The sequence below is a fragment of the Alligator mississippiensis genome, chromosome 2, assembly GCF_030867095.1.
Source record: "Alligator mississippiensis isolate rAllMis1 chromosome 2, rAllMis1, whole genome shotgun sequence".
In the NCBI taxonomy this organism is placed as follows: Eukaryota; Metazoa; Chordata; order Crocodylia; family Alligatoridae; genus Alligator; species Alligator mississippiensis.
Window position 1 is genome coordinate 273,571,751 of NC_081825.1, and position 72,089 is coordinate 273,643,839.

At 43.1% G+C, this 72,089-nt stretch overlaps 1 protein-coding gene across 1 annotated transcript; it reads right to left on the reverse strand.

Annotated features, from left to right (window-relative positions):
• Positions 1-3,711: 3,711 nt before the first annotated feature.
• NRDE2 (NRDE-2, necessary for RNA interference, domain containing) lies at positions 3,712-51,309 on the reverse strand. Its single transcript, XM_006270381.4, has 14 exons — positions 51,181-51,309; positions 36,913-37,021; positions 33,297-33,524; positions 30,090-30,242; positions 24,888-25,347; positions 23,621-24,026; positions 18,664-18,797; positions 15,836-15,959; positions 14,492-14,667; positions 13,550-13,936; positions 10,989-11,917; positions 9,325-9,463; positions 5,116-5,187; positions 3,712-4,512 (listed from the first exon to the last, which is right to left on the reverse strand). The coding sequence occupies exons 1-14, from the start codon at positions 51,257-51,259 to the stop codon at positions 4,387-4,389; spliced, it is 3,522 nt and encodes a 1,173-aa protein (XP_006270443.1). The 5' UTR covers positions 51,260-51,309; the 3' UTR covers positions 3,712-4,386.
• Between the last annotated feature and the right edge of the window lie 20,780 nt (positions 51,310-72,089).

Genomic DNA, 72,089 nt, shown 5'->3' on the forward strand with positions numbered 1-72,089 from the left:
AATGGTGAGTCATTAGAAATCAATGACTCAGGTGTGTATTACCTTTACCCAAGCTGCAAGAAGAGACTTCCTTCTGTTATTTGAAGTGAGGGAAAACTGTGAACAGGAGAAAGTTGCTAAAGGCAAGCAAAGCAGCCAGGTGACAGAAGGAGGCATGTTAAGGAGGTCTTAGACAGACGCACAGGAAACTGGACAGAAAGTGAAGTGGCTGAGCTGGCTTCTGGAGCATTGCAAGACCCGGTACAGCAGTAGCAGTGATCAAGGTCAGAGAAAACAAAACATGAGCTACTGCATGCTTTCCAAATGCAGGATATGCATGGACATGAGGTCAAAGCAGGCCTCAAAAATAAACCTGACCTATATATGAATTCCTCACATAAGTATGTGGGCCAGATGTGCACTCCTGCCAGAAGATGGGAGGTGGAAATGGCTGTACAAGGTGTAAGATAATCCAGTACCAAGATAAGGCTAGAATGGGAACGGCCAGGTCAGTGTTAACCATTCATGGTACAGCATTCAAGAAACAGATGGAATGCAATCTGGAATTTGATCGTGTATAAAAGGGGAACTGGAAATCAGTTGGGGGAGCTTGTGTTGTGCTGTGCAGACTACCTTTTCACAAGTACAAATGCCTTAACTCTTGGTCTGATGTGCTTGTTAGGCCTAAGCATCTTAGGGCTGTGTTTGTAGACATTAAACCTGGCTGAATCTTTGCCACTGAACTGAACCTTTAAGATTGGTGTTTGGAATCTCCTGGCTGCAACCTGTCAACACTGCAGTTCCTGAGACTTTAACACTGACAACACATCAACAACACCCAACAAGGACAACAGCAACAACACTGATAACCCCGGATGACATCTTTTCTCTGATGATTAGACGCTTTCTTCTAATTTGCATCTTGGCTATATGTATTCATGGCCAATCTACACCTGCTTTATCTCACTCCAAAATAATCCATCGGCTTCATTCAATTTTTTTCCTCTCTGGAGTTTACCCTGCTGCTTTTAACTTCTCCTCTTAAAACAGTCACTCCCTTGATCACCATTGAAGCCCTTCCCTGCATCTGTTCCTACTGAGATGGGTCTTTCTTGAATGTGGGTGACTGAGATCATGCAAAATGTTCCAGGTGAGAGCTCCACCACTGCAATCAGCTTGCTAATTCCACAAGTAAAAGTTAGAATGATTAAAAAAAAATCATAAGCTTCCCCCCACCAAAAATCCATGAAATTAAAAAAAAAGTTGTCCATGTGTTTTCCGATTTTTGAGGCTGGGCTCATGGAAGAAATCAGCTTCATTGTGCATTGCATGGCTCTGGATTCAAAATTCAACCTTAAAAAAAGGCAAAACAATATGGCCATCTGAAAAAGGAGGGAATTCCCCACTCTGTTTCCTGCTCTTCCACTCCCCTGCCCCATTCACATTCTTTCCCCATATTTCTTAAAGTTTCCTGTCCTTTCCGTATTTCCTTTCCTTTTCCCCCTCAGCTGGTAGTCCTTCACACATTCTCCCTATGTTCCCTTTCCTTCTTTCTTTGCTCTTCTGAATTTTCTACCTGTTTCATAAAGTGCCCTGAATTTCACCCCGACTTCTTAAAGTTTCCTATTCAGTTTTCTGAATTTATGGTGCTGTTCCCCACAACCTCCAAGAAACTTGACATCGGGCTTATTGTGAACATTGAGAGGTGGTTGCCATTTTCACCAAGGGCAGCCTCACTTCCACAGGAAAACCTGTCAAGGCATACAAACATCTTAACCAAGGACATCCCAGTGGTAACCTTCATTCAAAAGGGATGTTTCTAGACTAGTGATTCCCAAAGGGTGTGCTATGGCACACTAGTGTACGGCAAGCGACAGAGGTGTGCCATGAGATCCCTGTGTGATGAGGTTTTTCATAGATTTCATAGACGTTAGGGATGGAAGGGACCTCGGAAGATCATCAAGTCCAGCCCCCCCATCCGAAGGGCAGGAAGTCAGCTGGGGTCATAGGATCACAGCAAGATAAGCATCCAATTTACTCTTGAAGGTGTTCAATGTAGGTGCTTGAACCACCTCCGATGGCAGGCTATTCCAGACCTGGGGGGCTCAGACAGTAAAGAAATTCTTCCTTATGTCCAGCCTTGCAGGAGTTTATAACCGTTCAACCTTGTCATCCCTTAGGGCGCTCTGGTGAACAATCATTCCCCTAGATCCTGGTGAACAACCCTGATAAACTTATAGGTGGCCATCAGATCACCCCTGAGCCTGCGCATTTCCAGGCTGAAGAGTCCCATAGCTCCCAGCCTCTCATCATAAGGTCTGTTTTCCTGACCTGTGATCATGCGCATGGCTCTTCTCTAGATTCTCTCAAGTTTCTCCACATCCTTTTTGAATTGTGAGGCCCAAAACTGGATGCAATACTCCAGCTGCGGCCTCACCAAGGCTGAGTACAAGGGAAGAATTAGATCTAGATCCATGACTCTCAACTAGGGTGCTGCAAAATTCATAAAAGTTATGGAGAAGGGTCTTTAGATTAAAAAGATTGAGAATCACTGATATGAAGACTAATTCTATGCTTACAGAAAGATATATTTGGTGTCATTCTTTTAAAAGTACATCTCACAGCACTGATCTGATTTCCTCTGGCATGGGAATAAAATAGGTTATGTTTTGAAACATGAGGCACAGACACACACATACACACCCTTTTTAGGCATAGGAGTGATGTGTGCTCCTAGAAAAAAGTACACCCTGAGTATCAAAAGCTCAGGACCCACTGTTTAAGAAGCATCTTGCAGGTACCTGTTCTTGGACCAATGCAATTCAATCTCCTATCGATGATAAAGGAAATATAAAATCATTGTTTCTGAAGTTTGTAGATGACACAGAAGTTGGAACGTAAGTTAAATAAGGACATATAAGTTCCACAGAGCAATCTATATTTCATAGTAACCTGAGCTTATTTTAATAAGTGTTTTAACAATGTATTAATGCAAACATCTGCAGAAATACGAAGAACAAACTAACACTAGCCACATTTACAACAAGAGGAACAGTATCCCAGACAGCAACTGCATTGAAAGGGCTGGGGGTTATAGAACTTGTAACTGTCAGTTGCATGTGACCTAGTACTGCAGTGCTATGGCTAAGAGGTCCAATCCACCTGCAAAGCAGGAAGATATTAAGTAAGACTGAGGAAGTGGTTTTAAGTGGTTTTATCATTGTATACAGCTCTGTTCAGTAAATACATGGAGACAACAAGATGAAAACACAGCTCCTGACCACTTGCAGGCTTAAGGATGTTAAACTCAGCATCTTTTCATTATTTAGCTCTTTCTACCTACCTAAATTCTCTATTCACATTCATGTTTGCTTTTTTATTTCCCAATATGTATGTTGCTCTATTGTTAATACTGAATGTAGCAACAATTCATGTCAGTCTGTAAAGCACATTGTTATCCTTGGATAAGGGCTACTATCAAACAACCACACAGTCTTAACTTGCCTATTCACCTTATAGATAAGCATCTTAAAACAGAACAGACCATTATGTCTGTGAAGAAAAATGCATGATTACACGATGTGTGTGAGGCCAATGAGGCAAGCTAATTAAAATAGCTTATGTATTTAAAAAAAAACGTTAAAAAAAGTGATATGTAATAATAGTGAAGTTGTATGTATTTTTCCATCAAAGGTACCTCAAGAATCAAAAAGAATCCAAGGCCCAACCAAATAAAAAAATGTCCAATATATTTTTCATGAATATTTACAATGCAATGGTCATTTATCAATATGTACAAATGCAAATCCAAAACTGTTTCATCAAACAAAGTTTCAGCTAATTGTTTTTTGAGTGATGGTGGCGGCTGCCACATGTGAGCTCCTCCCCGCCACATCTAGCTAGCCAGAAATTCCAGTTAGCCAAGTGTACTGGTTACTAAAATGCTGGTTAATACAGCTTTTACTGTACTGTATGTGGATCTTATATACATGCACATCATGTTGCTATTTAGCTTGTTGACTGCAGCAGATTGTAGAAGACATGTACGGCAGATGTTACTTCCTGCGTTGCTTGGCAAGCTGCAGTAGGCATGTACTGACTCTACTGAATTCTGGGAAATGTCATTTTAAACAGTAATGTAAGCAATGCAGAAGAACCCCAACAGCAAATTAGGTCTCAGTAGTCTCATTTTCTGGATGCCACTGCACTTTGCAGAAAAACAGAAGTTTTCACATATGCAACAAAGAGCACCACAAGATACTTACAGCAGGATTACTGCACAGCAGCAGCAAAAGTTTAGCTAATTATTCTTAGTGAAAAAGTATGTGCATAGTATATTAAAGACCTAGGTTCAAATTGGCTTCTCTCACATCTTTTCCATGTGTTTCACTGTTGTACAAATTTATTTTAAACTTCTAGTAGCAGCTCCAGCTCTTCTATTGGTACCCGGACTCTTAATTCTTTTTCAGTCATTAAGTCAAGCATCTCTTGCAGCTGATCTGAAAGATACTCTACCGCATCTATATACAGCACCTGTGAAAACAAATTTAAAATGAACATTCATTCTGACATCCTTCTGTTATAGCAGGAAAAAAACTGGACAAAGAGGAGCACCCATTTAGTAGATACAGCCAACAAGGAATATGACTACAAAAAGTAAAGATAGGATTAGCATTCCTGTAGTGACACGACTATGGACTATAAATGACTAACTATATCATTCCACATCAACCTACAACCAAGTAGAGGGGCTGAGGATTGTCTGATCTCCCATCAACAGTGGATGAGTTGCAGGTGCTCCCTAATTTGGTTTTTCTAGTCTCTGAATTCCCTTTATTTCATCTATATATGTCTCTTACTGAAGTGATTACAGCATTCAAGGCAATATCACTCCAGGGCTACATAGAAGAAAAATTTTATTTCCCCCTCTCTCTTTTTTTTTTTTTTTTGCTTATTTGCCCTGAAAATTCATTTCTCATTTGCAGTTAACCTTGGAAATCTTTTCACAGTAAAGCTCCTCATAATTTTGATTTCATTTCCAAACATGTAGTAACAGGACAACTTATATTCAAAGTTTCTCCAATATTCTATTTCTAAAACATCATTCTTTACGACTGGTTTAATTTTTTAACCTACCTTTGCCCAAGGACAGTTTTGAATGGCTTTATAAAATACTCCTTTGCTTCTTTCTTTATTTCCTAGAGAAACCTGTGAGAGGGTAAAAAGCCATATTTCAAATAAATTGTGGGTCCTGAAGCTATAAAAATGATTATCTGCAATTTTTACTTTCCTTGAGGCAGAAAAGCTACCATTAAAAAGTTCACATCAATAGTTTCCTTGGACCAATCCTTATGACCAATCACTGTACCAGACATGTAATTTAGTATCTTACACTGACAGTAGATTCTGTTATACAAGCAATATCTTTAGAAGTTATACGGTGACTTTTCATAACTTGCAAGCAGCAGAGGAGCAATGACCAGCAGAAAGACCCTCTGTTTAACATTTCACTTGAAAAACAGCATCTGTCTAGTACTAAATGACATGACTGAACAAGAGCACAAATCAGAGGCAGAACTGAAACCCACAATTCTGAAGCAAGTATACTATCATCTGAGCTATACTAACTTTGGCTATAAATCTCTTGGTTCAGGATATTGTGGCTCTTCATTCTCCTTAAAGGGCTATAAAAACCTAGTTATTTCATTTCCACAATTCCTCCATTGGCAAATTTTCAGAAAAAACTGTTCTCCATTTGTGCATGCAGTTGTAGTATATCTAAAACATTACTGTATTTAAGTAACATTTACAAGCATAAAACATTTTATTCTATAAAAGGTTTATATGTAAATGTTTTTTCACCTGTATACAATGCACAACATGGCACAAAAATTCTGTCCCTGTAATTGTGCACATAAAAATTAAACATACAAAGGAAAGATGGGTGAAGCCTTTTGGAAACCTGTCTCCTTGCATCTCCATAAATCTACATAATTGAGTTAGTATATACCTGAAAGTAGTAAAATCTTCTTCCTACAAGTGCCAGCTGGGATTTCTGATGACTGAAGCAAGTACAGAACATTCCAGCTATAATGAGCTTTAAATCAGAAGGATTAAGGAGACTGGAATTTTCAATGGGTAAAGATTTTAATGATTTCTACCAAATGAAATTTTTTAAATTGGACAGGTTTAAAAAGAGCTCATGTGAAGGAAATTCCATGGCAAGCCAGACCTAAGCAGTGTCTTCATGCAGAACAACAGTTCTGAAATGCCTTGCAGTGCTCAGGGAAGAGGAGATTCTTCAATAGCAGGTGACATTATATTTTTTCTTGGTCTCACTGCATTAATATTGGGACTAAAAATCAGCAGCACCCCTTGCTAAGTGCAGGACTACTTTGTTACATGGTGAAACGTTACTTGTAAATACCTGCACCTCTTTGGCTTCACTGAATCCTTGGTATTTCATGATAAAATTACTTTCCATTGCTGAATAAAAACACATTTTGCTTAGCAGAACCCTCTCTCAGAACTAAGCACTAAAATGTCTCCTCTGGTTCTTCAAACAATTCTCAGTTTCACTGTCTAATAATTTCCTGAGGAATAATGGGATTTTAGGGGAAAGGGATTACTGATTAAAAAAATATACATAACAAGATGGAGATGGACTTTGTCCAAAATATTTAAGATCTAGTATCTAAAAATACATCATAATAAATGGTGGCAAGATCTACCAGCTTTTGGCCAGACATTAAAACATGGCAGTTATGACTTCACATAAGTGGTTATTATCTATATATAGTGCTGAATGCTTTTGCCACTCCGCAGAAACTTTTCAGGGCTGTTGATGCTAGGGAAAACAATGTTTTGTGTTTTATTCTTCTATGATATCTGCCTTCTTATCTTGGTGAAAATTAAGTGACTGATGATGGCAAATGTGCTTGGGAGATTTTTACTTTTGCATTTATGTGAAAATAAATCCGACTCTCAGCTTGTACAATACAATGGTAATTCAATTTAGCTGTAGGCTGCTACATATCCAAAAAAACCATTAAATAATTCTTTTATGAGCTAATGTTATGATTGTAAAAGATTAAGAGTCCTGGACAAGATGTCTTCTTATGCACAAGAGGCATTATTTATTTTTCCTACTAGCACTTCTACTAGTGGCTTTTCAAGACACTAACAGGATGTATAATGTGGTAGAAAAGGTTTCACTGTAGACAAATTCTAAGAATTACTCTGTGCTTTCATGCCTCTGTTCTTTTTCCAGTCACGTTAAAAGTGGTGTACCAAGTCGGGCTGTCTTGCACTGATTATGGAGCTGACTTTAGGCATTTTTAAGGTAAGACACAGACCAGTAAACAACACAGCTAGTTTTTAAATCAACATTTTTGGATATTGTTATTTAGTATAACTTTTACAAATATCTGTGCATTAACACTGTCATGACAACATTTCAAAGGGAAAAGCAACTAATGTTTCATGGCAAGCTGCCAAATATACAGCTTATTACATGTTTTCTCTTTTACTAACCCAGCTTTTTCTTCACCAAGTGAAATCTTGTTAGTCTCTCCACACCACCTGCACTTCTCATTTTGTCTGTTTCCTCTTCTAATTATCCGTGCACTTCCGATTGATTCCAGCCTACCATTTTTTTCCAGCCTACTGTTTTTATTCCACTTAAAATGTCAATTTCCTTACTCTATATTTCTTATTTAATACTGTGCCAGATACCTTGCTTCCCCTTTCACAGTATGGTTCATGTTTCATAATGTTGTAAAGGGAAACAATATAGAATACCAGACAGTAGTGTAATGTGGGATGGACAAGCAGGGTACATGCCCTGGATGCCACCTAAGGGGAGAGAAGCCAGAAGGGTTGGGGGAGGTGGGTGGAAGAGGGTGAGAGAAAGGCACATTTTCTATGCTGTAACTCTGGTGGGAAAGAACAATAAATGAAGAAAATATTTGAGGAGAGCAGATCAGACAGTTCCAATGTTTGCAGTTTCTTATTCTACCACTAGCGATTTACCCACAAACAAATACATCAAGGCTCTGTCCGTCACTCATAATCCAGACATGAGGTGATCTAAATGCCAAACAGATACTCATGTAGAGCAGACTGAATATTAACTTCACAATAAAAAATACACTCAAATATTTTCCCTTTCTGAATGATCTATAGAATGGATTTCCCAGCCCATTGTGGCTGTCATAGAATACATATCCATTTTGACTCTGCCCATATAAAATTCAACAATACCAAAGAGATAACCAGAATAAGCATATCTGATACCCAGCCAAGCAGTTGCAGTTAAATCTAAGTCCTCAGAGGACTCTCATCCACTGTATCATCTAAAACAGGGGTGTCAAGCTCACCCAGTCCCATAGATTGGATGTAGGTTGTGGGGCCAGCATACAGGGCCTGTCCAGCATGGACAGCTCATGAAGCAAACAGCCTGGAACACCCTCCCGTGCCGCATGCAGCACATGTCAGGTTCAAGCCATATGCGCCTCACAGCGGTATAGGGGCTCATGCTATATGTGGCACATGGGGCCAGCATGGGGCGCATACTGCATACACTGCCCACACCAAACCATGTGCTGGCCCCCGAGCCAGAGTGCACGGCTGGTCCAGTGCAAGCACTGCATAGAAGGGCAGGGCCAGGGCCAGCACATGCCGCGTGGGTCAGTCCAAGATCTACGGGACAGATCCTAGGGATCTACAGGCTGGATCCGGCCCCCCTGGTTTAAAATGAACCAAGTTGAATTGTGCATAAAAGTCTCTATTTGCTTTCTGTCTTCTCTATCTGCCCCTATATCCTTATAACAAAAGACTATCTACTTTAAGTTCTTCAGATACAGTATATTTTTCCTCTACTTTTCATTCACCCACTGATAGTCTTTCTGGGATTCCATATTCTTGAACAGAGGAAACCTTAATATGGTTGTAAAGCCTACTATGGAAGGGAATGAGGAATCATTAGGTAGAAATTAAATGAGAAGTATAGATTAAGGGTAAGCAATTGAATATTTATCTACTCCTGGATGCTTAAGAAGTGTCTACCACATGATGACCACTGGTATGTGAAGTCACTGTTTTCCCAGGAGAAACCACGAGCATACAGATGTCCAGGCTTTTTCTCTCAGAGGAAAAATGGCTGCTTCAGGAGAAAAATAACCAGAAAACAGCCAGGGTTAAGTCACTAACCAGGAGAGTTTCTCCTGAGAGAACAGATATCTGTACATGCTGTATGCTGCTAAGGTATTACCAAGCCCAACCTGATGCCCAATATTAAATCAGCAATTCCAAATACAGCAAATATAACGTCTGTTCTCATCTCACCAGAAAGTTCAAATACATTCTCCACAGCAATGGACAATGGGCACCATTTTCACTCTGAACTGCATTATCAAATAAAGCTATGATCCGATTTGTTAATCCAGTTTCAGGAATGGTTGAATATATTTCTCCAATATTTGCCCTGAAACAGAAAAGCAGACAATACAGACATCAGCTGAACAACTGTGTTCTGATGAAGAAGGCAGTTATTTCCCTGTCGATCTTCCCCAGAAAATAGCACAAATGTATTATAGGAGAAACACAATTCTTTTTGTGAATACAGAATCTCAGTGAGGAAACTAGAATGGAACATCTGCTTATCCAGTTAGTAATTTTTAAAACATAAATAAGTTAAAAAAAGGTCAATGAAGTATTTATTTTAATTTGTGGAAATGATCTCTTGCAAACTGAAGAACTTATACTACTAAATAATGCAGAGCTGAGAAAGTAATTCTTTCTGGGTCATTCTTTCTGAATAGAATATAACCTGAAGACACTAGTCTTCAATCGTGTTATAGTGCTATTTTTCTAACATTTTAGCCTCTGTATAGAACTAAATAAACACAGCAAAATAAAAAAGGCTAACAGTTTTTAACTTTAAAAAAATCAAATACTCTCAAGACTGGGCAACACATTTAAATTGTATAATGTACATGCTGTGCTCTACCCAGGAACAAACTAAAGAATGAATAACTTAACAATTCTGAATTTTCATAGGGAAAACAAAGTGCAACGCCATCAGTGATTAGAGATAAAATATTTTGGCCATTTAAAGAAACACTGCTGTTCTCACCCTCTGTCACCTGTCACTACAGTCCCAAGGATGAATCCCAACAAAGTTTCCTTTGATAGCAGGTTTAGCCTTGGGAAAAAATATCCCATTTTACCCTTGATGGAGTCAGGCACTGTCATCTTTAATCCTCTGAAAGTACATGTCTGAAGCTGATTTATCTGAACCTTTGCCTTACTTTTTCCATTTAGCTCATTAACAAGCTCCTACAGCCTCCTTTAAAATTAACCACATGCATTCTGCCAGGCATCGATACAGAACTCAACAGGGACACTAAGCCACTCACAATCATAAACGATACTACACAGTTTCCCTTTTCATCTCAGGAATATTTGTAATATTTTATACATGACTAATTAGCTATCTGTATATTTGTCCTGCAATAGTTTCACAAAGAATAGGCTATTTCATATTTAAAATCAGTTATTAAAGATTAATTTATGTATTTATGATAATGTCATCAAGCATTTTAAAATCATCTTCAAATATCAATAGTTAAAGTCTAACACAGTGTCAGGCTGTAGCCAAGAGCGAATCATAGATTACAATATGCCTGGCTCCCTATACATTTTGTGGCCCATAGGATTTTCATTACAATCTATGACTGCATTATACTGACAAGGCACAGCTCATGGGCATCACTGTCACCAGTGTAGCAAGATCTTGAGGAAAGAGAATGGGACGATAACCAGGAGACCCACCTTCTATTCATAACACTGCAGCTGCTTCAGTGGGTGGTCTTAAACAAAACCAGCTACAGTTTTCCCATCTATACAATAAACATAATAAAAGTACCCAGGTTCCTTTGTAAAGTGATTTGATAGCTACAGAGGAAGCCAGAGAGTATTATTTTTCTCAGAAGTTGTTAAGATATTACCTCTGGACATTCTCCACAAGCTTTTTTCTCATTTCCTCTGCTTGAATTGCAAATAGCCATGGCTCTAGGGACTCTGTGGATCTTGTGACAGAATGAAAAAATCTTCGTGCTTTGCTAGCATTGTGAGACTTCCTTTGGATTTGGATATATGATCTCCAAAGAGCCTGGTTGCTAGGATACAGCTTCAAAGCCTCTGTTAGTGCCTCTCGCAGAGGATTCAAAGGGTAAACGCTGATTTTCATGTGATATTGGAGTAAATTTGTGTGCATCATTGTGACAGCCTCAAGAGGAGTGGCAAAATTCTGAATGCCAAGATTTTCTCCAACACGTTCACATTTCTGCAGACCAAGACCTTTCAGTTTTTCAGAAATCTGTTTATATATTAGTACAGCAGCATCGATTCCAACAGTCAAATACTGAAAGAGTGCATAGCAACCAACCAAACTAACCATTTGGCTCCAACTGTTGGCTTGACCCTGGCTAGAAATTGGTGTAATACTTAAATAGTCTTGTAGTGCATGCTCGTATGTCTTTCGAGCTTTCAAGATGTTCACAGATAATGCTTGTCCACTATAGGGTACATATGGTCCACTTTCAACCAACTTGGTTAATATATGAACGGTACGTGACATGACCATTCCTTCTAGACTTTCCAGCAGCTCAACTTCCAGTTGAGCATAAAGAAGACTCAAATTACAGAGTTGGGAATTTCTCATCCCTTCAGTTCCTGCCATGCAAAGAGCTGCATCAAACACTTTTCTAGCATCATCTATGTTGCCAAGCAACCACTCCAGGTAGGCATACAGTTTCCAGAGGGAAAGATTGTTTCGATTCTCAGATGCCTTAAGGAGATTCTTGGCTAGCCTTTTGCTCTTCTTTCCCTGTAACTTTAATTTCTTCTTGTTTTTTGCTTGGAGGCACTGAATGATCTGCATGGAGACACATGGAATAAAATTTGAAAAAAAAAGATTATGGCTATTTCTGCATTGTTCAGCTTCATTAACCCATTAACAATATCTGAATCAACAGCACTTATCACATGCCCAACCACTAAAGGAAAGAAGCCCTCATCCTTTTAGCTTCTCTTTTGCCCCAAATAAATTAATCCCCTCTCCTCTTCTCCCAACACTGTGCCATGAGAAACTGTATGTTATGTTCTTAATACAGCTAATGGACACATGGAAGAGAGCATCAACATGCATTAATTGTGGCCTGGTCCATACCATGATTTTTAGCTGCTAGTGCAGTTACAACAAAGTAGCTGCACCACTGCAAATGCCAAGAATGTGGGTTTTTTGGGGTTTTTTTTTTTTTGTTTTTACACTTTTACTAGTGCATTTTAATCTGGTTTGAAATTGGAACAAAATGCACCATGAAACATATCTATACCACCAGCTACACCAGTGCAGCTATACTAATGGCTAAACCCCTCTGTGTAAGCAAGGCATGAATGAATTCTCCAATGGTCAGATCTGTTTGTCATAGCTGAACACTTCCGCTCCCTGTGGTGCCTCCGTATGCTTCCTCCATTTCCCCAACTTTGGTAACAACAGGCAGTGGGAGTGGATGTCATAAGAGTGCTACAAACATGACAGTCTAAAGCAGAGATCTCACTCCCCCTTCCAAAGCATTCTCTGTCACCGTCTTGAAATACACACAGATTACACCTGTTTACCATTGTTATCATTGATACTTATACTATAAAAGTAAAAGTAAGAGCAAAAATGTAAGTGCAAAAAGATTTTTGCTTTAAATAAGGAATCTGTCAGGCTGAAGAGTAGGAGCAACGTTTTCCTGTAGAGCCAAACAGTGCTGGCAAACAGAATTAAACATCAAAGTAAGATTCCACAATATAGAATATTTTGACAGACAAAAGCGAGGGTTGGGTGGGAAAAGCCATACTGGGACTTCTTACCTGGGTCCCACTGCCTGTTCTTACTAAGGTTAGGGAGAGTCTGGGTAGGAGACAGAGGGGGCTAAGGGGGGGGGGCAGCTTACAGGCACTGTGCTGCATAGAGAAAACAAGACACTGACAAGCTAAGCTCTCAAGTTCAAGAAATGACAAAGTTAGAACTGGGTGTGCATTATAATAGTCTTTACTTAAATAATCAGTTTGTACATTTCAAATTATAGCACACTGTTTCATCAATAATGTTATAGTTGCATGTTGTAAAATGAACCAAAAGTTCCCTTGCAAAGTTCTCATATATTACAGTGATGAGCATTTTATGTAGTGCCTTAGTTGTTCAAATTTGGATTCATCCCAAATGGGCTCATTCACTGCATCTCATGTAAAAATTATTTTCAAAGACATTCACATCAGTGGATGGTATTAATATGCATATGAAACTGTATGAAAGAGACTGCATGAAATAATTTTGTTAGAAAAACATATTACAGAACCAGAAATTACTGTGATGCACATAGCCTGCACTAGTATTCCTAACTTTCGTGTGTTCCAGCCATACAAATGTTAATTTGGTTTAATAAAATACAAAACATGAAGAGCCAATAGAATGAAAACCATATACGTAAAACAGAATATACAAATCCTTATTTACCTTTGAGATTTCATATAGTAACCAACATTCAGAAAGGTTAATCTTCTCTTTTCCCGAAAACAATGGCAGTATTATGTGAAATAGGTTTTGTATGAACTCCTCTCCTTCCTTACAATGACCAATGTGCTGTCTCCTCCTGATCATTGTGTCCATGTGGCCAATGCTGCTAACTCCAGCAAGTGATGAATAAAAGGAGGTCAATGGCCTTTCATCCAACTGCCCACTGTCAAAGATGTTGTTTTCATCCATAGCTACGTAAAGACTTGAAGGAAAAAGACTGCACCCACAGGGAACTCCCAAAAATTGCAGAAATGAGTACAGCAGCTGAATCTGAAGATCTGGATTAGAAAGTTTGATTAAAGATGGCCCAAGATCATCAGATAATACCTAAAAAAAGGAATGAAACATTTATTTCAATTACAATTCAATCAAATAGCTTAGCAAGTTCAGTTATCAAAGCAGCTTTCCAAGTTCAATAAAGATTTTTGTAAATGACTATGAAATGGTGATGGAATTTGACTGAAATTAAGATGACAAAATAGATAAGTAATGGCCCCCTTGCGGTAAGACTGCAGGCTTGATTTGATGATAATGGATTTAAATTTTCCAGTTCTAAACTACTAAATGTGTGTAGCATCAGCAATGGTAATCTCTTCAAGAAACTTATAAACCAGGAGTCTAAAAATAATACTTAAAAAATGATGCCTCTGGCTGTTTTACTCACCAACTTTCACACTGATGCTAATGTTGGAGCACTTACTATCACTGTATTTCAACTTCCTCTCTCCTCATTTGCATGGGTTTAGTTTACTTTTCTGTCCAAATTCCAGGACAGCATTTTTATTATTTATATTACAGTAGCACTTAGAGGTCAGAACCCTGCTATGCTAGTCAACGCACAAGAAGTTATCACCACCCATGATCTTATTGAATCACAGTGACCTGTCTTTCTGGGTCTTCACAATCTTCTTCAGTCTGCTTCTTTGTTTTGTCAGGCCGCCATGGGACCCAATGCCTGGCTTCACGAGAACCTTCAACATCCAGCCAAATTTCCCATTTGGGTAGCATTTTATCCTTTATTTCTTGATCTTCATCTATATCTTCCTCATCATCATCATCTTGGGGGGAAAAATGCACCAGAAGTTATAGGAACCCCACCAAAGACTGAAATTTGATTAATGTAAAATCCTTAAATATATAACCAAATGTCATGTTACTAGACTAGACACTTCCAGGTTCTAATATGCCTAATACACACATATATATAATCCTGGTTCTGATACCAACATTCTTATGCAGCCTAAAGCAAACTATTGCTTGCTGATATACCTCACTTGTGTGTTGTGATAATTAGCATAAGTAATGTGTTTTGAAAATGAAAAGCCATACAAGTTTTATTATGGTATTAAAATGTCACAGGTTACACTTGGTACCGCTGCTTTAAAATTGGCTGATATTTTCACTAACTAAATTTACGTGCAAAGGATGACAGCAATGTAGTTAAAAGCTCATAAAATAACCATGAGTTGAAACTAGATTATACTTTACAACCTGATTTATGTTTGTTGGAAGCATAATACTATTTATTAATTACCTGACCACAAAATATCAATTCTGCACCGCTACTGTTTTCTAAATTCAAGGAAAGAGGATCACTGCTTGCCTGAACTTCTGGTCTTTGGGCCAGATCTACTTTATCAAATAAGCATCTAAAAATGGTCAAGAAATGCCATGATTTGCACAAAACAAGGAAAACAGAGCTATTTTTTAAAACTTTTCTAGGGGACCAACCCCTGTACTTTATTCCAAAAAGGGATGTTTTGTCATTATCTTGATAATGGAAACACCTGCCTCAAGTACAGGCTGGGCTGAGTGATGCAGACTATCATACACTCTAAAACTGCAGAATATCATGTTCAAATTCATACATGCCACCAGGCAGGCTTTACTTAAAATGTGCAACAGTGAGGTGTATCATGTCAAATGGATCAGGATCCAGGAGTGGACTGAAGACCGGTGCTGGAATATTAATAAAAAGTTTCCTGATCTCCTGAGTTTTCAGTTGTTTTAAATTTGCTAAGTGTTATTAAAAGAGGAATATGTTTCAGCTTTAACTCCATCTTGGTAAAGATTTTTGGGAGCAGCTTTAATTGTAGTTTGCAGTTGATTTCCCTTGGTCTATGTCATTTATTTAAGACACTTCAGTATTTATGGTATCCCCTAAGGTTCTCAGGATCTGGCAGGAAAGGGAAAACATGTAAAAGTTAAAAAAACCAATGTGCTTACCAGGCTTGCTGACAACAATCCAGCCACCCTTTTCTTGTTGATGCATCCATGCTTTCCAGCCTTTTGCTCCTTTTTCTCCAATCCGAGGCTCTCCACTGTCCCAAAATGGTTCAAAGAACTCCACCTATTATTGAGGATAAAAAAAAAAAAAAACAAAAAAAAACACCACATAATCTTGACTTCACCATTGTACAATCTTTTAAAAACAACTAAGCAGTCAGTCATTTTGAATTACATGGAAGCATAAGAAGTTTTGAAGGTGTACTTTTAACAGAAATCAGCAGGCTGTAAGCTGTGCAAGAGTAGGAGGCTTTTGGAAACCTAAACCCCGGTAGAAGAGGGACAGCTTATTTAGTCACCATCCATCTTTTGACAGACAAACATTTTGTAAAACATCTGTGTGATAATAACAGTTCTAGAAATAAATACAAAGTGGGTCACCGTACTATTCCAGCGTATTTTTATGGGAACCTGGAAACTGATCAGCCGTTTCAAATAATTCAAATAATTACATATCCCAAATCCTTATTTTGGTGTTACATAGGCATATCCATATACCATAGATATTTTAGTATACCCATTAAAAAAAAAAAAAAAGTTTTTAGTATATTTTATTTAGCTAGGGTCAGGAAGGACCTGAACAGATCATCTAGCCTGACCCCCTGCCACAGGCAGGAATGAATGCTGGGTTCACAAGACCCCCAGACAGGTGATCATCCAACCTCCTCTTGAATTTGCCCAAGGCAGGGGCGAGGACCACTTCCCTGGGAAGTTGGTTTCCTGATTTTGGCCACCCTAACTGTAAAATATTGCCTTCTGATCTCCAACCTAAACCTATTCTCCATCAGCTTATGACCATTGTTCCTTGTCACCCCAGGTGGTGCTGGGGAGAAAAGAGCTCTGCCTATTTGCTGTTGATCCCCCTGATGAGCTTGTAGGCAGCCACCAGGTGCCCCCTCAGCCTCCCCTTGCTGAGGCTGAACGGGTTCAGGTCCTTCAGTCTCTCCTCGTAGGTCCTGTCCTGCTGCCCTCTCACCAAGTGGGTGGCCCTCCTCTGAACCCTCTCCAGGCTGGCCACATCCCTTTTGAAGTGTGGTGCCCAGTACTGGACGCAGTACTCCAACTGCGGTCTGACCAAAGTCGCATAGAGGGGGAGTATCACCTCTCTGGACCAGCTTGAGATGCACCTTTGGATGCATGACAAGGTATGGCTGGCCTTGCTAGCTCATATTCATCTTGGAGTCAATAATGACTCCAAGACCCCTTTCCGCCTCTGTGCTTTTAGGAAGGGAACTCCCCAGCCTGTATGTATGCTGTGGATTCCTTCTCCCAAGGTGCAGCACCCTGCATTTGTCTATGTTGAACCCCATCCTATTCTCATCTGCCCACTTCTGTAGTCCGTCTAAATCTAGTTGCAGCCTCTCTCTCCCTTCAAGTGTGTCCACCTCGCCCCACATCTTAGTGTCATCAGCAAACTTGGACAGCGTGCTTTCCACCCCCTCGTCCAAGTTGCTGATGAAGATGTTAAACAGCGCGGCCCCAGGACCAAGCCCTGGGGTACCCCACTGCTCACATCTCGCCAGGTTGAGTACAACCCGTCCACCACTACTCTCTGGGTGTGCCCCATTAGCCATTTTTTTTATCCGTACCTCTTTAATTAGCAAATCTCACAACTTAACAGAATTCAGTAGTCTCACAATTCTTTTTGCTGTATGACAGAGGTAGACACAAATGGTTCAGTTGATACAGATGGAGGAAATAGCCTCATACTACCATTCAAAGGCACAGAGGGAGGAAGAGTCAGAGCCCTCACAAGGTGAAGCTCAGAGCAGCAGGAAATTCCAAAGTGCTCTGATACTCTTTTCACAAAGTTAATGTTTAAATTAAGTTGAATAGGACTTTAAACAAAAGGAAAAAGTAAAAGCAACTTATGTATGCAATGGTAGCATCACTCTCTCACCAAATCTGCACTCTCATTATCTTAGTGGAACAGTAAACTTCAAGTGCCATAACAGAGACTGCTAACATTTAAGCTACGGGATTTACTGCAGCAGTTGGCATCTGCAAAAGTATGTTATCCCAGAGAAGGGGAACAAGATGCTGGGGACTGAGATCAACTGTTGGGATGGTGTGGGCGAGATGGAAAGTGAAAGCAGAGAACCTGGCCCACTTTTTTGTGCCACACAATGGCCTCGGAGGAGGCGTAAACCATGTGAACAACAGGCTCCTCTCCCTCTACAGATTTTCTGGCAACTCCCTAAAGCACTTTTGAAGCATGAAGGCATTCCTGCTACTGAATATCAAAGGTCTGTTAAAATAATGGAGGTACAAGGACTTCTAAATAAAGACTGTAAAAATGGGAAGTGTCTATGATCATTGCCAGCTCCCCATATCAATTTGTAATAAACTTCATAGCACTATTCAAACTAGGAAAAAGGATACAGAAAGTGCTAACAACATGTCTGGAAAACTAGACTTTAGTTAGTTAACTACTTTTGCTGACACACTTCCTATTTTAACTGGGGAGAAGCAGGACCTGCTACAGTTGGAGACAGAACTTCTACACAAGCTAAAGCAACAGAGCTAAAAAAGGTGGGTAGTTGTATAATCCTATTGCATTTGTACATGCTTGTAGCAACAAGATAGCATTTTCTAACTGTGGGAAATGGCAGGGACCACTTTGAAGAACTAAAAAATAAATAGTGAGGCAATGCAAAACCCAAGTAACATCTTTAAATTCACATATATTTTCTGTCATGATGCTAAAGTTCCAGTGTACACACATCACATCAGATAAAGTAAAAAAAAATCTAAATGGAAGTTGCTACCTGTCTTCTTGTTGGGAGATCTTTTACACTGTCAGGTTTAAAGAAGGTGAAGTCAATCAGAGCCTGGAACAAAGACACAGCTTTCTCCGAATGACCTGCCTGTCTTAGAAAATGGCACTGCTGAAGAAAAATAGCTGGAAAACAAAAGGGGAAAATGCATAATGCTATTTAAATAGTGTTCACTACCAAATACTGGATTCTAGAACACAGCTATAAAAGACCTATCTCCTGTGCCTTCCAGAGCTCTGGAGATTTATCCCAAACAAGGACATTTCTGAAAAATACTGAACTGAAATTTTTTTGGCATGTCATAGATTTACGGCAAAATTAGCATAGTTTAGTTACACTAAAGATATCCTTTCTAGATGTGCTCTGAATGCATGTTCCCTTGAGATCAGCACATAGTTACTGTATTCACCAGCTGACACTCCATTTATAATTAAAACCATTACCTATTTAAGGCAAGGATTGCTTCTATATTATGTGTTTATATAGTAGCTAACACAATGAGGCCATGGCCCACATACAACACAAACAGTAGATAAGAAGAATTTGGTTGTTGGTCTCTTAATTTTTTATCATGATACAGTTATTATCGTCAAACACATTCACACACTTTTCTTCGCATACTGGCAAATAGCTTTTTCTATGTTATCTTGGTTGAGGAAAGATTGGTCTTATGCCTTAAGCAATGGGTTAAATGTGAAAAAAACAGACTTTTTCACAGACTTCTTTCATAAATCACAAGGAAATGACTTAAATACTCCCTGCCTCAGGTCCAAACCTGAAAACAGTACTGTGCATTTCCTTTTCTCAGTTAATGTATCTATAAAATTCTGAGCTCCTTACAAGTGAAGTGCTGAAGAAATGCTAAATTGTATCACCAGTATATCCACTACCATAACATTTTCAGAAAGATTCCATTTATTATTGCACACTAGATGAATATCAGCCTAGTTTGATTTAAAAATAAAATTGATTTACTGATTTTTAACTGATAGAAAAAAGACATACTGATTTAAATAGCAAAGTTTAATTTTATTCTGCCACTGTACCTTTTAGTTATTTTCATAAAGAAAGGCTCTTAACGGTTGATATAATCAATCCTTAAATGTTTTTATCAGCAACTAAATACAAGCTCTACTTTAAATTTGATACTTCTCTTCACTAACCAGGAAGGCAAACTATATACACGTCTTTAAGCAACTGCCAGTAAACATACATTGATTTAGATTACTTATATTTTTATTCTGTTATAGTGAATGATTTATTCATCATTACCTAGGTTTTCTTAATTGGAATTTGTGTCATTCTGGTTTTTCATGGAATTTAGAATTCAATCAAAAGTGTACAATTTCAGCATAATTAGGGCACATGTAAATGGACTGGATACATAATGAGTGGACTGACCAATCATGTTTTACTCTCAAAACAAACTGATTTTACAAACAAAGAAACCAAGCTTTGTTGGTGAGTTAACAGACTGTTTCTGGTCATCATAGATGGCCCAGATTGTCGAGGATAATTAGGCCTAAAAGAAACATGTCAGAATTTAGAAGGATTTTCAGAATGTCTTTAGTTAGGCACCTATCTATCTCCCATTAATTTCAGTATCTGGCTGCTAAAGCAGGATTTATTCCTTACCATGTATTTTTCAGTGCTTGTTTAGGAAACTGGCTTGAACAACGTAAGAGATGAAAGATCTCTATACCAAATGGTAATCCAGCACTGAAATCTTGAAATGAATACTAGGTGCCGAATGTACTTAAGCACTTTTGAAAATATGACTTAACATTTATCATATTTACCTGAATTCAAGATAATCCCCCCCCCCCCAGTAATTAGATTCAATACATTGAAAATTTATAAATGTTATAATTTACCAAGTACAGAATCTAATTATTGGAGGGTTGTCTTAAATTTGTCCTCACTCCCCCTACCACTGCAGCAAGGAAAGCAGTAGCAGGGGGACAGGTGGTGAGGAAGCAGGCAGGTCAAGCAGCTTGACCCCTGCCACTTGCCCCCCCCACCACACACACACACACACACACACACACACACACCTTGCCTTCTACCACCTGTCATTTCTACCACTTGCACGCCCACCACTGCCTCCTCCTCTGAACCAACTCCCCACCATCTGTCTCCCTTGCAGCCTCTGCATCCCCACCTGTCCTCCACACCTGATCCCCCTATCCCATCCCCATCCACCCTGCCCCCCTACCCCCACCCAGCGCTTACCTTTGCTCCAGCAGGCTATGGCCCCGCTCTGGTCTGGAGCACGTGGTTGTTCCAGCCCCAGCCCTACCCCAGCCTACTAGCAGAGGCAATGTCATGGCAGCTCCAGTCCTGAGGCTGTTGGGGAATGGTGGCAGAGGGAGGGAGGGAATAGGGACCAACACTAGGCTGGGGCCAAAGCTGGAGCTGCAGAAGCTGCCTAACTCCTCAAACACCTTGTACTCAAATCCAAGACAAGGAGGTTTCCCCCCCCCACAATATTATGGGGGAAATCTCGGCATGGATTTGAGTAAACACAATATCTGCATCTTTTGGCACACTTTTTAAGAACTGGCTCCATGTCCTTATATTTTTCATCAGTTGCATTCATATCAGACTATATTTTATTCATAGACTAGAAAACAGGATTAAGATAGGCTGCCATTTAAAATTTAAAACCAGTTTGTTATTAAAAGGAAAATGGAAAAAGGGAAAAAGTATTTAATAAAAAAAAAAATGTTCAATAACTTACATTTTAACAGCAATTTATATCTACCCTGACAAAAATCATCACTAACCTCTTAAAATTCTTACTTATATTCAAGAAGCAGGGGGGGAGGGGGGTTTAAGGAGGTTTTTTTGTGTGTGTTTTTACTGGACCAACTGTATAATTGGAGAGATAGTAGACAAAGCACAATGTGCCTTTTTTAGGCATAAGCTCTTTGTGCCTGAAAGCTTTGTCTGCCATCTCTCCCAACTATACAGTGTATCCAATAAAAGATATCACCAAAAAACCCTTGCAGTTCACATATGGGATCTGGAGCATCACAGCAATATTACTTTCAATAAACCAGCAATATAGTCAAGTGAACACTGGGTGGCATAATTCACCAGCATTTTTGCTCTATTCCTCTACAATACTTGTCACTGAACATGATGAAGGTCAAGGGCTGAAGACAAGTGTCTGGCATGCATCTATAATACTTGCTACATCTTAAAAATCAGGTTATATGAAAAGTTGGGTTTATTTATCATGATTGACATTTAGTAATTTTCCTAATAAGTGATAAAAAAAAAGACATTTCCCAGTCAAATTTAGCCCAAGATACAGGCCTGGTTATAAGAAGCAGTCACAAAAACTGATATCGATAAAATCATGCTAACAGAAGAATTTCCAAGTATAACATAAACAGCATTTTTCTACAGTGTTTGCAACTAAAAACTATAATGTGCTCACACACAATAACCATAAACTTAAAGTGACCAGAAACAACTAGACATTTGATTTCATTTTCATTATCAATAAACAAAAAAACCATAGCAAGTTTAGCAGTATCCACTGAACTAAGACAAAGTATCTGGAGAAGAACTGATGCCCAGCAAACTGCCAGCAAGATTCAGAACACTGAAATGTATTTAGCAAGAAAAAGGATACGCAGGTTAAAAAATAAGAAACATGCATTTAAACTCAGAGAAACAACACCCCCTGCAATGGGTGTAGGAGGTGGCTAGTGTCAGAAATCGGAGATGAAAACGCTAGTAGAGGCTATCAGGTGGTCCAACACACACCTGCCAAGGCAGAATTTGTTCCAGCTATTTTCCAGCACTGCAGCCAAGCCAATTTAAACAAACAATGTAAAAGAATCAAGCATGCAAAGCTAATTGGTAATTCTGCACCAAAGTCTTTAAATCAAGCTGGATATCTTTCTTTAGGTTTTTATTATTATAAGACTGTATTATACACATATTTCAGCATCTTTATTATTATAAGACTATATATTTCAGCATCTGATTAAATCAACTTGGGTTTGTGAAAGCTTTGCCTTAATAGATACATCTTACCAAGCCTATCAAGGTGCATATCTATGCTGCCTTCTATATATAAGACATCATTACAGCTCAAACAAAAATGAAAGGGCTTGATGCAAATGTAACCAGGTGAGGTCCATGGACAGTGCCACACATGCAGAAGGTCAGACTAGATGAAGAAAATGGTCCTTTTTGTCTTTAAAAGCCATTAATCCAAAAGGTTGCTCTGTTAAAGACCTATATTATTTTCTCCCTGTTTTCTTCCCCCTCAGGTGTTTATGGATTTATCCCTACAATATCTAAGCTAGGTAAGGAAGTATTTCTACCTCCATTTTGCAAATGAGGAGCTGAAAGAGGCACATAGCAAGACTGCGTTACATTTGGGAACTGAACCCAATATTCTGTATCAAATCCAGTGTCCAGATTATGTGAACATCTTTCCTCCCAGTGTGTATCCCAACGGAGTCTCCAACTAAAAATCCTGCTCCTTAGACTTCTCATTATCCTTCTCTTTTCCCCAGGAATTAGAAGTTTTTCTAAAGTTTCATCCTTAACTAATAATATACTGGTAACTATTATTTGTTGCACAAGGCAGATTTGTTATAAAGGCCATGCCACATCTATTTTCTGTTTGCTATGGTTCTCTTTACTTGAAATTTATACTCTAAGCTTTTCAGTAGATCAGGAATTTACTAAATCTTATATCACATGCTCTCTCAGCAGATGCTTCCCTTTCCTGTATTCATACTGAGTTAATGAAATATTTGCTTTTTCTATCACCTAGAGAGACAGGACACCAGGTATGGTCACTCAGCTGTTTGTAAAAGAACAAACAAATTCTCACAATATAGAGTTTTTGAAATAGGCATATTCAATCATTGTGTAACTTTTAATGGCTGTAAAATGAAGTACAAAGAGAGTGCCTTCTTACCTAACATAGCTTCCTCCGTGCCAGGCAGTATAGGATGTGATACCATGCTGCCATCCTGTACAGCTGCCAAAGTGCTCAAGCATTTGCCATATAAACTATGGACTTTTGAAACTGAAAAGGTGCTGAACTGGCTTTGACAGAACAAGAGATATTTCTGCCACAGCCCTGGATTATTAGGATGCAAAAAAACCAATTTTTGCCATTCTTTGATGAGTATTGATGGTTCCCAGAATTCTGTACATAGCTTCAGTTTGGCAAGTTTCAGATCAACAACATTTGGATTGCTTTCAATAGCTCTTTCTAAAATGGCCAGTTTCTTTTCAAGGATTAGCTTGAGTGATTTTCTTCTTACTTCCTGCTCTCCCTCACTGACAGAATAAGGGCTGGATCCTCTCATTAATTCATCCTTAAAAACAAAAGAAAAAAAAAATCAACTTACAATTATAAATCAGAAATGCCTCAGGCTCTGTAAAAGCATTAAGGAGCATATTGAGATAAGTGATAATGAATTACTACATATATCTTACTAAACTGAGAGTGTTTTTTAACAACAACAACAAAATCACATGGGAATATTCCATGAACTATAAGAAGATGAACATTCTAATATAATAAAAGCCTTAGTCAGTCTGTCTGTCTGTCTGTAACACTTTATCCGCACTCTGGTTGTCTTAACAACCAGAGTGCTCTGCACAGATAGCTACACACAGTGGAGCGCTGCCATGACAGCGGGGACTGAAGGGCTGGAGCAGGGGTGGGAGGGGTGAAGCCAGTGGTGCTGGCCTTGGCTCCCCCCGCCCCCAGCCCTGTTCCTTAAGAGGCAGCAGTGGCATGTGGGGCTGGCCCCCCCTGCTCCAGCCTCATAGCTGCATCCAAGGGGTGCCGCCACCCCAGTGGACAGGGGTGGGGCCAGTTGATTTGAAACAGGAGTGCCACCATGACAGTAGGGACTGAGGGGCCGGGGGGGGTTGGAAAGCGAGGCCAGCAGTGCTGTTCCTTCGGGTGGGGACAGCACACGTCAATGGACGCAGGGGGTGGGGTGCACAAAGCCAGAGGCGGAGCAGCAGCACCGCAGGGCACCGGGTGGCTGCGCTCCATCCCTGCCTGCACCCTCCCCACCCCCATCATTCAAGACAGTCAATTTGCTAGTACTTGTGATAATGTCTTTACATAACTGAAAAGCAAGATCTTCATTAGGAAACTATCTGTTATCCACAAATTAAATATGGTATCATTTTACTGCAACCAAGAGAGTCAGAATACATACCTGAAAAGAAACAAATTCCATCCAAGCATGAACATCTCTTGGGTTCTCTCTGACCTTCTTGTTATATTCTTCCACTTTTGCCATTAAAATTGAATTAATGTTGTCTTTGGTCCCTTGGGATGTCTGCTGCTTTAAAGCATCAACATCTGAAGGACCTTTGCCTTGTAGCCACAGTGTAGTCAATGGATCATAAATACCAAGAGGATTTACTCCAGATGGAGCAGAAGGCGCATCACTCTCCAGTTGTAAAACTGGTATAAAAGAGCATGGGCTAGATGGGGAAGTTTGGCTTTTACTGTGAACAGGAATGCCATCTGTGCTCAACAACTGCAAGCTACTCTTTGTAAAGTAGCGATTAAGTCGTTTCTGGGATTGCTTCTTTTTTGCTGTCGAATTATCCCAAATTATGCATTGCTTCTTTAGGTCAATGCCAAGGCAGGAATCACCTTTCCTTTTATACCTTAAAAGGAAAAATGAAATTATGCATTTTTAAGTTTTTTAATATATTTGTTAAAATGTTATCTTTGATGAGAAATATTAAAAGGCTAATTTCAAAAATAACTGAATTAGAAGTTTGTATAGATCTTTCAAAGGTAGGAATTACTTAGTATTTATTTCTTAATTGGTAAAGCTCTTATTTAATTTTTCAGTACTATCAGAATTTCTCTTACATAGCTAGAAGCAATGCAAGCATTAAACAGCTACTGAATTAATATGGAAGCAAAATCTGTAAGGCACAGTGAGCGTGTCCACACATTCATCAATGCAGTTTTGGTAATGCGTGTTAAATTTAGTACCTCCAAGTGCCTACACATGAGCACGACTCTGCTCCAATGCTCCAGCAGCCTACGTCTTGTATATCAGTGTCCCCACACTTAAAAGTGGCAGCAGGGGTGCTTGAACTAGAACTTATTGAATGAGCTTTAGTTCAAGAGCTCCCTTCATTTTTAAGCATGGGGACACTGACACACAAGACGTGATGGCATTTTTATTGGAGTGGCTCTCATAGTTGCTCTAGTTAAAGCACCACCCCTGCATCCCTGGAGCACATGTAAAAGTGCACTCCATTGTGAGGTACTAGAAAAAGGCACATTAGCAGAAGTGCAGTTTTTTTGTTGATGCTTTAATGCGCATTAAAATAGGCTACTGCGCATTAAAGCACACGTGTAGATACACCCGGTGAAAGATCAATTATTTTCTTCTCCTTTTAGTGGGAGAAGCCACTCTACTCAAGTAGGTAATCTGGGGACAACAGAATCAAGATACAACTACATATGTAGACTTCTGGTTTAAACTGGGTTATTTTAAGACAGAAACATTAAACATCAGTAGTCTATTCTTTTGTACGTCTAGGCCTCCATCCCTTTTATGGCACTCAGTAAAAATTTCACAAAACTGAAAAGCAAGTTCACTAGACAAGACCATATACATTAGATTCACAGGAAAGCATACCATAAATACCCAGGGGGAAAAAAACAATACAGGTATGTAATATGGAGGGAAAGTGTTAGATGAACCGGGAATATTTTTTGCAACAGAGCAGTATGGCAGAAATTACACATGCATTACCCCGCTCTGTATGCAAAGCATCACAGATACATTTCAAAGAACAAAAAGGCAATGTTTCTAAGGTATTAAATAACATTGGACTAGGAGTCAGGCATTGCATTCTATTTCAGCATCTGCCCAGAATTTGTTCTGACCTTTTCTGTGCCTACAATAATACTTCCCTTAAAAGCTGGTTTCTTCTCTAGCTAAATTATTTTAAATGAAATGAAAATGGGAAGGGCATAAAATTCTCATTGTGTTTATTTTAAACTCAAGTTCAGCAGACTGAGCAACAGAAGAGCATTCCAAGGATTCTCAAATTAAAACATTATCTTAGATTGCAACACCCCAACCCACTCTATAACCCACGATTTGCAACACAAGATGGAGTCAAAGGTCTAGAATTATGGATGATATAAGATTCTAACATACTGAGTTGGCAAAAAGCTGGCAAAGGATTGTCATCTGGCCTCTCCATAGAATCATAGAAGTAGGGTCGAAAGGGACCTTGTAGATCTTCAGGTCCGACTCCCTGAAACGGGGCTCAAACGACCCCAGCCAGGCAGGCATCAAGCAACTTCTAGAAGACCCCCAAGGTTCCTACCAGCCAGCACCACTTTCCTTGGAAGTCGGTTCCAGATCCTAGCCGCCCTAACTGTGAAGTAGTTCCTACAGATGTCTAATCTAAACCTACTCTCCAACAACTTGTGGCCGTTATTCCTTGTTACCCCGGGGGGCGCTAGAGGAAACAAGGTCTCCCCCAAACCCTTCTGGTCCCCCCTAGTGAGTTTATAGACGGTCACCAGGTCCCCCCTCAGCCTTCTCTTGTGAAGGCTGAACAGGTTCAGGTCCCATAACCTCTGATTGTAGGGTCTGCCCTGCAGTCCCCGGATCATGCAGGTGGCCCTCCTCTGGACCCTCTCAATGTTGTCCACATCCCTCTTGAAGTGGGGTGCCAGAACTGGACACAGTACTCCAGCTGTGGCCTGACCAGTGTCACGTAGAGGGGGAGGATCACCTCCTTGGACCTACTTGAGATGGACCTGTGGATACACGATAATCCGGTTAGCCCTGCTGACCGTGACCTCGCATTGTCGGCCCATGTTCATCTTGGAATCAATGATAACTCCAAGATCCCTTTCTGCCTCCGTGCTCTCAAGAAGGGAGTTTCCCATCTTATACGTATGCTGCCGGTTACTACTGCCCAAGTGCAGCACCCTGCACTTGTCAGTACTGAAACGCATCCTGTTTTTGTTAGCCCACCCCTGCAACCTAGCCAGGTCTTGCTGCAGTCTTTCCCTCCCTGCTAACGTGCCCACCTCACCCCAAATTTTGGTATCATCATCAAATTTGAACAGGTTGCTTTTCACCCCGTTGTCCAAATCGCTGATAAAGAAATTGAACAGTGCGGGCCCAAGGACTGAGCCCTGGGGGACTCTGCTGCCCACTTCCCCCCAGGTCAAATATGACCCGTCCACCACCACCCTCCGAGTACAACCCTTCAGCCAATTAGCAATCCATCTGACCGTGTAGGCATCGATGCCACAGTCACCTAGTTTTTTAATGAAGATGGGGTGGGAGACAGTGTCAAAGGCCTTGCTGAAGTCCAAAATGACAACATCCACGGCGACACCTGCATCCAATGCTTTTGTGACCTGATCGTAAAAGGCAATCAGGTTGGTCTGACATGATCTGCCCCTAACGAAACCGTGCTGGTTGCCCTTGAGCATCATCCCCAATGCCGGACCATCACAGATGTGCTCCTTGATGATCTTCTCAAAGAGTTTCCACAGGATTGAGGTAAGACTGATGGGCCTATAGTTGCCCGGGTCCTCCCTCCTCCCTTTTTTAAAGATGGGGACCACATTGGCTCTTGATTTAAAAAGACCTATGTGGTGCTACCATAAATCCCATCAGAAAACAAAAAACCCAGCATGGGAAATGAATTATTCTGCCCAAGAACTTTAGGAACCAAAGGGAGTACAAATGGTACACAGACTCAGTGTGGACTCTACACTAGAGTATTTCACCTTCTGGAAATGGTTTTCCCTCAGATATAGACAGTCCTGATGTCCCAGCAAGGACTAAGAAAGCTAGATACAGAATTTACCTTTGTTTGGTATAAACATGGAACCTTGTATGACTAGGACAGTATATGCTAGTTATTAGTCCATTAAAAGTACAGTCTCTCCTTATTAATAATTTGCATTTTTCTAATCTCTCATTCAAGGAGGTCAAAGCACTTTACAAGCTCTGTTAGAACAGTGAGGCAGTGGAATAGACTGCCTAAGGAAGTTATGGACTCTCCACCATTGGAGATATTCAAGAGGAGGTTGGACAGGCATCAGTCAGGGATGTGATCCAGGGGGAGCAATGCCTGTATTCTACTATGGGTATTTCCCATGCTTCTGGGCTGTACTGGTTGCCACATGGGGATTGGAGGGAATTTTTTTCCCCTCCTACTGCTACATTTCAGGAGTTTATTTTTATTTTTTAAAGCCTTCCTCAGGATCATTGGGAGTTGGCTGCAGCCAAGGCTAGGGATTTTGACTGGGGTAGGCCAGTGCTCCCACTGGAGGTTCCCAGCTAGTGGGTCTTGCCCTTCCGCTCAGGGTCAGACAACACTGTATTTTGGGTCGTGAAGGGATTTTACTTCATGGTCAGATTGGTATGGGCTGTTGGGGATTTTGCCTTCCTCTGTAGTGGGGGGCATGGCCATTCTTAATTAGCTCTCCCAAGCAACAGGACATCGGCTGCTATAGTCCCCCAGAAGATTAGGGTATTAATTTCAGTTGTGTCAGGGTGAACTCTAATTTTGCTAATAGTTTAGACAATGGATTTGTATAGGATGGTTTAGATAAGGACATTTGCCTCAGGCAGGGGGTTGAACTAGAGCAGGGGTTCCCAACCTTTTTGTGCTGAGGACCAGTAAGCCATGGACCAGAAGTGACCAGCAGACCAGCAGGCAGGTAGCCAACCCTTTTTATACTCAGTATAAAAAAGGGTTGGTTGCTGGTCCACAGCATGCTGGTCACTTCCAGTCCGCAATTTGCCAGTCCACGGTCACTTCCAGTCCGGCCGCCAGCCCTCCTGCAAACCGGCAGCGAACCCTTTGTGGTCCAGCACCAGGTTGCGGCCTGGAGGTTGGGAACCCCTCAACTAGAGGACCTCTGGAGGTCCCTTCTAGCCCTACTTCTCTATGATTCAATTAAATCTCAAATCATCCATATGGTATAAGAATGAGCCCCACTTTAAACATGGAGAAGCAGATAGAGAGCAGTTAAAGACCCAAAAAATGACAATAGACAAGAGACATAAGACAGACTAGAATCTTTAAGATCCTTGCCTCCTGTGTACACATCTACACTGCACTGCTACCGTTAAATATCATTTCTCCAAGTGCGGCAAATTGGGGCCATGCACAAAACATCATGATATGGCCTTATCCTGATTATTCCAGGCATTGTTTGTCTTACAAGGCATTTCCAAGTGACACATGGAGTTTTAACGTACAAGATTGTATAGGATCACAAAAGTCTGAACAGACTGATTTCACATTTGAGGAATAAAAATGTTAGTGTTAAGCTTTTAATAACCTCAACATTCATGTGTTGAGAGATACTGTGAGTATTAATAAAAAATGGCATATTGTACCTGGCTATGTCCCCTCGATATAGCGACTTGTATTCCCAATTTGCAGGATCTTGTTTCTTGTCTATTCTGAAGGTTTCTGCTGTCAATGCCTGGATATCATCAAGCCAAACGAAGTGGCTGTTTTGAACATTTGATAACGCTGTGCCTTCTAGACTGAAGAAGAGAAGATGTATTTTTTAAATATTTGTGTTACACATTTAGCATTTACAAAAGCTGGAAATGTAGTACTTCTACATCCCATAATAAGTTACACGCTCAAGGCTAGGGTACATGTATTATAATAACAAGTCATATTTGTGTGGAAGAGCATGCAAAAATGCTACAGGAAATATACCACTGAAGCCACTAAAACAGTGAATTTAAAAAGAAAAATCATAGAATCATAGAAATAGGGTCGGAAGGGACCTTGTAGATCTTCACGTCTGACCCCCTGCCTGGGCAGGAAGAAAACTGGGCTCAGTTGACCCCAGTCAGGTAGGCATCAAGCCGCTTCTTAAAGACCCCCAGAGTAGGAGCCAGCACCACTTCCCTAGGAAGTCGGTTCCAGATCCTAGCCGCCCTAACTGTGAAGTAGGTCTTACGACGGTCTAATCTAAACCTACTCTCCAACAACTTGTGGCTGTTATTTCTTGTTATCCCGGGGGGCGCTAGGGGAAACAAGGTCTCCCCCAAACCCTTCTGGTCCCCCCCTAGTCAGTTTATAGACAGTCACCAGGTCCCCCCTCAGCCTTCTCTTGTGAAGGCTGAACAGGTTCAGGTCCCGCAGCCTCTCATTGTAGGGTCTGCCCTGCTGTCCCCGGATCATGCGGGCGGGCCCTCCTCTGGACCCTCTCAATGTTGTCCACATCCATCTTGAAGTAGGGTGCCCAGAACTGGACACAGTACTCCAGCTGTGGCCTGACCAGTGTCACGTAGAGGGGGAGGATCACCTACTTGGCCCTACCTGAGATGCACCTGTGGATGCACGATAAGGTCTGGTTAGCCCTGCCGACCGTGACCTCGCATTGTCGGGCCATGTTCATCCTGGAGTCAATCGTGACTCCAAGATCCCCTTCTGCCTCCGTGCTCTCAAGAAGGGAGTTTCCCATCTTATAAGCGTGTTGCCGGTTACTACTGCCCAAGTGCAGCACCCTGCACTTGTCAGTATTGAAACGCATCCTGTTTTTGTTAGCCCACCCCTGCAACCTAGCCAGGTCTTGCTGCAGTCTTTCCCTCCCTGCTAACGTGCCCACCTCACCCCAAATTTTGATATCATCATCAAATTTAAACAGGTTGCTTTTCACCCCGTCGTCCAAATTGCTGATAAAAAAATTGAACAGTGTGGGCCCAAGGACCGAAGCCCTGCAGGACTCCGCTGCCCACTTCCCCCCAGGTCAAATATGACCCGTCCACCACCACCCTCTGAGTATGACCCTTCAGCCAATCAGCAATCCATCTGACCATGTAGGCATTGATGCCACAGTTGCCTAGTTTTTTAACGAGGATGGGGTGGGAGACAGTGTCAAAGGCCTTGCTGAAGTCAAGAAAGACTACATCCACGGCGACACCTGCATCCAATGCTTTTGTGACCCGATAGTAAAAGGCAATCAGGTTGGTCTGACACGACCTGCCCCTAATGAAACCGTGCCTGTTGCCCCTCAGCATCATCCCCAATGCCGGCCCATCACAGATGTGCTCCTTGATGATCTTTACAAAGAGGTTCCCCAGGATTGAGGTAAGACTGACAGGCCTATAGTTGCCCGGGTCCTCCCTCCTCCCTTTTTTAAAGATGGTGACCACATTGGCTATCTTCCAATCATCTGGCACCTGGCCCGAGCACCACGAGCGCTCGTCATTTACTACGTTTCCAAAAAGAACTTTCTGGATCATGGAAGGTGTTCAACAGAACTTAATGCATTGAAAAAATCTACAGAAGAAAAACTGTTTCAGCTTTTTTCCAATTTAGGAAGTTTCAGTTCATTTACAGAGGAAAATGTGTTGGTGGATTGCGCTGTTTTATGACAAAGGTAGCAATGCACTTTACATTTTATTAAAGTGTATTGCAGAAAGTTATAGATTAGTCATGTAAGCGACTTTAAGAGCTAGCTAGTCATCTCTCAGAGCTGTGGAATGTGGTGAATTCTAATTTATATTACCATTATGAATCTCAAAAAAGGAGTTTCAGATCTCTGAAGTTCTCAAACATATGTACCCAAGTATAACGTACTCAAGAAGTCTCATGGGCTGTGTTTCAGATGGAAATGCTGAATGGGAGTAATTTTGCACAAGCGCCTCAACTTTCCAGAGGGAACCTTACAAAGACACTTGAAGATATACTTTGTAAGTATCTGCCTGAGAATTCAATCATGCTTAAATAGAAACAACCTGTGAGGACAAGAAGGGGAACACAAATACCCCATAAAAAGCTACAATCATTTTATCTGGACACCTGAAATAGATCCAAGGGCAAAGTTTTAAAGCTAGAATTTCCAAAATGCTGATACAAATTATTTTTATCTGTTTCACCATAATGATTATTTGAAGTCACAGTCAAACTTCTTGATGCATACACAGTGATTTTTCTATCCATTTCTGGGTATTTTGGAGCCACTGCCTGTGGCGAACAAGATTATGTAACAAAACATATGCCATTCAAAATCTCAGTTCAGGTATATAAAAAAAGTGTATAAAACAGACTGTATAACTAATAGATGGAGACTGGGTCTAAAAGTAAAAATGTTAATACAAATATCAGTATGTCTCAAAATGAATGCTGATTTCTGAAGGGGAAAAACAACAACAGACATCATAATAGAGCATTTTAACTACAGAAAAACTTGTTTTGCTGGATTATTCAATGTCCTGAATTTTTTGCAGTGTATAGGAACAACATTTAATACACAACAGATTATTCAAGGATTTACAAAAGAAAAGATTTATAATATTTCTAAGTAAGCATATAAAGATTTTTTAAAGGCTACATTTATTTTGCTCTGGTATTTTGTTCAGCTCTAAAAAAGGTGTCATAAAATAGCCCTAGGTGTTTTTTTCAAAAGTGACAAACTGAAAAAGCATGAGCAGATCAGTAAAGACAGTAAAGATGAAAACCTTAACAAAAGTTAGGGGAGAAAAAGAGAGACCCACAGGTAGCAGTCCAACAAGTATAAATAAGTAACAGCTACATGAACACAACTAATTTGCATCTATTGTTAAATAAAATGTATGTACTTCAATGATGATGCTTCTCTTTCACAGTTTCTGTCACTTCCTACAGGTTTGTCCTTCCCATATTCAGCATCTGATTCCGACTCACTATAACTTGATTCTTCTCTGGTTTTCTTTTTTACTTTCTTGTGATGATGATGCTTTTTCTTTTTCTCTTTTTTCTTCCTAGTAGTTTTTTTCAGACCTTCATTTGTATCACTTCCTCCTAATAGCTCTGATCTTGAAACACTCCTGCTTGGAAATAAATAAATATTTAGGCAATAGAAATCTAACAGTGTCTCATCAGCGAGAAAGTTCATAATGAGCTTTCCACCTCCTCAACATTAGAGTGTGAATGGGGGATAAGCAAATGGTATAAATGTGTGCAATAAAAATGAAATAAATGAGTAAGAATAACAAACAATCTTTAATTTTTAGCTTCTTCTATTTCTTGAAACCAGTCTTACAAAGTTCTACTTGCTCACAGCAAACTGTATTTTTCTTGCCTATCAAAGTGATACAGCTCTTTCCATTATTATCACTAAAGTAAAAGAAGATACGTTGATTTTTCTACTTTTTAAAAAATAATCTGCTCTTTCAGATTAGAAATTCCTTAACTGCTCACTCCATAATACTGTATTTTCTCACATACTACATGCTCCCAAATATGACACACACCACCTTTTTTTTGGAAACAAGAACGTATAAAAACAAGTTTTAAAGAGTCATGGTTGACTGTGTGACAGAGTACATTTTCCTGGGAACAAAGAGCGTCTAGGAAGACAGTACGAGTGAGGCAGCAGGAACTCCTGATGTGGCAGGACATCAACAAGGCAAGGCCCCAGGCCCTTGCAAGTACAGTAGCAAGACTGTTAGTTCCCTACTGTAAATAGTTCTTTATACAAGTTCCACTAAATAATGAAGCATTGCTTCTACAAGCCTCATCAAGATACTATAGACTGCATGCAAGCTCAGATGCTCTTCAGCCAAAACCTACTGCCTCATGAAAGGGTTAACACTAGACTCCACTGCTGCTTGCTACCCCAAGGAGAAATGGCAGTCATGTTACCAGTATCTTCTTGCTTCTACTCCAGCATAGAAAAAAAAAAAAAAAAATCAATCTCCTCACTTAAAGCTACGCACCCCAATTTTGGGGGGGATGCTGCACGTGATATACAAGTAAAGACAGTGACATATGGTATCTAGAGAACTATGTATGGTATGGTAAGCAACTGAAACCAAGCACATGCAAAGTTAAGGTAGTTAGTTACTGATGACAAAAAGGTCTATAATTAGAGGGGCACCGATACACCAGTCTGATATCAAATCAGCACCGATACAAAGAAAATTTTTTGTACTGGAAGTCAGCCCGATGCAGCTGATAATTTGTCCAGTAAGTGCCCATGCATGTGCGCAGCCGCAGAGCAGCACATAGGCAGTGAGGAGTCTGGTGTGGTGGAAGAGGAAGGGAAGGCGGGGCAGATCAACACTCCCTGTGGTGAAGGAGGGGGTGGGGCTCAGGCTGGGACAAGGGCTGCCCAGCCGGGGCCGGCGCGGGACTGAGGCACGGCTTGTCAGGGGGGAGGCTTCTGCTGCTGCACGCAGCTCGTCCAGTGCTCATCTCCCGCCATCGCTCCAGGAGGGCACACTGGGGAGGGGGAACATGTGCCCCTGGATCTGTGTGGGGTGAGGTGCAGGCTCGGGAAGGGCTGATCTGGGGGCACAAGCCCCCCCCCCCCCCGCATATGTCCTCCCAAACGAGCAGTGGGAGCCACCAAACGATCACTGGACAAGCCGCGTGCAGTGGTGAGAGCCCACCTCTCACTTCCTCCCCCCCTCCCCCCGATGAGCCACGCCTCTGTCCCACACCTGCCCTGGTCCCAGCCAGCAGCTGTAGCCCACCCTGAGCTATGCAGATCCAGGGGTCGCACACTGCCCTTTCCTGGATGAGCCACTTGCAGCTCTGTCCCACACCCCTCCATGCTCCGGTCCCAGCTCCATTTCCTCCTTCACCGTAGGGGCCTTGATCTGCGCCCCCCCACTTCCACCACACGAGACTTACCAGCTGGATGCAGCTCTTCAAGCTGAAGAGCTGCGTATTGGAAATCAGATCAGTACTGGCCAATATGCCTCCTTAAAAATTGACTATTGGTATCAGCCCCAAAAATCTCTATCAGTGCACCCCATCTATAATAGTTCTTAACACTTGACTCTAAAGCCTAACAAACAACTGGAAGACTGAATACCTGTATAAAAAATGCACCATCCTCCCCTTCTCATTGATAATTCTGAGATTTCCAAGAAATCTTTCAGTAAACACATGAAGTACCATATTTGATATTTTTTCATATTTCCAAGATAAACTAACTAAATAAAAGTAATGCTTCCGCAGCAAAAAAGTACTGAACCTACTTCACCCTTTATTAGAAGGGTGCCAAAAATAAATAAATGGAAAAAAAAAAAAAAAGCAACCTTTAAAATGTATTTATAGATTACTATTGGGGGGGGGAGGGGGGAAGAGCAGAGGTAAAAAAATAAATCCACAACAGTAAACTGGGAAAACACCCTACTAATGAACTAGAAGATAATAAATTCCTTGTTGTGCTTTCACCTTAGCAGTTTAATATAAAATATAACATTTTAAATAAAACTATATCGTAGGCAAAAAAAATTAGAATTCCTTTGCTTTATCACATGATAAATCTATAAGGAACTGAAAAGGATAATATATAACATATAGTGAGAATATATATATATATATATATATATATATATATATATATATATAAAATGCAACAGCAATTTTTAAAATCATATGTATAATGATGATACATATATCATTTTTTGCTGCACACATTGAATGCTGCAAATGACTTGGCAAATAAAGAGATGTCTTCAAATGAATTAAGGAACACATTTTCTGTCATTAATATAAGTAATCAAACATACGACCCTTGTACCGAATTGGACGCGAGTGAGGTCAAAAACTCTGCAGCTCCAACTGGACAAACATTTTTATTGGGGGCTACAGTATAGCTGAGATTTAAATAAGTATGTTCAGCATTGCATCTCTCAGGTAATAAGATTAAAATCAACAAAACCAATGTTATGAACTTCATTTTAATAAAATAATGTAATCAACCATTAAATGATCTATAGCAATGCACTGCAGATGCACAACTTCACAGAGGCAATCAATCATTCATTAATTCACATCTCCACACATTGTCGTTTTTATCCTTATCTATATTATACTGTAACAGGGGAAGTAGCTATTTGAAAAACTAGCTCTCTTAAAAAAAGGGGGGGAAAAAAATCACAAAGATTTGAGAGGTAACAGTCTTTCAAGCATTGCACAAGACCATCGAAAGTTAATGAAGAATCAAAGATTACCAAGTTCCCTTCCCCTGCCCAAAGCAGGAGTGATTAAAATGAAGCAATGGAGAAAAAAAATAAGGGAAAGTTACAAAAGAATGATTTTAAATGATAATAAATTATCAAATATTATAAGCAACTCTGCTCAGGCCCTCTATAAATAGAAAAATGTCAAGTGAAAAGTGACACTGAAACTGCCTGGTTTCGGTCACACTTGTAGCAAAAGATAAGCAGGACGTAAGAAAATGGCCAAGGAACATGTTACCTTATGAGTGGCGATCTCTCTGGAGTTAAATTTGTATCCTCTATAGAGCGCTGATGCAGTTTAAGTGCATCTTCTGTAGAGAAGCTTGGATTACTAAGCCAGTTCAATTCTGCAGGTAAAGAAAAATGTGATAAATAAAAATTAGCTCACTGGGCTTTTTCAAGCCAGGGATTCATGTAGTCATCAGACAGCCCAGTTCACAGAAAATGTCACTAAGTCACTTATAATAGTGAGGCAAACCGAAAAGCAGTCAATGAAATTTTCATTTAGCAGAGCACTACATTTTAACACATTGTAAAATATTTAGGAGCTGGAATTCTCCCATGACATCAATCTAGGAGTTAAGTAAAATACTATAAAACAGTATTAAAAAGTATAAACTGAAAAATACAAAATTTCATATATAGTAGCAGTGCTTCAGAGGCTGAATGTCAGAGCTACTGGATTTTAGGATTTAATGACCCCAAAAATTTATACAGATGTCTTCACATTAAATATGTTTGGCCACTTATATGTGATGGGGGTTTAGCCCCCTAAATTAAAAAGGTGGGTTTTTAATCGCGATGATTAAAAACCCATCGTTTCAATTTAGGGGCTTCCATCACCACTGTTACAGTGAGGGGCCTAATCCTTTTTCTTTCTCCCTACGGAGCCTGCTCGCTTCTCCCTGAGCCGGCGGGTGAGCTGCTGGTGGGCCAAGTGGCCCCTGAGCCACAGGGGGCCCCGGTCCTTCCCTCCGCAGCAGCAGCACCCCCTGAGGCCACCTGGGCATGGTGCTATCTGCGCAGGTGCTGCCCCAGCTTGCAGGCTGCACCCGCTGGATCCAACTCCTCCCCGAGCCTGCATGCCAGAAGCCCACTGGGCTCTGCTGTCCACACGGGCTATTGAAAGAGTTGAATCTGGCGGGTGCTGCCTGCAAACTGGGCAGCCGCGGTGGGGTGCTGCTGCAGAGGGAAGGTCCAGGACCTCCTGCAGCTCAGAGGCTGTGCAGCCCAGTGGCAGCTCACGCAGGCAGGCTCTGCTGGGGAGGGGTGGCGTGGCAAGGGGCCTGATCTTTTTTTCCTCCCTGTCAGAGCTTGACTGCCTCTCCCGTGGCCAGACGGCTAGCTGCTGGCAGGCCCCGAGTTGCGGGGGCCCCGGAACTTCCCTCCATGGCAGTGATGCCCCCAGGGGCCACTCAGGCAGGTAGCTAGCAGGCATATGTTGCCCCAGCTTGCAGGCAGCACCCAATCCAACTGTTCCCTGAGCCCAAGCTGAGGCAGCACGCGCCTGCTAGCAGCCCGTCCAGGTGGCCCCAAGAAGCGCTGTCACCGTGGAAGGAAGGACTGGGGCCCTCAGCAGCTCAGGGGGCGCTCGGCCTACCAGCAGCTCACCTCCTGGCCATGAGAGAGACGGGCAGGCTCCGTGAATAAAAAAAGAACTGGGCCCCTCACCGCTTCTGCCTTCAGCCCGCCTCTCCTGTGGCAGGGGGGAGGGCTGTCAAATGCTGCAACGTTGCAAGTAGCTACGTTGCAAACTACACTACATGCAGATGCGGTTTAGTTTGCAACGTAGCAAAGTCATTTAAATTGTAAAAAACTCCCACATATGTACAGAGTGATGCAGCTAAACTGCAAAAACAGTCAGTCAATTTTCATCACGCGTACAAGCACCCTACGTTACCATAGATAAATGCTAGTACTACAAAATAGCATTCCCTAGGCAATATTTCAATACAGCACAGTCTTAGTATAATTCCCACAGAGAAATTATTTTATTATTGATAAAATTCTGAGTCATACTGTCAATCACTAAATAAATGAAGCTCTGTATTTATTCCAATTTAAAGACCTCTAAATACCTCAAACCCATTAACTTACTACATCTTACAACACTACTAGTAACAAAGGTGTTTTCAAACCCATTTTTACAGACAAGGACAGTCAGAAAGTTTAAACAACCTATTAGGCCACAGACCACAACCAGGTTTTGAAGCCCAAAGCCTACACTTCCAGTCTTCTGGCAACTACGAATACCACTATTCCTGTATAAAATGAAAGCAAGGCCACCTGCAGTTAATCCTGATACACTGAGACGTACATAACATTTTACATTTTCTAGATAAATACAACTTTTGTCTAAAGTCCCATTTTCTGGTTGGTTATAGGCTGTGAAAATAAGGGGAATTCTTTCTAGGTACTTTATTTCTGGAGATCTCTCGATGAACACAAATTCTTTGTTTTCAAAAATATTCAACTAAATCTCATTTGTAATCTCGGTCTGTGCCCTGAGAGAGGATTTTTGTGCTTTTATTTATTTTCCAAACAAACCATTCAGGAACAAAGATCCTTTTTGGTCAGACACGATGATCCTTTGTGGTCCCTTCCCACTTTACAATCTATGAATTTTTCATAAACATTCACAACAATATAAAATGGGGAACAACACTATAGAAAGTATCTGAACTGCTTTCACAATCATCAGGAAAATAGTTTATAGTCACAAAATTTATCCCAGACTCATTACTGTTGTTGTGCTGAATACACATACAAGAGCAAAATAATAAAACCCTTCTAATGAACCAAAATACCAGTACAAGGAATCAAATTAATAACAAATATCCTCTCTGTTTCCTTCCTTAGAAATGTAGTTTTCTTGCTCCTCATCCTCTTTTTAATCCTCTTCACCTTGCTGCTCTTTTTGTCATACTTATCTTTGTGCATTGTTATGCTGACCCTTTAAGATTTAGTGATCTTTAAATAGACTCATACTCACTGTGCTGAGCCACATCTCTCTTTCAAAATACACTTTTCTTTCTTACCTCTCCTCTCTGTCACTTCCCTAAAGCCCAAACTCCCACTTCCTAGAAAGTGCTCTAAGCATTAAGATATTATGCAGAAGCTCACTGACTGCCTTTCTCTGGCCGCTTTTGAGTTCTGGGAATACAGCTGCTGCTCTGCATTGAATTTATTGCTCTCAAATGTGAATGGAGTGTCCTCTGAGAACACCTGAGACAGAGCTGCTCCAAAGAGACCACTTCAGATACATTCAGGATCACAACACAGCTCTGGCATCAATCAGGTACATACATGCTGAGACTGGAGTGCTTCTAAGCAAGTTTGGACTTGGGCTACCATGCACTAGGGCAGGGTGCCCAACCTCTGGCACGCATGCTAAATCTGACCCAGAAAGCCAAGGCACCTGGCCCATGGGGTTCCCCACAGGTCAAGATATTTGGCGGCAGGAAGCAGTGGCAATTAATACTGCTACGCTTCCCCACAGCCAAATTACCAAGCCTCCACAAACAGCTCAGGCCTATGATACTCCCCGCCCCCATCTTGGCAGCCAGGGCCACCCTCACCTCCCCTCTCCCCCACCCACCTGCGCAGATTAGGCCCGAGACCCGCCTGCCCTGCACACCAAGGTCAGGCCCACCAGCTGGAAGGGAGGGCACCCTAAAGCAAGCAGAGTAGGATCCATGAGGCCACCAAGGAGCACTGTGGCTGGCCCTTGGACTCAGTCCTGCTACAGAGCCAATATGCCACTGTCATCAGTGTGTATGCCCCAACTCTTGATGCCGCTGATGAAACCAAGGAGGAATTCTACACTAACCTTGACCAAGTCCTTTCTGATGTTCTGGAGTGACACAGATTTATTCTCCTTGTCAATTTCAACACCAGAGTCAGAAGAGTCTTGAGCCTCTGGAACAGAATCATTGTAAGGAAGAAGTGGGAAAAGTCAATTCCAATAGCATCTTCCTCATGACCAAATATGCAGAACATGGACTCACCAACACCAACACCCTGTTCCAACAGAAATACAGGCACAAAACAGCATGGCAACACCCACAATCTAAGCACTGGCACCCAACTGACTAAGTATTGTTCATGCCCAGGATCACAAAGATGTCCACATCACCTGAGCTATGCTAAGAGCTGACTATTGCAGAACCAATCACTGACTCATCTACTCAAACTGACTCCCAAGCAATGGCTGCATCTATGGTCCGATCACTCAGGGACCAACCCCCTTGAGACCTAAGGATGGAGGCCCCCTGACCAAAGGAAAGGGGAGCCATCCATTGTCCATTGGAAGGAGCACTTTGAAGACCTTCTCAAATACAGCTGTAGTTGAGGAGAGTGTTCTCAACTCCATTCCGTAATGCTGTCAGAGATGATCTTGGAATCCCTCCAACTCTTGATGACATGAGGAAAGTCCTTCTTCATCAAGCAGGTGAAGAATGACAAGACATCTGGAGCTGATGGAATTCCCACTGGAATCTTCAAACAGACGGGAGAAGAGCTCACATCACAGCTCCATGCCCTCATCTTAAGGATCAAGGATGAGGAGGAAATCCCAGACGACCACACGGATGCCATAACAGTGACAGTCTTCAAGAAAGGTGACAGGTCCAACTGTGGAAATTACAAAGGGATTGCCTTGCTGTCCACCACAGGAAAGATCACTGAGAGAACCTCCTGAATTGTCTCCTTCCACTTCTTCCAGAATTTCCGTGTGGGTTTGGGGCATCAAGAGGCACAACTGATATGATCTTCACAGCTCACCAGCTGCAGGAAAAATTCCAGGAACACCACAAACCTCTCTGCATGGCCTTCTTTGACCACACAAAAACCTTCGACTTGGTCAACTGAAAAGCACTGTGGAAGATCCTTCTGAAGTACGGATGCCCACCAAAATTCACTACCATTCTATGCCTGCTCCATGATATGCGAGTGGTGGTTCTTAACAACGGATCTATCAGAGATCTTTTAAGGTTAAGAGGGGAGATAAGCAAGGCTGTGTCATCACTCCAACACTCTTCTCAATATTCCTTACCGTGATGCTACATCTGACCAACAACAATCTTTCATTTGGAGAAGAGCTAAACTACAGAACAGATGGTAAACTGTTTAATGTCAGTCAACACCAAACCAAAACTAAGACCACCCCAACCTCAATCATCAAGCTCCAGCATAATATTGATAATGCTGCAGTCTGTGCTCAGTTGGAAGCAGACCTTCATCAATCATCAGCATCTTTACTGAGGCATTCAAAATAATGGGACTGATGCTTAACATTCAGAAGACTAAGGATCTCTATCAACAAGTTCTTAATGAGCAGTTCCCAGATCCAGTAATTCAGATTCACATTGAGACTCTGAAGAAAACCAAGTAGTTCTTGTACCTTGTTAGCCTTCCATGAGAGATGGCTTCCAACATCACCTCAAATGTGCAAGTGCAGCCTTCAGACACCTGAGGACATGGGTATTTGAATATTGCGCATCAGAACTGAAATCAAGCTCATGGTTTATCAAGCAATTTTCATAGATTCATAGATGTTAGGGTCGGAAGGGACCTCAATAGATCATCAAGTCCGACCCCCTGCATAAGCAGGAAAGAGTGCTGGGTCTAGATGACCCCAGCTAGATACTCATCTAACCTCCTCTTGAAGACCCCCAGGGTAGGGGAGAGCACCACCTCCCTTGGGAGCCCGTTCCAGACCTTGGCCACTCGAACTGTGAAGAAGTTCTTCCTAACGTCCAGTCTGAATCTGCTCTCTGCTAGCTTGTGGCCATTGTTTCTTGTAACCCCCGGGGGCGCCTTGGTGAATAAATCCTCACCAATTCCCTTCTGTGCCCCCGTGATGAACTTATAGGCAGCCACAAGGTCGCCTCTCAACCTTCTCTTGCGGAGGCTGAAAAGGTCCAGTTTCTCTAGTCTCTCCTCGTAGGGCTTGGTCTGCAGGCCCTTGACCATACGAGTTGCTCTTCTCTGGACCCTCTCCAGATTATCCGCATCCTTCTTGAAGTGCGGCGCCCAGAATTGCACGCAGTACTCCAACTGCGGTCTGACCAACGCCCTATAGAGGGGAAGTATCACCTCCCTGGACCTATTTGTCATGCATCTGCTGATGCACGATAAAGTGCCATTGGCTTTTCTGATGGCTTAGTCACACTGCCGGCTCATGTTCATCTTGGAGTCCACTAGGACTCCAAGATCCCTTTCCACCTCTGTGCCACCCAGCAGGTCATTCCCTAGGCTGTAGGTGTGCTGGACATTTTTCCTCCCTAGGTGCAGCACTTTGCATTTCTCCTTGTTGAACTGCATCCTGTTGTTTTCTGCCCACTTGTCCAACCTATCCAGGTCTGCCTGCAGCTGTTCCCTGCCCTCCGGCGTGTCCACTTCTCCCCATAGCTTTGTGTCATCTGCAAACGTGGACAGAGTACATTTGACTCCCTCGTCCAAGTCGCTGATGAAGACATTAAAGAGTATCGGTCCAAGGACCGAACCCTGCGGGACCCCACTGCCCACACCCTTCCAGGTCGAGACCGACCCATCTACCACGACTCTTTGGGTGCGACCCTCTAGCCAATTCGCCACCTACCGGACTGTGCAGTCATCCACATCACAGCCTCTTAGCTTGTTCGCCAGTATGGGGTGGGATACCGTATCGAAGGCCTTCCTGAAGTCTAAGTATACGACATCCACCCCTCCTCCTGTGTCCAGGCGTTTCGTAACCTGGTCATAGAAAGAGACTAGGTTGGTCAGGCACGATCTGCCCGCCACAAACCCGTGCTGGTTTCCCCTCAGCATAATTTGCCCTGCCGGGCTCTCACAAATGTGAGCCTTGATAATTTTTTCAAAGACTTTACCAAGGATGGAGGTGAGACTGACCGGCCTATAGTTGCCCGGGTCCTCCTTCCTCCCCTTTTTGAAAATGGGGACCACGTTAGCCCTTTTCCAGTCTTCTGGGACTTGGCCCGTGCGCCACAAGCGTTCGAATATTCCCGCCAGTGGCTCTGCAATGATGTCGGCCAGTGCCTTCAGCACCCTCGGATGGAGCCCATCCGGGCCTGCCGACTTAAAGGCATCCAATTCTTCCAAGTGACTCTGCACCACCTCAGGATCTACGTATGGAAGTCTGGCACCTTGCTGCTGCCTCTCTACAACCCCAGTGAGAGACTTGTCGTGCCCCTCGCTTAGGAACACTGAGGCAAAGAACTCGTTGAGGAGTTCAGCCTTGTCCCCCCTATCTGTCACCAATTGTTTCTGCCCATTTAGCAGGGGTCCTATTCCTCCCTGGGCCTTCCTTTTACTCCCAATATATCTAAAAAACAATTTCTTGTTGTCCTTTACTTGGGTTGCCATCCTCAGCTCCATAGTAGCTTTGGCCCACCTAACTGCCTCCCTATTTTGATCCCCACCACCTTGCTGCTTGGAGCCGAGATGTAAACAATGTACAGGAGATGCCTCGAGTTGTTGGAAAAGTACCATCAATAAATACTGCCTACAGAAGAGCCTTCAAATCTAGTGGGAAAACAAATGCACCAACATCCTCTAGCAAGCAAATGCCATGAGCATCGAGGTGATGATTATCTGACATCAAGTTAGCTGGGCCAGCCACATCATCCAGATGCCCAATTCCAGACTCCTAAAGCAAGATTTATTCTCCCAACTCAGTAAAGGCATATATGCTCAAGAGGAGGGCAGAGAAAGCACCTCAAGGCCAACTTGAAAAAAAATGCAGCATCAACTTGTGGGAGACTATCACACAGGACTGCCCCAAATGTATGAAGAGTCTGTTGTAATAAACTCAATACTTTGAAACCATCCTCTTTGGAACCACCCTTCAGGTAGTTAAAGACTGCTATCAAATCCCCTCTGTTTTCTCTTCTACAGACTAAATAAGACCAGTTCCCTCAGCCTCTCCTAATAAGTCATATGCCCCAGCCCCCTCACCATTTTTGGTGCCCTCTGCTGGACTCTAATTTGTCCACATCCTTTCTATAGTGGGGGCCCAAAACCGGACACAGTAATCCAGATGTGGTCTCACCAGCGCAGAATAGAGGGGAATAATTACGTCCCTCAATCTGCTGGCAACACTCCTACTAAGGCAGCCTGGTATGCCATTAGCCTTCTTGGCAACAAGGACACACTGCTGGCTCATATCCAGCTTATTGTCCACTGTAACCCGCAGGTCCTTTTCCGCAGAGCTACTGCTTAGCCAGTTGGTCCCAAGACTGTAGCAGTGCATGGGATTGTTCCATCCTAAATGCAGGACTTTGCACTTGTCCTTGTTGAACCTCACAAGATTTCTTTTGGCTCAATCCTCCAATTTGTCTATGTCGCTCCGAATCCTAGCTCTACCCTACACTGTATCTACTACACCCCCCAGCTCGGTGTCATCCGCAAATGTGCATAGGGTGCACTCCATCCCACCTTCCAAGTCACTGTTGAAGACATTAACAGCACCAGCTACAAGTGCCAGCTTGGGGCACTCCATTTGATACCAGCTGCCAACTAGACCGCGAGCCACTGATCACTACCTGTTGAGCCCAACAATTGAGCCCGCTTTCTGTCCACCTTACAGTCCATCCATTCAACCAATACTTCCCTATTTTGCTTGCAAGAATTTTGTGGGAGACTGCATCAAAAGCCTTCCTAAATTCAAGGTATATCACGTCCACTGCTTTCTCCACATCCACAGAGCCAGTTATCTCATCACAGAAGGCAATTAGGTTGGTCAGGCATGATGTGCCCGTGGCAAAGTCTTGCTGACTGTTCTGATCACTTTCGTCTCCTTCAAGCATTTAGAAATGGATTCCATGAGGACCTGCTCCATGATTTTTCCAGGGACTGAGGTGAGGCTGACCAGGCTGTAGTTCCCTGGATCCTCCTCCTTCCCTTTCTTAAAGATGGGCACTATATATTGCCCTTTTCCAATCACCCAGGACCTTCCACAATCACCATGAGTTTTCAAAGATGATGGCCAGCAGCTTTGCAATCACATCAGCCAACTCCCTCAGCTGCATCACATCTGATCCCATGGACTTGTACATGTCCAGCTTTTCTAAATAGTCCCTTAACCTGTTCTTTCACCACTGAGGGCTGCTCAACTTCTCCCAAAACTATGCTGCCCAGTGCAGTAGTCTGGGAGCTGATCTTGCCTGTGAAAACTAAGGTAAAAAAGGCACTGAGTATTTTAGCCTCTCTCATCATCTGTCACTAGGTTGCCTCCCCCATTCAGTAAGGGACCCACACTTTCCCTGACCTTCCTCTTGTTGCCAACGTACTTGTAGAAACCCTTCTTGTTACCCTTCATGTCCCTTGCTAGCTGCAACTCCAGTTGCGCTTTGACCTTCCTGATTTCATCCCTATATGCCTGAGCAATATTCTTGTACTCCTCCCTAATCGTCTATCCAAGCTTCCACTTTTTGTCAGCTCCATTTTTGTGTTTAAGCTAACCAAAGAGTTCTGCTAAGCCAAGCCAGTTGCCTGCTACATTTGCTATTCTTCCTGCACACTGGGATGGTTTCTTTCTGGACACTCAGCAAGATTTTTTTACAATATAAATGAATTACCACAATCTAAATCAATGAAATGCCACATAAATTATTGGAGAAAGTTAAGCTTATTTTTTAATTTTTTTTTCACCAAAGTGCATATTATTAAAAATATTCCTATCTAATAGCTATTCTTTATCAAATTCTGCCATACGTGAATGTTCGTTATAGTCAATCATGGGGGAGGGTGAAATGGGGAAGTGGGGAATATCCAAAAATGTGATTCCTTGGTCATATTTGGATCTCATTTACACTTGGGTAACTTTGGAATAATTACATGGGCTTCATTTACCCTGGAGTTTTAGAAATATAATTGAGAGCAGCATTTGTTCATTTGTGCATATGGCCTTTATTATTTATTTGTTTGCACAGACATATAAGGGAATTTTAACTGCCTGAGAAAAACCCAGTCTTTATTTTGGCTGGTGTAATATTACCCAGATGGACGTAACGGGAGAAAACTGACTACCTGGCAAAGATTCTAATTGTGAAGGTATGTCATATAACAGCACAAAACTAGAATTTATGATCCAGTTAGCTATCCTTAAAATATTTACACCCATCCCAAGAATATATTAAACACATTTAATATGCCTTTGGCCATATGCCTAAGAACGTACATGAAACATGCAAGTATTTTTTGTAGCCACATAACTTCTTTTATTAATTGTATTGCTGCATATTTATATAACAACTCGCTGTTGAGTAACATGCTTATTTTGGCAGAAATACTTGCTCATAAAAGATTATATGAAAAACAATTACGGAGCAATAAAATCATATACATTTCATGACTAATTTTAATGTTCAGCATGAACAAACAATAATGTTGACGATTACTATAAATTCTAATACAGTATCGGCTTCATTTTTCAAATGGATAAATGAAGGCATAGCGATGCTGAGGGCAAAATCCATAGATGAACATTAAGCTCCTAAATCCAAAATTGCAATCTAAAAAAATGGCTGTCCAGCAACTGCCTAATCTTGGAGATGTCCAAAACACTAGGTGCCCCTATTTTTGACCTGGAAATCTTGGGGTCTGGACACTGTTCTCAGGCTTGGGGCTATATTTTATCCAGTGGCTGTTCAATATAAAATGCATGAGAATCTTGGGAGCAAGCACATGATGATTAGAACTGAGCGATGGGAGTTAAAAATTCAAGTCACAGACTCATACTCCTCCTGGCTTTAAGTCCCATCAATCTTACATTCTTTGCCCTACAGTAGCAGATTCAACAGAAGATGTGTAAAGTATCCCCACCCTGCTTACACTAGAGTTTGGTGATTAGGGCACTTGCCTGGGAGGTGAGAATTAAAAAAAGATAAGGTGGGAAGGGACTTCAGGAGGTCATCTAGTCCAGCACCCTGCTCAAGGCAAGATCATCCATGACTAAACTATCCTGACTACATGTTTATCTAACCCAGGCATGCTCAACCATCAGCCCCTAGGGCCATGGCATCTGTCCTGTGGGGCTCCCTACAGGTTGGGAAATTTGGGAGCAGGAAACAGTGGCTATTAATAGTCACTTCTCCCTCACTGCAAAGACTCCTCCCCCTGTGCAGCACAGATTTCCCCCACAGATCAGATTGCCCCCCACCTCCGTGTGGCCAGTTCAGACTCTGCTGCACCTGCCCCATAAATTGGAGGAGGCTCATTCGCGAGATCCAGCACTGCCCATCTGGCCCACAGGGCAAAAACGTTGGGCACCACTCATCTAACATCTTCTTAAAAACTTCCAAGAATAGAGATACCACAGCCTATCCAGGTAGCCTAAGCATGCTCATAGTTAGGAAGTTCTGTCCAATAACCAACCTAAATCTCCCTTCTCGCAATTTAAGGCCATTACTTCTTCTCTTGTCCCTGCAGCAACAGGGAATAACCTATCATCATGGTCTTCATGTATTTGAAGACTATTATCAACTGTCCCCTCAGTCTTCCTTTCTCCACATTAAATACATCCAGTTCTTCCAAACTTCTCTCAAAAGTCATAGGTTTTAGACCTCTAATCATTTTTGTTGCTTGCCATTGGACTTTTGCTATTCGTACACATCTTTAAGTGATCAAACTTGGACACAGTGCTCTAGGCAAGGCCTCACCGCTGATGATTTGCATAGAAAAATCGCTTAATATGACTTGCATACAACCAGTTATTACATCCCAGTATGCTGCTGGCTCTTCTTGCAACAATTGCACACTGTTAACTCATATTCAACTTGCAGCCCACTACAATCCCTAGGTCTTTTTTGAAGTACTACAGCCTAGATAGTTCCCCAATTTTGGATGTATACCTTGCTTGTTCTGTCCTTTGCACTCCTCTGTATTTCATTTCATCTGAATAATTTTAGAGCACTTTTCCAACTTACAGAGGTCTTTTGAATCCTAATCCTATCTTCCAAAGTGTCTGATACCCAAGTCAGCTCGCTGTCATCTGTAAATTTGCTAAGTATACACTAAATTGCATCCTCCAAGTCATTAATGAAGATTTTAAACAGTAGTGGATCCAGGCCAAGTCCCTACAGAACACTGCTTGATACCTCTGCTCAATAAGACATCAAACCTTTGAAAACCTTTGCCACTGATCATGAGAAAGATGGGTTTTAATCCCCTGAAGCTGGGGAGGGCATCAAACCCAAGTATCCCACTTCCTGGAGAAGTGCTCTAATCGTTAGACTGGTATACAAAAGGGACATCACACAACCAGAACCCTATTTTAAAAGTGAACCATGCCTGGTTCTCTGAAGGAAATCTATGTTATGGATGTAAACACCATTTGAAAAAAATATTCATTTAACCTCCCCTAATTTGTTATGTATCCCAGGCCCAATTTGCCAAAACTAATTCCAAATCCAAGAGTCCAGAACCATAAGTGGCCCTACTACCAGCAAACATTCTCCACCCCCATCAGGGGCTTCAGATGTTCCCAAAACCTTTAGCGGGCATCCTATTTGCAGGCCCAAGCCTGGAGGCTTGGGGTTCGAATGCCCCTGAGTTTTTCTTGCCCTCAGCCATAAGGCCCCAGAGGCAATCCAGGGAGGAGTCTCTCATTTCCATAAAGTAGGCTTGAAGCCAAGACCTTCCCACTCCAGTAACTAAGTGGGAAGTTTACTATACATTACCTTGACAGGTACTATTCCCATGCCAGGAGCACTGTCTTCCCTGGTACGGCTAGAAAAACTGCCTCCATGGAAACAGTGATTCCCTTGCTAGGCAAGCATAGACTACACCTGATCTGAGCATCCTCTAATTTAATGATTAACCAATAACGCAGCAGCAGCTCAGACACAGCTGCTGCTGGGAGCTGCTCCGTGCTCCCAGGGCCCTCTAAGTGTGGGGAGGAGGCAAATCCAGCCAGACAACACAACCCAGGGTAAAAGGAGGAAGCACCTGTGAATGAGCAGCTAATCGCTTAATTGAGTCATTAAGTTGTTCCCTGTTTTCCTCTCCCTCCCCTCTTCCCTCTCCCCATTCCCTGCTCCTCCTTCCCTCCCACCTGCTCTGCTGCCTTCTGATTTCTACTGCAGCACTTCCCTTCCCCTCTTCCCTCCCAGACTGCACCCACCCCAAACTAAAGAATAACCAATTACAACTGCACTTACAGTTAAATGATTAATCATTTAACCTTGTACACCCCTAATCTATGTAGGAGCCTATTCTCAGGAGCAGACTCCCACACTCTGCATCCCAGGTGAATATATGCACCTCCTTTGTAGGGGGAAGTCAAGTACCTAAGCTCCACAGGGGAGGATTCTGTGCTCAGCATTTTTTCTGTCGGCTGGTTCTAGGTGGCTCCTAACTCAGTATGTCTTTTTTTTGGATCTTCTTCTGAAACAGTTAAGTCTTTCCATACACTCTGGAGGAAGCTTAGGCATCCAACTCTGGCCTTCAGATTTCACTCCGTCAGCTATGTACCTAAAAGCTAATTCCTCTTGGATCTTAGGTGATTTACCCAGTTAGTGGCAAAGTTCAGAAGCCACAAGATACAACTTTTACTTCGTTAGATGTTTCAGAAAATTTTCCCAAAAATAATTAAATCCTTAGTCAAGTGTAGCTTTGCCACTTAGTATCAGACCCTAAACCAGGGACGGACAGGTAGGGCCACACAGGCTGCTCGGGTGAGTTGTGGGCTAGGCTGCACCGACAATGACACCATATCATTTTGTAATAATTTGATCTACACAGGAAGAAACTTAGGTCATGTGTAGACAAAATGAGAGGCACATGCGCACGACACTTTAAAGAGGATTAAATGCTTTTGCACCACTTTAATGGTGTCGGTGTTTGCATGTCTTGGTGGCGTATTGCGCATTTATTCCAGCCACTGTAGGAAATTCAGCAACATAATGCACCTTAAATGACTTGGGGTGCAGCAAACTAAAACTCCTGGGCTGGGGGGGAAGGACACAGCTGCCACAAAAGGGAAGCACCAGCCCCCCTCGCAACCCAGGGACTGCTCTGCCTGCCAGCAGCTCGCCCTCCCCTCCCTGCCGGAGCGGCAAGTAAGTCTGCGGGGTGTGTGCACCACACGGGGGCTTAAATCAGCCCCAAACTGAAGTAGTGGTTTTTTTCAAACCCACCGCTTCAATTTAGGGCCCCCGTTTCGTCTACACACGCCCTTTGACCCCATCCACACATTGCACTTAAGGTGGGATTAAACAGTTAGTTATGCCTCAAGGGGTCACCCAGCCGCATGTGCGATCAAACTGTGTGATAAAAAGAGGAATAAGCTATAAAGTTACTCCAGAAGATGTATGTAATAACTCTATGGCTGCTTCCTACCATGCCATTAATTGAGCACGTGGCTGGCAGGAGGTCCCACCCGCCTTCCCCTGCACTGCAGACGGCCCGTAACAGAGCAGATGGAAGACGCGCTGGGAGCGGAACCATATCACGGCCATGGCAGTGCCTGGGAGGCCTGCGCTGAACCCGCCCCCTGCAGCGTTACCTCGCCTGGAGCCCTCTTCGCCAGCTGGCGTGACCCCGGCCCCAGCCCCGGCTCCAGCGAACGCCGGGAAAAGCGCCATACCGCCTCGGCCGCACTCCCAAGCCCCACCCGGCGCGGCAAGATGGCGCCGCGCCCCGCCTCGCCTCGCCTCGTCCCTCGGGGCATGCTGGGAAATGGAGTTCGGCCCGCAGCGCTCCCAACATGGCGGCAAAGGCCGCATCAGGGGGTCCGCGCTCACCTGTGACGTGAAGGACCCGCCCCCCGCAGGCGGGCACCTCCTTGTGGCGCACGGAGCTCGGCGCTGGGGGAAGGCGCGCGAGGCGAGGCTGTAGCCGCGGTGCCACAACAGGGGAGAGGCGGGAGGGGAGGATCGCGGCGGGGACGTGCGTCCTCTGGGCCGGGGTTGTGACCCCCCCAAGCGCTTGTCTAAATCTCAGTCTTGGCATTGGTATAACAAAAGGACTCGCCCACAGAAATCTCTTCTCTTGTGGGGAGACTATGCTGCTTATCCCTGCTCCATTCTCCACCCCACCTTGCTTGGGAGAAGAAGACACTCCTTCCCTTTCTCACCTCAGCCTCTTTCCCTGGGTTTTCTAGGGACAAGCTGCTTTTGACCCTCTCCAAGTCTCTTGCGGGGGGGGAGGGGGGCAGGCGCGAAGGGAAGCCTCTGTGGACCTGTGCCTCCCTCCTAAGTCTTGGGAAGGAGACTAAGGCCTGAAGTCAAGTCTGTCTGGGAGAGGGAAAGACTCCCACGCTCACTGGGTTCGCTCCACCGAGAGGGGAAGATTCCTCTGCCCTATGCTGGATCCTTGTAAATAAAGCTGATTCCCGCACTACTTTTAATTGGTCCCACTGAAAACGTGTTCCAACAGCTCTATGCTCTTAATACCACACAGCCAAACATACATCACTTACTCTAGATGTAAATGATGTTTATTTCTTAATAAGGACTTTTTTAATATCAGATTTTCAAATCCTTTTAAACTATATCACAGATATGCTGATCTCTCTATATTTGTATCTCAGTCAGGGTACAGGACAGCCTGTCTTCAAGTTCCAGCTCCATAAAACCACCTCAGTTGGTCCCAATCCTTCACATATGCCCATTGAATTCATTGCAAGTGGTCAAATGCACCAAATTATCTCAGGCATAAAAGTAGGACTGGAGCCATAACTCTTTATTGGAAACTTCCCACCATCTGTGCACCAATTGTACTCTCCACATTCAAAACTTTTTTTGAACACAGGCATCTTCCATGAAGAATTCTAACAATAAAGGAAACAAAAACACTGGACTAACAGAAAGAGTTGCTGATAAGCAACAAGACTCAGATCCTGTAAAGCAGAATCCAGAATCTAAACGTGATCCTAAAAGCACAAGGAAAGTCCATTCCGGCCTCTAGGAAAGGTAGCACAAGGGCTGGGAGACATCCCCCCCCCAGCTCAATAGGGAACTCATGGACCTCCTGAATCTGAAAGGAGAACTTCTAACGGATGGAAGTCGGGAAGTACCACTAAGGAGGATTATGCAGCACTGGCCCACATCTGTTGGGAGCAGACCAGAAAAGCCAAGGTGGAAACCAAACTCAAACTGGCTACAGGAATGAAGGACAATAAAAAGTCCTTCAAATACATAGGAAATCAGAAAGAAAACAAACAAGGGCAACATTTCTTTGCCTCCATTTTCCTGAGCAGGGATCAGTTCACCCCCACCACCGGGACCCCCATAGGCCCCAGGGGAGGCGCACCCAGGCCTAGGGTCAGTGAGGATCTAGTCAGGGAACGTCTGGAGGGACTGGACATATTTCAATCAGCTGGTTCTGTCCTGATGACCTCCACCCAGAGTGCTGAGGGAATTAGCAGAGGTCATTGTTGGACCCCTGGCACGGCTTTCCAAGCACTCATGGTGCTCTGGTGTGGTGCCAGAGGACTAGAAAAGGGCCAATGTGGTTCCCATTTTCAAAAAAGGGAAGAAGGAGGACCCAGGGAGCTATAAGCCAGTTAGTCTTACCTCAATCCTGGGTAAGCTTTTTGAGAGAATTATCCTGGTGCATGTCCACGAGGGGCCAGCAGGGGAGATTATGCTTAGGAGCAACCAACATGGGTTCATTAGAGGCAGGTCCTGTCAGACCAACCTGGTGGCCTTCTATGACCAGGTCACAAATCCTTAGACTCAGGGGTAGCAGTGGACGTAGTCTTTCTGGACTTTAGGAAAGCTTTCAACACTGTCTCTCACCCCATTCTCATTAAAAAACTAGAGGATTGTGGCATCAAGACCTACACAGTCAAATGGGTCACTAACTGGCTGGAGGGCCTCACCCAGAGAGTGGCGGATGGGTCTTATTCGCCCTGGAGGGATGTGGGCAGTAGGGTTCCCCAGGGCTCGGTCCTCAGGCCTGCACTGTTCAATGTCTTCATCAATGCCTTGGACAAGGGGGTAAAAAGCACCCTGTTCAAATTCGCAGATGACACTAAGTTGTAGGGGGAAGTGGGCAGGCAAGAAGAGAGGAATAGGCTGCAATTGGACCTAGACAGGTTACAGGGGTGGGTGGATGAGAACAGGATGGGTTTCAACACTGACAAGTGCAAGGTGCTGCACCTGGGGAGGAGGAACCAGCAGCAGACCTACAGGTTGGGGAACTCCCTTCTCGTCAGTGCAGAGGCAGAAGAGGATCTTGGTGTCATTATTGATGCCAAAACGGGCCAACAGTGTGGGGACCAACCATCAGGAAGGCCAACCATACCTTGTCATGCATCCACAGATGCATCTCAAACAGGTCCAAGGAGGTGATCCTTCCCTCTATGCGACACTGGTCAGGCCACAATTGGAGTACTGCGTCCAGTTCTGGGTGTTGTGCTTCAGGAGGGATGTGGACAACATGAAGAGGGTCCAGAGGAGGGCCACCCACATGATCAGGGGTCAGCAGGGCAGGCCCTACGAGGAGAGGCTACGGGACCTGAACCTGTTCAGCCTCCACAAGAGAAGGCTGAGGGGGTCCTAGTGGCCGTTTACAAATTAGTCAGAGGGGACCAGCAGGCATTGGGGGAGTCCCTGCTCCCCCGAGCACTAGCAGGAGTGACTAGAAATAACGGCCACAAGCTGGCAGAGGATAGATTCAGACTAGACATCAGGAGGCACTACTTCACTGTCAGGGCAGCTAGGATCTGGAACCAACTTCCAAGAGAAGTTGTGCTGGCTCCTACCCTGCGGGTCTTTAAGGGGAGGATAGATGAACACCTTGCTGGGGTCGTTTGACCCCAGTACTCTTTCCTGCCATGGCAGGGGGTCAGACTTGATGATCTGCTCAGGTCCCTTCTGACCCTTCCTACTGTGAAACTATGAACATTGGACCCTTGCTGAACCAAATGGGGCAGCCTATAACTGACTCCCAGGAGAAAGCTAATCTCCTCAACGATTACTTTGCATCGGTGTTCCACCAGTCCAAGGGGAACACCCTGCCTGACAGGATGCAGGACTACCAGGGTAAGGGCGATCATATGCCTATAATTGGCAAAGATCTTATGAGGGAACAGCTTGATAGGCTGGACATTCACAAGTCAGCTGGCCCAGACAGAATGCACCCAAGAGTGCTAAAAGAGTTGGCTGATATCATAGCATGACCACAGGCGAGGCTGTTTGAGAACTTGTAGCACTCAGGAGAGGTTTATGAAAAGGCTCAACGTGGTGCCTATCTTTAAGAAAGGAAGGAAGGAAGATCCAGGGAACTACAGGCCAATCAGTTTGACCTCAATCCCTGGAAAGATCTTGGAAAAAATCACCAAAGAAACCATCAACAATAGGTTAGTGGAAGGCAACATTCTGAGAGACAGCCAACATGGCTTCGTTGCAGGTAGATCTTGCCTGGCCAACCTCATTTCCTCCTATGACCAGGCAATGCATCACCTGGACAAAGGAGAAGAAGTTGATGTCATATATTTAGATTTCATAAAAGCCTTTGACTTGATCTCCCATGATGTCCTTATGGTTAAACTGGGAAACTGCAGCCTCAACAAACTTAGGGTCCGGACCGATGGCTGAGGGACTGGCTTCGTGATCAAAGCCAGAAAATGATAGTCAATGGAACTGAGTCAACATGGTGCATGGTGACCAGTGGCATTCTCCAGGGCTCAGTACTCAGACCAGTACTCTTTAATATATTCATTCATACGTGATCTGGATTTGGGTGTCAGAAGTGGATTGGCTAAGTTCGCAGACAACACCAAATTATGAGGAAGTGCAGTCATGCTAGAGGATAGACTGGTAATTCAGGTCGACCTGGACAGGTTTGAAATGTGGGCAGATCAAAAGCTGATGACATTCAACACAGAGAAATGGAAGTTGCTCCACCTTGGGAGAAAAAAACATAGGTGGCGGAAGTGGGGGCTAATGGGGCTTAGCCCCTCCAGATGCGGGGAAGCAGTAGGGCTGCAAGGCAGCCCGGCTGTGGGCTTCTGATGGCTACAGCAGGGATGGGGTGGGGTGGGGTGGGGTGGGGTGGGGTGGGGAGGGGCATGCACACAGTGGTGAAGGAGGGAGTGGGGCTGGGGTTGGGGGAGGAGAAGAGCCCAATGCAGCACCAGCCCTGGCCCACAGCAGCAGCCTTCCTTGCCTCACACAGGTCCAAGAGCACTTGCCCGCATGCACTCCCAGGGCACATGCAGCAGTGGGAGCTGCCACCTCCTGCCCAGATGAGCTGCGGCTCTGTCCTGCACACTGCCCCCCCCCCGGCTGTGCAGGGCCAGTCCCAACCCAGGCCCCACTCCCTCCCCGCCACAGCCCTTTCCCCTCCTCCCGCCTCTTCCCCTGCAGACTTTATTGCTTGGGGAGTGCATGCACCTGCGTGCGCTCAACCCCCAACTCCCCAACAATTTTTTTCTCCCTCCACCTATGGAAAAAACCCACATCATACTTACAAGCTCAGCAGTGCTACACACTCAATGAACCACAAGCGAAAGAAACTTGGGGGTCTTGATTGACCACAATATGAACATGAACCAACCAATGCATCCAGCAAAGCAAATTAAATTCCGGCTTGCAGCTACTGATGCATCTCAAGCAAGACCCAAGAAGTCATCCTCCCGCTTTACTCGGCCTTGGTGAGGCCACAGCTGGAGTACTGCATCCAGTTCTGGGCTCCACACTTTAGAAAGGATGTGGAGAATCTTGAGAAGAGTCCAGAGGAGAGCCACACACATGATTAGAGGTCAAGAGAACAAGCCTTATGAGAAAAGGCTGAGAGGCATGGGACTTTTCAGCCTGGAGAGGCGAAGGCTCAGGGGTTATCTAGTGGCAGCCTCTAAGTACATAAGGAGTGTGCATTAGGAACTGGGAGAACATCTGTTCACCAGGGCACGAAGACAAGGTCTAAAAGTCACAAACTGCTGGAAGACCATTTTAGACTGGACATAAAGAAAAACTTCTTTACCATCTGAGGCTCCAGAGCCTGGAATAGACTTCCCCCAGAAGTGGGGCAAGCACCTAATCTGGATACCTTTAAGAAATGCTTGGATGCTTATCTTGCTGGGGTCATCTGACCCCAGCTGTTTTTCTGCCCCCTGGCCAGGGGGCTGAACCCAATGATCTTGCGAGGTCCTTTCTAGCCCTAATGTCTATGAAATCTATTAAATAATCCAGCTGAAGGTAAATGAGTCATACACACATGTATAAAAGATGTTTTTATGTTATTTATATTATGAGCATTGAGAGCCTCATATGGCAGGTGTTGGATAAGTACAGGAGAAAAACAATGATCCTGAACACACAAAATTACAACTGAAGTATGAAACCAGACAGCAGATGGATACAAAAGATAAAGAAGTGCAAAGTGGAAATGATACAATATTAGTCAGTAAGACAGTGGACTAAGGACACCACCAGGAAAGCCATTCCTAAGTTTTAATATGCATCAAAGTAAAGGGAAATTTTAGGGAGAGATTTGTAAGAGAACAATTAATTAGCTTTGTACATTTTTATAGCAAGTTTCTCACAAGTATGAGGAACATAATGAAAGGAAGGGCATAGGTGCTTAGTTGAAAATATGGCAAGTTGGCAATAAAGGGTGGCACCTGGAGGCCATCAGAAGAGACACCTGATCTCCCAGTACAAAAGGTGAGATAGTAAGGGATGGTAGCTAATATTTCATGTAATAAAGAGGGAGCAAATGGCATCACAGTGACAATGGACTAGCTGAATGATTCTCAACCAAGGTGCCACAGCACTCTAGGGTGCCTGGAGATCCTTTTGTGGGTGCTAAGCTATGTTAGCACTGTTAGGTGTACAAACATGATTCACAAGATAAACCCAGAGACTTAAAAATGGAATTCATGGTGTTAAAAACATTCTGACCTCATGGTCTTTCTGAGCTCTTTACAATGGAAGAATTGCTCTATTATTTTTCTGTACTCAAAACAAAAATGACAAAAGTAAGAACTGGCACCCTCCCTGAGTCATGAACAATGTGTGCCCCCGGAAGGCTGGGTGGGCACGGCGAGCACCCACAGGTGGCGGCAGTGGTGGCAGCAGCAGGGGAATGGCAGCGGCAAGGGGGACTGCCTGCAGGCAGCCATGGTGATGTTGCTGGTGAGGGCAGGCCAAGCAGGGACTGCCAGCAGGCAGCCGTAGCAGTCTTGGCGGCAGTGGGGGGGGGAGTAGCGGGGGTGGGGATCAGCAAGTAGGGAATGCCTGCAGTCACCATCCACACTGCCAGCTGGAGGTTGCACTGGCAGCAAGGAGGAGGGAGGTGGGGGCAGCCACCTCCCACAGAAGCCGGCAGCAGCTTTGGCGGGAGCCAACCTCAGGAGGGGCATTGACTATGCCCCAAGTACTACTCCATTCCTCTTCACCGGCCAAATCTGCTGCTCTGCTTTCTGTGCTCTGCCCTATCTGCCGCTGTTCCCTGTTCCCTCCCAAATCTGCCAAGTGCCATACACAGAGGCTGCCAGTGCCACACGTACCAAAGGTTGCCTAGTCCAGGGGTGGCTAAATTTTGCACCAACACTAAGTGGATCTGAATGGGGTAAGAGTACATTTGTCAAGGTCAGAGACAAAGAATATTGAACCAATTGAGACATGATTTGATCAGAGCCTGGAAAAACTTGTAGCTATGTAGGAAAGGAAACACTATATATTATAAATATTATATAGGGAGTATCTGCAATACTTAGATGTAGCCTGGATATGAGGAACTAAAGTCAAAGATGATGCCAGGTTATAGGCCTGGGGAATAGTGTGGTAGTGTACAGTATTTGAAAAAGATGGGTACCAGGGAAGGGTTGAAGTTTGGAAATTGCATATTCTGTTTTAGCCTTCTTGAGCTTGGAGCTTACAACTAGATGTCCACAAAGAGGTGTCAGAAAGACAAGCTAAGATTTTAGTATGTATAGGAGGCTGGTATGAAGTAGCAAGTTAGATTTGTGTATCATCTTCATAGGGTTGGTAATGGCATCTGTGAGATAAGACCACCCTGAGATAAAGTGTAGAGGGGGAAGAAAAGGACAGAGCTCTAGGGAATTTTAACCAAAAGTTGGTGGACAGACAAAGAGAATCCTCTGAAGAACCTGCTGAAAGAACTAGGAGAAAGGTGAAGGTGAATCATGGAAGTCAAGATTTCAAGAATTGAGTGTAGTTAACTGTGTTAAAGTTAACTGACAGATCAAGAAGCATTAAGGATGGAGTCCTGCTTCAGCAATTTGGTTGGAAGGGGTTATTAGAGTGGGTGCCAGGTACAGAAGCTAGATTGAAGCAAGTGTAGGATGGAAATGCAGAAGGGAAACAAGAAAGCAAGTGTAAACAATGCATTTTGTGAACTTAGAATGAAGAGGAAGAATGGAAAGAGGAGCTAGTTGGGGGAGCAAGTAGGATAAGGTAAGTTTTTCCCCACTTTTGAAAAATGGGAGATACTAAAGCCTATTTGTATTGTGAGAGAAAAGAGTCAAGGGAGAGTGAGCTATTAAAGGAAAGAGTAAGTTTGGAAATGAGAGAGGCCACAAGGGAGAGGTCAGAAGATGGGATGGAATGAAGTCAAAGGCAAGTTGACGGCTTTGAGGAGAACAGATGAAGAATGCTTGTGTCTGCAGCTGAAGGAAGAGTTTTAGAAGAGTTTATCTTCCCTTCTAAGCTGAAGGAAAAGTAAAGCAAGGTCACGTTCTGTTTTGTCAATTTTGGAAGAAACTGGCAAAATCCTATGCAAAAAAGTAATTGACTACTAAATATAGTGATTAATATATATCACTATATATAATGATTGTCTCCTATGTATAGACTTTCTTCTCTATTTCTATCATTATATACATATATATAGTGAAACTGCAGCATATGTGTATGTGTGTGTACATACGTACACACACATACACACACACATACAAACACACGCACACTCACTTATGAAAAATCTTGCCCCCTACACAATCGGGGGGGTGGGGGGGTTGTAAAGATTTTTCATATAAGTGAGTTAAATTATGAGAATGGATTTAGAAAAACCTGGAACCCTGCTTTCTGTAGTACATCCCTGGAAATTAATCATCATTATACAAGACAGAAGAGGTTCAAGGCTGAGGGCTAGCCTACAGGTATTGTAATATATTAAGCATTATGTGCTTTTTATTATAGGCAGAGGAAGAGATATATAGCTGAGGAAAAGATCCTTTAATAGTATTACAAATTTTGTGAGACAAAATTTCCAACAAAATTGTAAGGATACTGGCCCTTTAAGATACTTGTACAAAAGTAACCATGTTGATTGGAGTGAACTGGCTGTGGGTTAATTTATCAATACAGTTAATCTGTTCCTAATTGACTATCACTCATCAGCTAAACACACAAACCTAAGTGGGAGGTATTGTGTTTCTTTGTAAAAACAGATCTTTATCACTGGTGGAACATCAACTTTGGAGGAAAATACCACATCCCCAGCTCTTCCTATTGCTCCCAGTCATTTCCCAAACTGCTTTGTAAACTCCTGGCATGATTTAATGAGAGAGTATTACTGATATAACAGTTTTGACTTCAGTGGAGCTATACTGGAGGCATTTAGCCCAACATGTTTAAGAGCTCTGAATTGCATGTATTGTAGCTTTGGTCAAAATACCCTGCAAAATGCATTTAAGTAATGTCAGATAGATATTGTTCATTAAGCCCTTTGGAGAAAAAAATATTACTGTAGAAATGTAAAATAGTACAAAATGTATATTCTCATTCAACAAGCCAAATCTAGTAAAGCCACTGACCAAAGCAACTCTTGACGTTTGATACAAATATAGAAAAAAAAATCTGAAATTTCAATGAAGTGGATCAGCTAACTTTGAATAAAGCTTGATTGATTTGTAAGGATGACACTCAACAATATTTCTTCAATTCTGCCCAGATAGTTATTTTAACTTGAGCAACTGCAATCAGTAATGATATAAACTGAGAAAACTTGCAGTGCAGCATTTGTTAGTTTTGTCAGTAAATTTTGTCAGTTTTGTTTATAGAGTTGTACCAACAGATAGAGTTAAGAGAAAAAATATTCATATTTGTTATGCGAATTAACTAACAAGAAGCCTGTCTCATTCAGTCTCCTTCATTCTCTCTCTCAGGAAAAGCATAAGTAGCATTTTAACCTATCCTTTGGTTATATCTACCTCCAGAGCCCTTGGCCAGTTAGTAGACACCTTCCTAGACCTGGATCTTCCTTGGCAGACATGTCAGTCTCCATATTTCCTGAACATGAAGGCCATGTTTCTAACCTTGTAAATTTAGATCATCTTCCTACTGCAAGTTGCCTATATATTAGGTGATGCTAAAAACAAGGTGATGCTAAAAGGAGGCACCTTTGAGGTTAATTAGGATCTAGCCCTTAGGTACTTTGAAAATTTTACCTACTGTTTCAAGGCTCTTGACAGTAATTGACAACTTTGGCGACTAAAGTCTTCTAATTTTAGGGGCAAAGTTTTGAAGTTCCTTTTGAGGTAAAGCTCCTGCCTAACTCAGAATTTTGATAGCATAAGGACTTAGTAAAGACCTCCAGTTCTGTCCCCTTAAAAGTAACAACAGCATGACAAGGGGCAGTTCAAAGTTCCTCAACCAGGATGTGTATGAATCATAAAAAGTCAGTGGATTAATAACCTTATTAATAAAACAAACACACTGAATCATGGGCTATATAGATGCAAAACATTTTCCCTAAGCCACTAACAATAAATAGAAAAAGAATCTTACTATTTTTTTTTCCATCTATACATCATTGCTAATATTATTTTATACTGGTTGTTGAAACATTCAACAAATTATCTTTCTGTGCTTTGAGTTATTGCTCTTGGTGATTTAAGCTAAGAACAGGCATTCAAGAAGGCTGAGGCAGAAGCATTCTAACTTTCAAGCTTTACACTAAGCACCCAAGGTTAGGTCAGGACCAAATACAACAGACATTAGCCCTTCTGTGGGCAGGGCTTGGAGCTGCTGCACAGGCCAAGCCCTGTAGTTGGGCCTCTAGCATGCCTCGCAGCATGCCCCTCAGGCTCCCCAAGCTGATGAAGACTCCCAAGCAGAGCTGAACAGCCAAGCCAACCACTGTTTGGCTGCTGAACACAGGCCACCACGCCCCCAGCCCCCTGCCATCATGACACCTGGGTTTTGTGTGTGTGTGTGGTCCTGGATGCCTGGGTTCCATGTTTGTGCATGTGTGGGCATATCTACACAAGACGCTTTCCTTGAGATTAGAGCAAATTACTGCACAGTAAACATCACTATCTACATGTGCAGACACTTACTGCACAGTAGTTTGCTCTAATCACAAGAAAATTTACTACCAGTAAAAACAAGTAGCAAATTTACTCAAGATTTGTTACTGCACTGTATGGCATGTGTAGATGGACAATCAGGAGAAAAGTTGCTCCTGGTCAGTTGGACAGCAGGGGGCAGGAGATTGCTCCCTGACCCCAAGAGCTGTCTATTGCTGAGGCGGGCTTCACCACAGGAGCCCAGGTGGGGACAATGTCCCTCTGCCTCAAGGCAGCAGGGAGCTCCCAGCCCCTGTTCCCCAATTGTAATCGTGGAGTGGGGGCTGAGGAGATTGTTCCCAGCCCCTGCTCTGTGATAGCAATCATGGAGCAGGGACTGGGAACAGGCTGGGAGCCCTTCCCTGCAGCTCTTTCCAAGTCCTGTGCCTCAATCACCCAATCAGGGCGCAGGGCTGGGACCTGCCTTTGACTGGGACGGTTCCCAGCCCCCCATGATAATGATCATGGAGCTGGGCTAAGAACAGGCTTCCCAGCACCCAGCCTGCAATTGCAGAGTGTGGGCTGGGAAATGTCCCGGTCAGGGGCAGGTCCCAGCCCCGTGCCCTGATCAGGCAATTGAGGCACGGGGCTTGGAAGGAACTTCAGGGGAGGGGCAGGCCCCATCTCCCTGCCCCAATCTGCCAGTGGGGCAGCCAGCAGTGAGCCACCTGGGGGTTTACTGCTAGCTGCCCCACCAGTTGATCAGGGCCAGGGGCTGGGACCTGCCCCTCCCCTGCAGCTCTTTCCAAGCTTCCTGCCCCCAGTCGGGGAGCCAGGGCCAGGAGCTCCCTGCTGCCGGGGCAGGGGGACATTGTCCCTGCCTGGGATCCGGTGGTGGAGCCCACCCCGACAGCAGGTAATCTTCTAGCCCCCACCAGAAAACAGCTGTCTTCTGGCCCCCTGCTCCCTGCCAGCCCCTGAGCTAGCACCCAGGGGGAGCCTAAAGCTCCCTCTGACTGCTTCAGAGAGCCATTGCAAGGCTGCAGGGGGTGGGAGCAGACTGCCTCCAGGAGCAGCAAATCTGCTCTCACCTCCCCGCACATGTAGATGCCTGCCTAGGGTGGGTATACTGTAGAGCAGGGGTTCTCAGTCCCCAGGCCACGGCCCAGTGCTGGGCCGCAGCTGGTCGGCTGCCAGTCTGCAGCGCGGTCAGCTGCCAGACCGGAAGTGGCCGTGGATCAACAAACCGTGGCCCCCAGAGCTGGGCGGAGAGGCCACAGCTCCTTTTGCAGGGCCTGTGGCAGTGCAGGGTTTGGCCCATCTCCCCACCTGGGAGGTAGGGGTATTCTTACCTGTCTTCTGGTTCTGGATGGAAATTCCAGCTCTGGTTGGCTGTGACTGCTGGGCTGCCGCTTTGCCGGGCCACAGCATAAAAACTTTGGGAACACCTGCTCTAGAGTAATTTAGATCATTTAGTTCATCCTGCATGATATTCTAATGTTCTTCTTTATGGACAAAGCTTCCCAGCTTTGTAACTTCATGGTTTTCTTATATCAAGGTCCTTAGTTAAATGATTAAATAAGACTGGTCCCAAGACTGTTTGCTGAGAAACTCAGCTCATAGTCTCTCCCCAGGCCAATAGTTCTCTTTTGTTCACAGCCTCCAGTCATCTCCCTTTTAGCCAGTTCATCTTCCTTACATTTGTACTAACCCCCATTATCTCCATAGTAACTAATCATTTCACAAATTGTACCTTACCAAATGTTTATGCTTTACTAAAGTCCAGGTAAATTATATCTGCCACATTCCTTATCTTAAAAATTCAGTCATATTATCAAAGAAAGATACCAGTTTAGCCTAGCATAACTCAATTATAGCAAACTTATCCAACATATTATTTCATTTGTTTACCTCTGTATCTTTAATTCTTCTTTCCTATATAATTTCTGTATTCTGTAGCAGACTCTTTCTTTTCTTAAATATAGGTAACATATTTGTTATTTTTTGGTCAGATAGTACTACCCAGAGTGAATTGATTTATTCAAAATCTATTTCACAGGACTTGCAGCTTCAATCTTCAGTGTCATGGGATAGAGATTATCCGGTCTTTTTACTTGCGTACATTGAGCACTTCGAGTTTCGCCTCCACTTTGAATGTTACAATTTTTATTTCTGGACACTCATTCCTAAAATTAAGTCTGAACCAGCAAGATGTGATGATATTTTAGTGACTATTTGGTGAAGTAATCCACCAGTTCTCACATGGTACTTACTGGACCCTCTTATTATTAGTAGCAGTGCTTGTTCTCCAGTTTGTATATGTACCTTTGCATCTATCTCTGCCTACAACAGCCAAAATAAAAACAATCTATAATGCACCCATAAGCAGGAAACTTTTACTGCTATATCTTTTTATGCTGCTAAGCTTAAGATAATTTAGCTATAAACAAGATAAACTTTGATCCAAGCTTTGCTAGAGCAACTGACTTCCATAAATAATATCACAGAAGAATCCATTGTGGGTATAGAAGGATTGGGGGGGGGGGTGTAGCCAGTCAACACTTATGAAATAAAGAGTCTCTACAATGCACTCAGTTGGAATACTGCAATAGACAAATAGTCTTTACATACACGGTTGGGCTACTGTAATTTGTAAATATAAATGTTAAACTTACCTACATTATGGGCACATTTACATGAGACATTTACTGTGGAGTTGCCTAATTAACTCTGTAGTAAGTGTCTCAGTGTCTACACATGCGGTGCTATTAAGATGGCATAAACTAATTAACTCTGCAGTAGGTTAGTACTTGTAAACACAAGTACTATCCTATGGTGGAGTTTTTTACTCCACAGCAATGCCAACTAGCTCTGCACCTTTGTGTCCCAACCTGCCCCTCCGCAGCACATTGAGCCAGATTGGAACAACCCTGGACTGTCAGGCTGACCCCCGCCCTGGATCCCCTGCCAACTGGGCCTGCTTTAACCCAGCTGATTGTGCTGTGGTCCAAGGCATGTGTTCAAATGCAGTGCCAAGAAGCAACAAACTCCCATACAATATGTGCCAGAGTTTATTGCTGCACATTAATAGCACATGTAGATGTGCCCTATATGTAGCAAGCTTAATCAAGGTAATATATTCATGAGTATTAATTAATAATATATTATATTTATACAAAGCTTTAAAGGAAACCCAAGTGCTTTACTACTGTCTTATTGCTCTGAAATATATAGCTACTTTTACGGTTAGGCTTCACTTGGCAGCTGACAGACCCTCAACATTAAGTTGTAAGATTTGGAGTGCAGGCCCAGTGGCATGAAAACCATAGGCTTCCATAACATCTGGGTGGTCGGTGGCAATGACACCAGGATTCCTTGAAAAGTTTGCAGAATTTGATTTGCTAGGAGTATCATTAGTTTCCCTGGTATGCACCAGGTACTGACAGTTGACTCAACCTGAACACTAATCCATGGGTTGGATTAGTAGAGGACACCAATAAAGTGGCACACAACACACAATATAGGCATGGGGAAATATTTGGGTAAGGACATGGGCAACCTCACTACATTTATAAACAGTTCCATAGGGAATTAAATAGCCATGCAAAGAAGATAGTACTTTGGTTTCAGTTTTTGCAATTTTGCTTCAAAAACCCCAACTTAATTTCCACCACCATGACAAATGCCTTCACCCATTGAACTTCATAAAGCCAATTCATTTGGCCCAGAAGCCTAGAGAAAACATTTGTCTACACATTAAAATCCTTACACAGGGACAAAAGTTTAGGACAAGAATATATTTAGGTGAAATGATCTCAGCGTCCACACAAGTCTGTGGCTGTGCCTTACGGAAACGATCCTTCGGGCACAAAGCAAGACAATTCCCGAGCGAGGCAAAAGAGGGAAAGGGGCCAGGAGGCTTCCCTGGCTGACCACAGAAATCCAGGGCAGCCTAAGGGCCAAAAGGGGAGCACATAAAAAGTGGAAACAGGGAGAGATCACCAAAGACGAATATACCTCCTCTGCTCGTGCTTGTAGGGAGGCAGTTAGACGGGCCAAAGCTACCATGGAGCTGAGGATGGCAACCCAAGTAAAAGACAACAAGAAATTGTTTTTTAGATATATAGGGAGTAAAAGGAAGGCCCAGGGAGGAATAGGACCCCTGCTAAATGGGCAGAAACAATTGGTGACAGACAGGGGGGACAAGGCTGAACTCCTCAATGAGTTCTTTGCCTCAGTGTTCCTAAGAGAGGGGCACGACAAGTCTCTCACTGGGGTTGTAGAGAGGCAGCAGCAAGGTGCCAGACTTCCATGCGTAGACCCTGAGATGGTGCAGAGTCACTTGGAAGAACTGGATGCCTTTAAGTCGGCAGGCCTGGATGAGCTCCATCCGAGGGTGCTGAAGGCACTGGCTGACATCATTGCAGAGCCACTGGCGGGAATATTTGAATGCTTGTGGCGCACTGGCCAAGTCCCGGAGGACTGGAAAAGGGCTAACATGGTCCCCATTTTCAAAAAGGGGAGGAAGGAGGACCCGGGCAACTATAGGCCAGTCAGTCTCACCTCCATCCCTGGCAAAGTCTTTGAAAAAATTATCAAGGCTCACATTTGTGAGAGCCCGGCAGGACAAATTATGCTGAGGGGAAACCAGCACGGGTTCGTGGCAGGCAGATCGTGCCTGACCAATCTAGTTTCTTTTTATGACCAGGTTACAAAACACCTGGACACAGGAGGAGGGGTGGATGTCGTATACTTAGACTTCAGGAAGGCCTTCGATACGGTATCCCACCCCATACTGGTGAACAAGTTAAGAGGCTGTGACTTGGATGACTACACAGTCCGGTGGGTGGCAAATTGGCTGGAGGGTCGCACCCAGAGAGTCGTGGTGGATGGGTCAGTTTCGACCTGGAAGGGTGTGGGCAGTGGGGTACCGCAGGGCTTGGTCCTTGGACCGATATTCTTCAATGTCTTCATCAGTGACTTGGACGAGGGAGTGAAGTGTACTCTGTCCAAGTTTGCAGATGACACAAAGCTACGGGGAGATGTGGACACGCAGGAGGGCAGGGAACAGCTGCAAGCAGATCTGGACAGGTTGGACAAGTGGGCAGAAAACAACAGGATGCAGTTCAACAAGGAGAAATGCAAAGTGCTGCACCTAGGGAGGAAAAATGTCCAGCACACCTACAGCCTAGGGAATGACCTGCTGGGTGGCACGGAAGTGGAAAGGGATCTTGGAGTCCTAGTGGACTCCAAGATAAACATGAGTCGGCAGTGTGACGAAGCCATCAAAAAAGTGAATGGCACTTTATCGTGCATAAGCAGATGCATGACGAATAGGTCCAAGGAGGTGATACTTCCCCTCTATCGGGCGCTGGTCAGACCACAGTTGGAGTACTGCATGCAATTCTGGGCACCGCACTTCAAGAGGGATGCGGATAACCTGGAGAGGGTCCAGAGAAGGGCCACTCGTATGGTTAAGGGCCTGCAGACCAAGCCCTACGAGGAGAGACTAGAGAAACTGGATCTTTTCAGCCTCCGCAAGAGAAGGTTGAGAGGCGACCTTGTGGCCGCCTATAAGTTCATCACAGGGGCACAGAAGGGTATTGGTGAGTATTTATTCACCAAGGCGCCCCCGGGGGTTACAAGAAATAATGGCCACAAGCTAGCAGAGAGCAGATTTAGATTGGACATTAGGAAGAACTTCTTAACAGTTCGAGTGGCCAAGGTCTGGAACGGGCTCCCAAGGGAGGTGGTGCTCTCCCCTACCCTGGGGGTCTTCAAGAGGAGGTTAGATGAGCATCTAGATGGGGTCATCTAAACCCAGCACTCTTTCCTGCTTATGCAGGGGGTCAGACCCGATGATCTATTGAGGTCCCTTCCAACCCCAACATCTATGAATCTATAAGTCATCAGGAAAAAATCACGAGACCACAACTTAATCAATGTTACAGAATTTCCAAAGAAATGTATTAGTCCAGGCAAAAGTGTTTTAGCCTATGTTTACTACAATCACCAATATACACAAATCCACCATGATTTATATCGGTATTCCCTCTCACACTCTCTCTTTCACTTCTGAGAACCATATCCCATACATACACAAAACCTCTGTTCACTCCCCCACAAATACATATGCACACATAATTTTTATTTATTTTATTTATTATGCATATTATGGGAGTATCTTTTGAACCCCAGGTCTCCAGTGTGCTAGGTGCTGTGAATAAACACAGAACAAAATTAGGACCTTTGTCTTAAATGGTTTGCAATCTTCTTTCATATAAATATACTAGTTAGATTGCATGATAATAATGTCTGTTTGTAATATATATACATTTATAATATTTACATATGTAAAAGATGCATTGAGCATTTGAACTGTACATCTCCCTTTAGAATGCTATTTTGAGACAGAAATCTGCTTTTGAAATGCATGGCACTTTTAGATAGATTTTCAGATACAATGAAAACACTTATACTTAAACTAAGAATACTTAATCTCCAGTTTTGCTGAGCAACAAGCTTTTCACTTGCAGGCTGGCTTTATTACTCAAAAAATTAAATCTTGATATTTGAGCAGAGTCTACACCTGCTTGTCAATTTTGGAAGGCAAACTAAGGCACAGGTTCTGGCCATGCATCTATAGAAAATCTATGGCAGAAAGCAAGGCAGGGTGACACCTTATAGACTGACTTGGGCAGAGAGGCAGGAGCTTTCATAGGCTACAGCTTATTTCTACATCTATGAAAACTCATGCCTTTGAGTGACGTGCCACCCTGCCCTGCCTTCTGCCGAACTTCAGACTAAAATGACTACTTCTCTACCCAAAGTAAGTATATGGACAAAGTAAGGCCCCCAGTAGGTACTCCTTAATGCATTTAATGAGGTTTGGGGTCTTTCTAATATACAATGATAGGGACATATAGTCTTCTATACTTGATGGCTCTATGGCATAAGATGTGTCAAGTACTTCCTAACAGTGCTCACTGTCTTTAAATCTTACAGACCTCAGTGGGAATTGAAATTGCCTGGAACCTTATGGATTGCGACTGATTAGGGTGCTAGTTTATGCTTTAAGCAATAAGATCAGAAAAAAAATGTTTTAGTATTGAATCTCTTTCTGTTTCAAAATGTGAGAAGTTTTGCCTTAATAAAAGAAAAGAAACAGTACCCAATAAATCATCACTGTCCCAAAAACCTGATTCATTCTTGATCAAAAGCCACCAGATAAATAACTAAGTTGATGAACTTATTTATCCCTGGTTCATTGGCAGAGAAGTGTTGAAGCTAAATAAAAAATTAATTACCACACCAAAAAGCTGGACAGGCCAGGAAAAGATAAAATCAACTGAACTATTTTATATGGTTTGGCTTTACTTGTCTATCAGTTCTTTGTATAAGTAGAATTGTGTAACTTAAATAAGAAAACTTCTGAATAGAGCTTCCATTAAAATTTGTATACCATATGTTTCACTTTCATAAACAGCCTGACTTCATACCTTAAATTTCTATTTACATTTTACTATGGTCTATACTAAACAGATCATTTTACTCTTTATAGTTAACCTTTTGCTTACACTTATTTATTTGTTTGTTTACATTAAATATGTTTTCCAAATTGAAGTCAACAATTTTTAAAAGAGGAAGAAGAAAATTGAAATGTAATTATCAGAGGTGCTTAATTTTTAGGAGTTAAACAATTGATCAGTGACATGTCTGGGAAATTATCTTTAAAAATAGATTCATAAATATAGGGTCGCAAAGGACCTTACAGATCTTCTAGTCCGACCCCCTGCCCTAGGCAGGAGAGAAAACCGGGCTCAAATGACCCCAGCTAGGTAATCGTCAAGCCTCCTCTTAAAGACCCCCAAGGTAGGAGCCAGCACTACTTCCCTTGGAAGTTGGTTCCAGATCCTAGCCACCCTGACAGTGAAGTAGTGCCTCCTGATGTCTAGTCTGAACCTACTCTCAGTCAACTTATGGCCGTTATTCCTTAAACAGCCATTGTTGAGAATCCTGTTTTCCAGGTCATATAACATTGCAATTGTAAACCCTAAGAGTTACAGCTGTTGGTTTCCAGTATCTCAGGTTGACCAAAATGTAACCGTTAGTCCCACAGCTATCTAATGTTGCCTTCTGTCACTGTCACCTTTAATTCAGAAGTATTACCCACTACAGATCTATCATGCAACCCCGTCATGCTGATGGAGGATTCTGATCAAGATAGAGCACTGTGTGCTCTGACAGTCTGTCTTATGTCCATGTGAACAATGGGAGCCACTGTAGTCTACCTCAGATGATGCAGTAGAGTTCTGCTACTGACTGCCTGAAAGCAGCATATGGAGATATGCAGTGTGTGTGCAGGAAAAACCATGCAGACTTCACCTGGACACCTTTGCAAACTTGCCGAGTGTTTCCTTCATTCACTCAAAACTGGCCAAACATTCTGTCACCTGGAGCTATGAGGAAGTAACCAACATTTGCTAGTAAACTAGGCAGAAACAATACATTGGAGTAAAAACATTCTACTATTGTAGTAGTGTTTAAACAAACTCAGTGAAGTCTCCTCTGTGATAGGCGTTATGTAAACACACAATAGAGACATTAGCTGTCCTCAAGAGCATAAATCTAACCTACACATCATCCTATTCATTTAGGTCCTAAGATAAGTTATTTTTTTGGCTGGTAGGAATAATTACATTTTACTGCTGCCCAGTAACTTTCGGAAAATCTAAGTTAATAGGATCAGCAGTTGCAGACTAGAGACAAACACATTTTGGAAAATCAGGACAACATGCTCAGTGAACTTCCAACTATTGCCAGGGCCACAGGGAACATTTTAATAGGGGAAAAGGAAAAAAAAGAGTTTCAAAAGAAAATAATATTTCTGAATGTTATTTGCAAATGAACTGTAGTAGCCAGGACAGTTGCTTAATAAATCATTTTGTTCTCTTCAGGCCAGAAAAGGTATAGTCTTGTGATGGTCTAGGTTGCTTACAGTCTTTTTTTTTTCTCAGGCTATTGGCTGGGTTTTGCTATTTAGGGCTAAATTGGAGGTGCCTATTGCAGCAAGTTTTGTCTTCCTTGTCTGGGATATAATGCAACAAGAAAAGCTCCTGTTCTTGTGAATTGTGGGTGCCTCTGTAAGGCTCTACTGTTTGTGTTCCTCCTGCTCTTTGTGCAGCAAAACTAGCAGTTTCTATCCTCTTATAAAGGCTGTTGATCCTCTTTCCTCATCTCTGTGGGTGCATCAACACATGACCCTGACTGTGCATTTGGTACTGCACAGTCATAAAGCAAGTACTAAATGACTGCACAGTACCCACGAGGTTATTTTAGAAGCTACATCACCATAGCTATGAGTTACAGTGATGTAGCTCATGGCTACAGCAACATAACATCTGCGTCACAGTTTGTGCCAGCCAATGCTACGTCACCGTAGTGAGGAGCTAAATCACGTGCCTGGTGTGCAAGGTCTTCTGATACCCTGTCAAGGGAAATCTATGATAGGCCCAGCCAGCTGAAGCTATTTCTCAGAGTTTGCTGGTTGGCTTTATTTCTTCCCTTCTCCTCCACACACAAATTTCCCATGCTATCTTTTCAAAGATAGAGGGAAGGCCAGATATTTTATAGTTCATAGTTCTTTGGCTGATTATTTAAAGACTTTGATGTGAACCCCATGATGCCTTGAAACAGGACATAAGAGGCTAGGGGCAGAACTCCAGTGGCTGCTTTATTCAAAGCCTTTTCTTTGTCACAGCGTCTTGACAAAGGGTCCCTTACTGAATGGGGGAGGCAACCTTGTGACAGGATGAAGAAAAGACTGAAGTGCTCAATGTTTTTTTTTTGCCTCAGTCTTCACAGGCAAGGTCAGCTCCCAGACTACTGCACTGGGCAGTACAGTTTGGGGAGGAGTCAAGGAGCCCTCAGTGGCTCAAGAACAGGTTAGGGACTACTTACAAAAGCTGGACGTGTACAAGTCAATGGGGCTGGATGGGATGCACCTGAGGCTGCTGAGGGAGTTAGCTGACGTGATTGCAAAGCCATTGGCCATCATCTTGAAAACTCACAGGGATCAGGAGAGTTTCCAGATGACTGGAAAAGGCCAAACATAGTATCCATATTTAAGAAAGGGAAAAAGGGAGATCCAGGGAACTACAAACCAGTCAGCCTCACTTCAGTCCTTGGAAAAAATCATGAAGCAGATCCTC

Bases quoted from the DNA above. Each gene is read 5' to 3' on its own strand.
- NRDE2 (XM_006270381.4), bottom strand. From the start codon at position 51,259: ATGGCGCTTTTCCCGGCGTTCGCTGGAGCCGGGGCTGGGGCCGGGGTC. The intron at 24,027-24,887 runs GTATGTATTCTG...TTTGTTTTTAAG, and splicing joins TGGAATTTGTTTCTTTTCAG to GATGAATTAATGAGAGGATC. The intron at 15,960-18,663 runs GTAGCAACTTCC...CCTCAATAATAG, and splicing joins ATCTCCCAACAAGAAGACAG to GTGGAGTTCTTTGAACCATT.